The 72,089-nt window shown below is 40.7% G+C and overlaps 1 protein-coding gene across 3 annotated transcripts; it reads right to left on the reverse strand.

The window, feature by feature from the left end:
* Positions 25,405-32,032, reverse strand: LOC109223778 (transcription factor BIM1). Of its 3 annotated transcripts, none has more exons than XM_019388201.1 (12): positions 31,725-32,032; positions 31,283-31,615; positions 31,139-31,207; positions 29,094-29,468; positions 28,640-28,751; positions 28,418-28,548; positions 28,223-28,331; positions 27,815-27,884; positions 27,643-27,735; positions 26,725-27,191; positions 25,971-26,100; positions 25,405-25,853 (listed from the first exon to the last, which is right to left on the reverse strand). In XM_019388201.1, exons 2-12 carry the CDS (start codon positions 31,317-31,319, stop codon positions 25,752-25,754), a joined length of 1,695 nt encoding a protein of 564 aa, XP_019243746.1. In that variant the 5' UTR covers positions 31,320-31,615; positions 31,725-32,032; the 3' UTR covers positions 25,405-25,751. The 3 variants fall into 3 exon arrangements, with proteins under 3 accessions (XP_019243746.1, XP_019243747.1, XP_019243748.1); XM_019388202.1 differs by having other exon boundaries at positions 29,094-29,465; positions 31,725-32,031; XM_019388203.1 differs by having other exon boundaries at positions 26,725-27,173; positions 31,725-32,031.

Consider the following 72,089-nt stretch of genomic DNA (forward strand, 5'->3'; position numbering starts at 1 on the left):
GAAAAATAATCGAATGACAAAAGAGATACAAAAATGCCGGATATGCATTATTTAAAGCAGATCCTTTTACATTGGATATTGATTTTAATTCCGCCATACTATTGACAAGGAAATTAAATTATCCTAAAGAATCTTAATAATTTAGCAGTAAACTCTGTTTACCTCGAAAAGGCGAGTAACAATTAAACTTGATTTATGGTTTTAAAGATATGTGATTTAGTTCAATACTAATTAATAACCAAGAAAACTAACCTATAAATGAAGGAAATAAGCAAAATCAAACCAGTGTGCAAGCCAGTCTTGACCTCGAGCTAAGGTGGCCTCGAGGTAGGTCAAGAACAGTAAAGAAAGAACAATAAAGTGAAAGGACAATTCTGATGAATAATGAACGAGAAAGTAAGAGAATGTATTCTTTTGCCAATGATTGATGATGGTTACAAAATGATTGGGGTCCCCTTTATATAATAGGGGAACCCTAAATAAGGTACATTTCTATTTACAGTAAAGAATCTCATTGGGACAGCTGTCTAACCGCCTAGTACGGATTCGTACAAATCCATTCTGGAATTTACGCCATGATCTTGGGGACGTGGCCGGAATCTTGCTCATTCTGTTACAAACCCATAACGGCATTATCTCGGGGTTGGTCACACTGGGCTCCGACGTTCCTCGAACACTTAAATCTTTGAGCCTCTTGTTCTGCCTTCGGGCTCGAACTCGGTCCATAGTGAGTTTATTCCTTGATGTGAGCCTTCGAACCCACAAAATTGGGGGCACCTGATTTTACCGTATACAGATAGTCCCTGCGTTTCGTAGAGTAAAATGATAAGAAATGATTTGAACCTCGATTTTCCAGAGTTTCTGATGAGGACGTCATTCCCGTGTGTACGCGCTCGAAGCGACCGAAATGTCTCGTCGGTTCGCTTCCCCAAAACATTAAATGCGTGCCAGTAATGGTCAGCCACTAGCGCCGTCGAACCGTCGCCGCTTACCTATAAATGCGGGGCTCCTTTATTGAATTAAGAACTTTACTTCTTCCTTGCAATCTCTCTGATCCCTTTTTCTCTTCATCTTTTTCTCTCATCACCTGCTTCCACCATTCTTTTAGTACCGGAAAACGCCAAGCTCCGCCACCTTCCGCATCTCTTAACTTAAAACCATGGCAAAGACCTTTAAAACGGTTCCTCAAAAGAAAAGGCTTCTTCCTCTTCCTCCCGTACGGCCGGTGACAAAGCACCGGCCCGTCACGAGATCGTTCCTATCGCCTGCGTCATAAAGAAAGATTTCGACGTAGAAAACCCCATGCAGTTCCCGGCTGATGCGAGCATGCATCGAGGTATATCTGTTCGATTGCGAAGAAACACCTCGAGGCTGTGAGAAAGGATTGTGGCTGGGGGGATGAGGTTGTGGTACAAATCCCGACCCCCGAGGAGAGTGTCACCATCCACGTGGAGGGGTTCTTAACTGTTTACACTTACCCCTTCACACTGGGTCCTTTTGATCCAGTCGTGATTGACTTTTGGCAAATATATCAAGTCACCCTCGGCTAGATTCACCCCTCATTTCGGCGCATAGTGATCATGCTCCGTTATTTTTCTAGCAAGGCCAATGGACTGGAGTTTACCCTCAATCACCTCATCCGATTGTATCAGGCTCAGCTTTTCCGAGAACCGATCAAGCTCCAATGCTGATCGAGCAAAGCCTTCTTTGCTAGCAATGATGAGGCCAAAGACCGAGGCTGGATGAGCTGGTTCATCCGAGTGAGGACCTCGGATATCATCCCCGAGGAAAAAATGACGTTCCCAGAGAAATGGAACCCCAATCTTAAGTGGAATCCTTTTCCCGGTATCCTTTTATACTTCGCCTTCGCATCGTGTGATGCCTTTACCTTTTTTGCAGCTGTTGCTTGGATGCCTCATGCGATCCCTGACCTTGAAGACTAGGTCCGGAAGTTATCCGCGACCTCTTCGTATGACGAGCACAAATGGCGTGACTTGTCGAGGGGCAAATAGGAAGCCAAACACCATGGTGAGTTTTTCTTTGTAAGCCTTGACGCTTCCCTTCTTTACCAAAGTCATTTGCTTCCTCATACTCAATTTTTGATTTATGCAAGCCTCGAAGAATTTTCCGAGATGAGGCCGGCCCCTCCTGGGGAAGAGATCGAGTCTCCGATTCTTAAATCAGGGAAAGATAATAAGAGAAAAAGGGTTTCGAAACCCGAAGACCCCAAGGAACAAAAGGCTCCTCCTCGAAGACGCGGGAGGAATGTCATTCATGTGGAAGTAGACTCGGCCCACCAGTTTTTAAATGATGAAGGAAACGAGGGCGAGGAATCGACGCTGGTGACCCGAACAAGGAAACCAGTTGAGGCCGCCAAACCCTCCGAGCCGGAGACCTTACCTCGTGGTGAGGAAACTCCGAAGAAAGGCACGGGCAAAGCCCCTGAATCGCCTGGGGTTAAGATTATTCTGCCGCCTTCAACAAGTACACCACAAGGGGAAAGTACCGAGACCCCCGGGGCTGAACAGAGCGCCCTGAGTGAGGAGCTTGGGGCCGTGACAATAGGTCACTCCCTTTCTCTACCATCTTATTCCGAGGAGGCAATAAAGGACGCTCAAGGTCTGCAAACGCCCGACCCAAGCAAGGTCCTCGAAGAAGATCCTTTCTAGGATTATTTTACAGGGGTTGATGATGTCGCTGACCTTAATGACGCATCTACCCTCTTTGAGAAGGCTCATCGTCTCTTCTCTCGGGTAAGCACTAACTTTTATTGGTTCAAATTTTTTTGTTTTCTTCTCCTTCTGCGTTAACTGATATCTCTCTTTTTCTGTGTAGGCCATTGCTAAGTTTAGAGCCGAGCTGAGCCAAGGTGAGGCCGAGCTCAAGAAGTCTTCGGATGAAGAGAAGGCCCTGAGGCTCCTTTGTAGCCAAAAGAGGAGGAGCTCAAGGACCTTCGGGCAGATTTGGCCAAAGCTCATAAAAAAGAGGTTGAGCTAGACAAGCAGGTAACCGTGATTTTGAAAAAGTATGGTCCACTTGACCTTACTGTGGAGCTAACACTTCAATGTCTGAGCTGCAGCGAAAATTGGAGATGATCGGGCAGCTTCGGGGCAAGGTCGATCAGGTTAAAGCCGACTGCAATCGATGGAAGGAAAATATGGATCGGCTTGCTGCTAATAAAGAGGCTTCTCTAGCCCAACTGGCCTCAGCTGAGACCCAGCTCCGAGGTGCTAAAGTGAAAAATCTGGCCCAGGCCAAGAAGATCGAGGAGCTCGAGGCTAAACTTGCTGAAGCCGGGGCTAAGGTTGCTAAGGCCAAGGCCGAAGTTGATAAGACGAAGGCCACGACTGAGAAAACCATCGTTGTATACTTAAGGGATGCCGAGGCTGTTCAACCGGAGCAAAGGAAGGCCTCCGACCGGGAAAAACAGAGTAATGATTTGGCCAAGTGCCAATCCCAGAGGGAGACCCTCGAAGAGATCCATGCCCGAGGTTTCGACCTCACTGAGGAGATAGCCCAAGCAAGGGCGCTGGAAACCGATGCCGGGTTTCTCATTTCATCCGATGAAGAAGATTCTGTTAGTGGCTCTGAGGGCGAGGGAGACGAGGATGGAGTCCCCGAGGAGGAGGTTCCCGAGGATGTGGCTCCCTAAGTAGATTAGGCTCTTAGGATTTTGCTTTTTTCCTTTGTTTTTGTGTAAGTCCCCTCGTGGGTGTTGTAAATACCCTTTATAAATATAAGGAATTCCCTTTGCTTCATCTCTGATTTGTATTGAATTATGCTCTGTCTTCATTTTGTGAAAATTTTTTATGTTATGATCAAGTGAACACTGGCTCGGACTCTGAATAGAATCAAACCCTTAGGGTTTTTAGTGATCAATGGGCGAGTGATCAATGGGCGATCTTTGAACTTATAATAGAATACCTCTTAAGGTTTTTGTTAATCCTCGAGCTATGCTTAAGTCTATGAGTCCGAGTCGAGTGAGAGCAAGGTCTCGAACTCTACATGCTTCGGCCCTTAGGCTCTCTTATATTGGCCCTTAGGCTCTTTTAGGTTGGCCCTTAGGATCTTTAAGTTGGGGCAATTAGGCCTCTAAGATGGCTATAATTTTTCCCTCTTTTCGGCTAAAATACTTAGTGAAAATTTTTTTCATGCCTTAGTGTCGCGCCCCCTTTTTCCTTTCCTCGCGGAGGGAATCGGGTTTGTGACATTTTGGTATGGGACAACTCTTTCCTTTTGGGAAAGGGGTTTGCATTTTTGAAGAGTCGCCACCTAACGATTTAAGGTGCATTAGGGCACCTATAAGGTTCATCTATAACTACGTTTGGTAACCAGAGATAGGGTAAGGGCTTGAAATTATCCTAAGGGGAAGGTGTTAGGCACCCCTCAGGATCCACTAGTGTGGTTCCCGGCCAGACAGTTTTTATGAATTTGTACAATTAGTAAATAAACAAGTATGGCTCAAATAGTAGGGGATTTAAATACATAAGTGTTTGAAAAACAATTAGTGAAAAGCGAGATTTTGAAAAGAATCACAATCTAAGCATATTCATGAATGAAAGAGGGGTGTCCTAGGTTTGCTTATAATATGGATCACATCAATGCAATACCCGGTATGACACTCCTCAAAGAGGGGCTACACGTGGTATTGATGCATCGGTCATCATATCCATATCTACCCTTTCCCGCCCCGTGAAGGTAAGTAAAGCGAGGGTTGGTCTCGACCCTTATTGCATGTTATTACCCATCCCTTCCTATCAGTCCCGGAGGAGTTTAGGACTCTTATCCTATAAGGAGGTTCTAGGCAAACCCTCAGGTTTAAAGGCAAAATACTAAGGCGACATACAAAACAAGTAGGACTTCAATTAAAGGAGGAGCATGGAAGATAAACGAAAGGCTCAAATACACCTCCACAGGTAATGCACATGGACAACATGACTCATACACAATTAAAGTCTGAATTTAAATCCTATGCATGGTATCTAAGTGATAACAGCAGAACCAGATCTATTACATGACTCAGAAAAGAAGTCTGAATCAGGCTTGCCTACTGATTTTAACAGTTGATAATTAAACACTGATCGCAGAGACGGTTCTGGTTTTATTTAAAATTGATTNTCTTCGACGTAAATTTTGAAGAAAAGTAACATTATTTCACGTTCGGACGTTGGAGTAGTTTTTGGACGATTTTGAAGTAGGGTTTTAAGGGCTTTGATCAGGTATAAACTCTTGGAACTTAAAAACATGATTCTATGGTGTAAATACATGGATTAGAGCTAGAAAACTTAAGAAATTAAAGGTCAAAAATGGTGGTTTAGGGCTTGAACCTAAGAGAGCTTAAACTAGGGATTTGAGGGGTCAAATGGACTCCGATTCTTGTGATTTTTGATATGTATAGACTCGTGGCGAGATAAGGAATCCGTTGGTGTGGAAGTTTCTGAGTTTCGAGAAGTGGGCCCGGGGCTCGGGTTTTGCTAAATTCGGGAATTTTTGTTGTTTTTCGATTATTTTTGATTGGGTTTTGTTCCCTAATTAGAATTATTAAAAGACAGTTTGGAAATTACTTTACACTAAGAGCATGATGTTCTAGTTGATACGAATGCAGAGATTATTACCAGTTGTTTTAAACAGGATAATCAAGTGTGAAGCTATTTTTACCTCTTTTATAACCAGCAGTTTACACTAAGTGTGAATGCAAGTACGAATAAGATCCTAAAACATGGTATCTAAATACATGTATAAAGCTCATGATGGTTTGTATGCAGCATTTCCTAAAGCAGGATTTCTAAATGCAGAAAAGGATTGCAGAATTTCTTAAAGCAGGATTTCTAAATGCAGAAAAGGTTATAACATTATAGAGCATGTTGTCAAGTGTGCAAGAGTAGCAATCTTTGTTTTAATAACCCCTTATCCTAAAGCAGGATTTCTAGATGTACATGNACAAGTTAAAAGAATAGTACAATTTCAGAAGTTACAAGCAGGGAAGTAGGGGTTGGGGACATAGAGGGCCCAAATCAGAAACACCTAAACACGGCTGAGAGGAGGTGCATATAGTCCAGCAACTACAAAGAACAAGTAGGGACTGATTGGTCTCCAGAACACAAACAATTACTTCAAAGAGTTAACAAGAGAATCATGCTTGAAATTAGAATAGTAACAAGATATGGGGACAGGGTATGGGAGTAGTCAAGCAGGGGTCTATTACACATAATTAGTCATGACTTGGTGTTAACCAAGTACGTTAGGAGACATACTAGTGGAGGGACATAAATAGGCACTCAAGTAGGCATGCTGATTACATTTGAACAAGAGAGGGCAGAACTTAAGCATGCTGAGTAAAGCAGTAGACAAGCAATAGCACAAGTAGTAGAAAAAGACTTAGGGAATATATAGTTTTGAAAATAGGTAGAAAATAAGGTAACAAGTAAAGGTTTAGCACTATTATGGAAGTAATCACAATTAGAATCCAAGTAATACAAGTACTTCCTTTAATCAAGGAATTACAGCTCAAACGGATACTAACAGGGATAACTAAGGAAAGAAAAATCAGTTGAGAAATATTGGTTTTTACCATATAAGGGGTAGTAAAAGTATAGAGCATATGATTGAGTCTATGTACAGAATACACTAATTTGAGGAAAGGATTCAGCAAGAATGAAGCACCACAGCAAATAAGGGAGTGGAATCAATCAGCATAAACAAACGAGTAAAATTTTAGGGGTTTATAAGAAAACCTTGCAATCAAACTAGATGAACACAATCGATAGAGGAATAAACTAGATGAACACAATCATACAGAAGTGACACGAGTAGGCGAAGGACTCAGTAGCAAAAAGGAACCCATTCGAAGCATGGTGGTCAACAGAGACTTTAACAAAGTCAAGTAGTTACAGCTAACACATAGAACTAGAGTGAAGAAACCAATCTAACACACAGAAACAGGTAAAGAAGGTCTTTAAAACTCAAAGTAACAAGTGAAGAAAATCTTTAAGAAATTAGGGTTTTAACAGGATTGAGTTAAAAAGCGGTAAGAACTAAGAATCGGTCAAGATAAACAAAGAAAAAGGTCTAACCATAAAGAAATCAATCGAAACAGGTATACATACAAATCACATTAGCAAAGATGGTTCCAGAACCCCGGATAAAAACCAAAATAATTAGGGTTTTCAACGTGATGAATCAGGTAGAAGAAAAACATAAATAAACCATTTAACATAGTAAAAAAAATCATACGATAATACTGAAAATCAGAGGAGAAGTCATTTAAAAGAGGTTAAGAAACCCTAGTCTCGAAGACGAAGAGCCATTTTGGAAAAATCGGGAACAACCTTTGAGGAAAACACTTAAAAGCTCATAATATACATAGATCTAAAACGGATCTATAAGATATCTGAAAATCTTTAAATAAGGGTTTCGGAGAACCTAGAAAAGGTGATAAAACCTTGAAAAGTTACCGGTTTTAGTCGGAAAAGTCATAGATCTTACACGAACGGCCATGGATGGCCGGAAAATGGCATGAGAAACCATGGGAGGCGAGTGAACCGCCTCTGGTTCACTTGAAGGCCTCAAAACGATGACACACGTTCAAGGGGGAGCCATAAGGCCGGTAGGTGGCGAGGCCACCATGGATTCAGGCAGGGAGATGACCAGAGAAGGTGGATGAGGTTCATCGGAGAGGAGGGGAGGAGAAGGTTCTAGAGAGAACCAGAGATAGAGAGAGAGATGAGAGACCGGTTGAGAGAGGATGAGAGGGGGAAATGAGAGATGGGGGGTGGTCTTTAGGGTTTAATTTAGGAAGGGGGAATGAGGACCGTTGATCTGAATGATCAACGGTGAAGATTGAACGGGGTAGGTGGGTCGGGTATGGCTTGGCTTTGGGCTTGGGTCCGGTGGATTTTTTAATTGGGTTGGGTGTCCGTTTGATTTATGCTAGAATTGAAAGTCAATTTTGGCTATAAGTTAAATAGCCATTTTTCCCATTTGATTTATAAAAAATAGTATATAATTTCTGAAAAAATAATTTAAAATGCTAAAATAATTTATAATACATAATTAGCAATTTAAAAATACAGGTTCCAATTTTACGCATATAAAATATAATTAAATCTTAAAAGGGCTAATATTGCAATTATGTGCAATTTAACTTTAAAAATACTAAATGTAATTATAAAAATATATAAAAATCACCTTAGCCATATTTTGGCATAAATATAGATATCCAATAGATGAATTATCAAAATAATAATTTTGGAAATAATTATTGGGGAATTTATGGATCAAAAGAAAAGAAAATGAAATAAAATAAATCAATTTAAAACCCTTAAAATTAAGGGAAAATAAATAAAACCTTGGGCATGCTTATATATGCATGTATATGCTATTTTGAAGGTATTTTGCATATTTAAAATATATAGGGAAAAATTGGGTATCAACAGCTGCCCCTCTTTACCCGGGAAGGATGAAAGTCGGGTAAAGAAACGATGGCCAATTTTGACCGAGCGAAATAATTTGGGAAGATTTAGGCCGCACCCTGGCTTCTGAGCTGCCTACATATCCCTAGTTTTACAGGAATCAGGCTATATGTAGTTCAAGATCCGTCGGTGGAGTATGCCGATGAAGACATTTCAAGAACGGACACAATATCTAGGGTCGGGTGATTGGGCGGTTTACGGGAATGGTTGGGTTTGATATGGCTGCGGGAACTAGAGCGGGATCGCTCCTGGCCGGGATGCTCGTTGCTCGTCGTCTTACCTGTAAATAGAAGCAATATAAGCGTATACTGTGCATAAATTTAAACATGATGCAAATTCTCGTTGGGTCAATGAATATTGTCTTCGGACAATGAGGATGATGTCCTTACACCATGATGTCCTGGGCCATGAAGCGTATGATAAAGGATTCGCAGGCCTTGAAATGATGTTCTCGGGCTATGAGGATGGTGCCTCCGAACCATGACGCCTTTGAATAATGATATGCAAAAGATTGAAAGAGATCCTCAAGCCATGACATGGTGTTCTCGGGCTATGAAGATGGTGCCTCCGAACGATGACGCCTTTGGATGAGTTGGCGATATTTCAGCCCATGAAGAATGCAGTATGTGGCGATCTTTCAGCCGTGCAATACAGTATGTGGCGATCTTTCAGCCGTGCAGGTGCAGTATGTGGCGATCTTTCAGCCGTGCAGGTGTAGTATGTGGCGATCTTTCAGCCGTGCAGGTGCAGTATGTGGCGATCTTTCAGCCGTGCAGGTGGAGTATGTGGCAATCTTTCAGCCATGCAGATGCAGATGGAGACAGGGTTTAGTCTCGGAAGGCAGAATGGCAGCCTTATGCAGATCGGAATGCAGATGGAGGTAGAAACCTCGGAAGGCAGAATAGTAGCCTTATGCAAATTGGACGGCAGAATGGTAGCCTTATGCAAATTGGAAGGCAGAATGGTAGCCTTATGCAGATCGGAATACAGATGGAGGTAGAGCTTAACCTCCGAAGGAAGAATAGTAGCCTTATGCAAATTGGAAGGCAGAATGGTAGCCTTATGCAAATTGGAAGGCAGAATGGTAGCCTTATGCAATGCAGATGCAGATGGAGACAGCGTTTAGTCTCGGAAGGCAGAATGGTAGCCTTATGCAAATTGGAAGGCAGAATGGTAGCCTTATGCAAGAAATAAAATAGCAAATGACAGTAGATTTTTCTTAGTTGATAGCAGATTGCGGCGTTGTGATTACTGGGAGCATTGTGACATACGGAACATTACGAGTGCGTGCTGATAGCAAATATTGGCAAGTGCAATGGTTCGGAGAGTCATATTCTTGAACAATTTTTGTCCATGGGCGTACAGTATGTTCAATGATTTCGTAATCCTAGTGCCTGCATCCAAAGGAAAATTGTGAGTTTTGTAAGAGGGAAGGTTAGTTCGTATCCTCGCTGGCTTTGCTTGACGCATTCGGCTTTGATCTGGTGATACCGTCTGTATCGTTGGGGTAGCGTTGCTAAACAAAGCAGTTTCAATAATAATCATGCATGATTTTGTAAAAATATGGCATAAATTAAAAATAACTTTTAGATGAACCGACGACTGTGACGTAGTTCAGGACATTGCAACCTCTCCTGCTACGGAATTTTGAAGGTCCTCCTCAAAATTCTACCTCGGTTTGATGGGTTGACGCTTCTGACTGTTGCTCGTGCGGTGATCGACTGAAATTACTTCGCAATTTTGAGGGTCCTCCTTAAAATTCTGCCCCAGTTTCCAATTGCGGGGGGGGGGAGGGGGGGAATAGTAAATTTTATTAGTAATTGTCGTACCGAACNCCCCAGTTTCCAATTGCGGGGGGGAATGAAATTTTATTGAATTGTGTCCGAACCCATAGGGCTGCCTACGTATCCCCTCTTAAACGGGAATCAGGTCAGGCGTAGTTCAATTTACATCATACAAGGAAAGCATAAAGATTACACATAGTAACGCTTGACTGCGTCTGAATTGATCGACTTTGGCCAGACTTCTCCGTCCATTCTGCAAGTATGAGGGCTCCTCCTGTCAAAACCCGGTGAACCATGTCTGGACCATGCCAGTTAGGAGAGAACTTCCCTTTGCCTTCATCTTGATGCGGAAAAATTTTCTTTAACACCAGCTGCCCCGGTGTGAACTGTCTTGGCCTGACTCTTTTGTTGAAGGCTCTGGACATTCTGTTCTAGTAAAGTTGGCCATGACAGACTGCATTCATTCTCTTTCCGTCTATAAGGGCTAGTTGCTCATAACGACTTTATACCCATTCCACATCGTCGAGCTCAACTTCTTGTATGATCCTTAGGGAAGGAATTTCCACCTCAGCGGGAATGACAGCCTCCGTACCATAAACCAGTATATAGGGAATTGCCCCAGTTGATGTGCGGACTGTGGTACGGTACCCCAGTAGAGCAAATGATAACTTCTCGTGCCACTGTTTATGCTTCTCTATCATTTTCCTTAATATCTTCTTGATATTCTTGTTGGCGGCTTCTACAGCTCCATTCATCTGAGGCCTGTAGGCTGTGGAATTCTTGTGTTTGATCTTGAAAGTTTCGCACATAGCTTTCATCAAGTCGTTGTTGATATTGGAGCCATTATCAGTAATGGTTGACTCTGGAATACTGAATCGACAAACAATACGGTCGCGGACAAAGTCTACCACGACTTTCTTAGTCACTGCTTTGTAAGATGCTGCTTCGACCCATTTGGTGAAATAGTCGATGGCTACTAGGATAAACCTGTGTCCGTTGGAAGCAGCAGGCTCAATTGGCCCAATAACATCCATTCCCCAGGCGGCGAATGGCCACGGTGAACTTGTTGTGTTAAGCTCGCTTGGAGGTACCTTTATCATGTCTGCATGTATCTGACAGCGGTGGCATTTCCGGACATATGGGATGCAGTCCGTTTCCATAGTCATCCAAAAGTAACCAGCCCGGAGTATCTTCTTTGCTAAGACAAAACCGTTCATATTTGGACCGCAGGTCCCAGCATGAATTTCCTCTAGTAGCTTGGATGCTTCCTTTGCGTCGACACATCTTAATAATCATATATCGGGAGTCCTCCTATACAGGATTCCTCCACTGTGAAAGAAGTTGTTGGACAATCTCCGAAGTGTGCGTTTTTGAGTAGATTAGCAAGCTCCGGGTACTCTCCTTTTGCCAAATATTCCTTGATATCATGAAACCAAGGTTTTCCGTCTGCTTCCTCTTCAACATGGGCACAGTAAGCTGGCTGATTATGGATTTTTACTGGAATGGGATCAATGAAATTCTTGTCAGGATGTTATATCATAGATGATAGGGTAGCCAATGCATCGGCGAACTCATTCTGGATTCTGGGAACATGCTGGAATTCCGTCTTTATGAACCTCTTTCTCAACCTCTGTACATGATGCAGATACAGGAGTATCTTGGAGTTCTTGGTTGCCCATTCTTCTCGTACTTGATGTATGAGTAAGCCTGAATCTCCGATCACTAGCTGCTCTTGAACGTTCATGTCAATGGCCATTTTGAGTCCTAAGATGCAAGCTTCATACTCGGCCATATTGTTGGTGCAGGGGAACCTGAGTTTGGCAGACACTGGATAATGCTGACCGGTTTCTGATACTAAGACTGCTCCTATGCCAACTCCTTTGAAGTTTGCTGCTCCTTCGAAGAACATTCTCCAACCGTCATAGGGTTCTGCAATGTCTTCTCCTATGAATGATACCTCTTCATCAGGAAAATACATTTTCAGGGGTTCGTATCCTCCATCCACGGGGTTTTCAGCAAGGTGGTCTGCCAGTGCCTGTCCCTTGACCGCTTTCTGAGTCACGTAAACAATGTCGAATTCACTCAACAGGATTTGCCATTTGGCTAGCTTGCCAGTGGGCATGGGCTTCTGAAAGATGTACTTCAAGGGATCCATTCTCGATATGAGATATGTAGTATAGGCACAGAAGTAATGTCTCAGCTTCTGAGCTACCCAAGTCAAAGCACAACAGGTGCGTTCCAATAGAGAATACCGGGCCTCGTACGGGGTGAACTTCTTACTGAGATAATAAATGGCTTGTTCCTTTCTCCCTGTTTCATCATGATGCCCTGAACGCAGCCGAAAGCTCCATCTAACACTGCAAGGTATAGCAATAAGGGTCTACCTGGCTCAGGTGGGACTAAGACTGGTGGTGTTGACAGGTACTCCTTGATTTTGTCGAAGGCCTTTTGGAAGTCATCGGTCCATTTGGTGGCGGCGTCCTTCTTTAACATCTTGAAGATTTGCTCACAGATAACTGTAGACTGTGCTATGAATCGACTGATGTAGTTAAGCCTTCCCAAGAAACTCATCACATCTTTCTTGTTCTTTGGCGGTGGTAGTTCTTGAATGGCTTTGACTTTCGATGGATCCAGTTCTATTCCTCTGCGGCTAACAATAAGCCCAAGCAATTTCCCAGCAGGAACCCCAAATGCACATTTTGCGGGGTTTAGTTTCAGGTTGTATCTCCGCAATCTATTGAAGAACTTTCTCAGATCTTCTATGTGGTTAGTGGCCTTCTTGGATTTGATAATAACATCATCCTCAAACACCTCTATCTCCTTGTGTATCATATCGTGAAATATGGTAGTCATGGCCTTCATGTAGGTGGCCCCTGCATTCTTCAGGCCGAATGGCATCATCTTGTAACAATACACTCCCCACGGTGTAATGAAAACCGTTTTCTCAGCATCTTCCTCATCCATCCAGATCTGATGATAACCAGCAAAGCAATCTACGAATGACTATAGCTCATGCTTGGCGCAATTGTCAATCAGGATGTGTATATTTGGCAAATTGAAATCGTCTTTCGAACTGGGCCGGTTGAGATCCCGGTAGTCGACACAGACTCTGACCTTCCCATCCTTCTTCGGCACTGGCAGAATGTTGGCTAACCATGTTGGGTACTCAACCACCCTAAGAACCTTGGCTTTGATATGCTTGGTGACTTCTTCCTTGATTTTCAGACTCATATCAGGCTTGAACTTTCTGAGCTTTTGTTTTACCGGTGGACACATTGGATTGGTTGGCACTTTGTGGGCCACAATAGACATACTCAGACCAGTCATGTCATCATACGACCAGGCGAATATATCCTCATACTCTTTTAGAAATTCTGTGTATTCTTTCTTCTCTGATGGCGATAGGTAAATGTTGATTCGTGTTTCTTTGACGTTTTATGCATCTCCCAGGTTGACAATTTCGGTCTCGTCCAGGTTGGACTTAGGTCTGCTCTCAAAGTTCTCAACTTCTTTGACAATCTCCTCGGGTATGCCATCTTCCTCTGAATCAATGTACATTTGTTGTGTTGTCTCATTGCATGTCACAGTCATTGGTTCATCAAGATAAGTAATAGTAATGATGTATTGGTAAAGTAAGGAGGAAAACGATACCAATAAATATTAATTTATAAGAAAAATCAAACATGTTTTTGATAAATTGAATAACTATTTTGAACATCGAAGATCTTATGAAATTGAAAAGTGCGAAAAGAAAATCATTCAGTAAATAAAACAGTGAATAATGCTTGTTTTAGCCTTGCTACCCCGAGGCTCGTCCGGCTCTGGTGGTCCTGATGGTCCAATTCTTGAGATGTGCCCCTCTGCTCACAGCCTGTATGGAAGGGCCTTTCTCCCCCTCCTCCTTGAGAATAACACAACAGTCCATATCACTGTCCTCTAGAAACAAGTTCTTCACTGTTGCAAGTGCTTCTTCTTCATCTGACCCATAAATAATGTCGACCTGTTAGAAGGTTTGCTCCGGATGCGGTATTGGCTGCTCTAGTGGGTAGTAAGGACCGCGCCGTGGTGGCGACCAGCTATTGAATTCTTCCCAGGTGTATTCATATCCCAAACCGAAGGTAGTGCCATGTTTCTTGAGTTTTATGGGTTTAGAGATTCCTTGGAGGTTTTTGTCGAGCCCTTTGCCAGGTTCGTACCCACTCCAACTTAGTATACTCTCGATTTTGCTATCCCACCATTTGTCTTTGTTAATAGCATTGACCCGTTCAATGTGGTGGTAAGTTTCTCCACCCAGCTTCCTTCTTCCCCGATCACCGGAATGGTCTGGCGACTGTATATAGGTTTGCTACTGTCGTCGTGAATGATCACCCCTGGTGATTTCATTCGAACTTTACTGCCTGATGTAGCGTTGATGCTACGGCCCCAGCAGCATGAATCCATGGCCATCCCAGCAGCAAGTTGTAATATGCTGGTACATCTATCACCTGGAAGTCAACCTCGAACCAGGTCAGTCCCATCTGCAGGCACAGACTAATCTCACCAATGATGGACCTCTGAGAACCATCGAAAGCTTTCACATTGATTGCTCCATCCTTTATCTCATGCAGCCCTTTGCCCAATTTCTTGAGTGTTACCAGCGGACAAATATTAAGATTGGAACCTCCATCGATCAGGATCCTGGTGATGAAATAATCTTCACATTGCGCGGTGATGTGCAGTGCTTTGTTGTGCCCCAGCCCTTCAGGTGGCAGCTCGTCCTCATAAAAGGTGATCTTATGGCTCTCCAGCATTTGTCCTACCATATTATCCATTTCCCCGCCAGTGATGTTACTTGGTACGTACGCTTCATTTAGCACTTTCAACAGAGCATTCTTGTGTGTCTTGGAATTTTGCAGCAAATAGAGGATGGATATTTGTGCTGGCGTCTTGTTTAACTGGTCAATGACCGAATATTCCTTGCCTGTATTTTCCTCCAAAGGTCGTCCGGACCTGTCTCAATGAGGGGCGGCCGATTGGAGGCCTGTTTGCTTGATTCTGCTAGATGTTCAGGGGTATAGACTCTACCAGTTCTTGTCACACCCTGTGCTGCGACAGTTTCTTCAATCCTGACCTTGCCCTTCCTTCTCGCCTCGGTTGTATAATCCTGGGGTACAACATTTGTATAGAAGGGTGGCATGGCTGACATCACCACTGGGATCGGTGCGGCTATCCTTACTTCGAATGGAACATGTGCTTTGGGTGGCAAGACTGCAACCTCAAATGGTGCGGGTGCATTAGCCGGAGATGTGAATTCAGCCTCAATTGGTGCCGGTGCTTTCGCGGACGGCGCTGCTTCAAATTCGAGAGGTATAGACATGTTCACCTCGGAATCCTCAGACGGTTGGATCTGAACTATGATCGGATTGAGAGTAATTGTTGGTTTCTTTGGGTCATCGCCTTCTGCGATCAACCCGATTGATCCCTCGGGATCCCAGTCATCTTCCACTTCAATCATGTGGATACTTCCACCCTTATGGTCTGGCAGAGGGTTGTTGCGGACGTTTGGAGCGGTTTCCTTTGCCACAATGATCTTGTTATCAATCAAAGACTGTATCTTGTCTTTCAAGGAGCGACATTCATCGATGGTGTGCCCTTTCATGCCAGAGTGGTATGCACAGGACTTGTTTGGGTTAACCCATTGAGAAGGATTCTCAGGGGTTGTAGCAGGGACGGGGGTGACATAACCAACAGCTTTGAGCCTCTCATACAGCTGGTCGATAGGTTCAGCGATAGCTGTATATTGCTTTGGACGTCTGCGATCAACATTAGGTCGGGGTCTAGGGAAGTTTTGGCGTGCAAGGGGTGATTGATAATGGAATGGTTGAGCATTGTAAGTTTGGTAGACATGAGCGGGTTGTGAGTATCTGGGTGAGGTAGGTTGATATGTAGGAGGTGGATATGACTGATAAGTTGGTGGCGGAGCTTGGTATGAGGGTTCTTGGTAATTTGGGGTTGATTGGTATGTGAGTGGAGGTGTTGGGTAAGCTTGGCATTTAAGGGGAGACTTGGTCCTTCGTGCAACCATCACGGCCCCTACGTCCCCTTTCTTGGACACACCACCGGACTATAAAGCCTTATTCGTAGCTTGCAAGGCCTCGAAATTTGTAACCATTCCACTTTTAATACCTTCTTCAATTCTTTCACCTAATTTGATAATGTCGGAGAACTTGTGGTTCTCAATCATCATCAGCCGTTCATAGTACTGCGGGTCCTGAGCCCAGACAAAGAACTTGTTCATTTGCTCCTTTTCTTAGACGGTTCTAACCTTAGCAGCTTCGGACCTCCAGCGAGTAGCATACTCGCAAAATGTCTCCGTGGGCTTCTTCTTTAGATTTTGGATATAGAACACGTCTGGCGCGCTCTCTGTATTAAACCTGAACCTGTCCATAAAGTCAGATGCCATGCCCACCCAGCTCGACCACTTCTTGGGATCTTGGCTGATGTACCAAGATAACGCATCTCCTTTCAAACTCCTCATGAACAACTTCATGCGGATCCTTTCATCCTTTCCTACTCCAACCAGCTTGTAGCAATATGTCCTCAGATGGACCCTTGGATCACCCGTACCATCAAACATTTCAAACTTAGGAGGTTTGTACCCCTCAGGCAGTTCGACATCCGGTTGTATGCAAAGGTCCTCATAGTTCAGCCCCTTGATTCCTTTGCTTCCCTCAACACCCTAAATCCGGCTGGTTAGTTTCTTAAGTTCCTCGACCAAGTTCCTGATAAGCAGATCCTTTTCATCAGACTCAGGTGTGCAGAAGATAGGTTGGGTGGAGTGTGGCATGGTCTCCACTTAGATAGGATTGTTATGGTGGCCTGGTGTATGGGTGTGGAAATGGTCATTTGCGGAGTTCTAAGGTTCTGGGATGAGTAGTGATTATTTGGGGGTATGACAGGTGTTACANCGGACTCGTGGCGAGACGAGGAATCCGTTGGGGTGATTTTCGGAATTTTTCGAGAAGTGGGCCCGGGACTCGGGTTTTACCAACTTCGTGAATTTTAGTACTTTTCGAGTATTTATGATTGGGTTATGTTTCTTTAACCCATATTTATGTATTCGCTGTGATTTTGACTAGATTCGACGCGCGAGGAGGTCGATACAAAGGAAAAGGCATTGCGGACCATTCTACGGCCGGTTAGAGGTGAGTAGTTGGTGTATATGATGGCCTGAGGGTTTGAAACCCCGGCTTATCACATTGTGACGCTATTGTAGGGCGTGACTCGCAACCCATGGCAGGTGCGGGATTGGTTATGACTGGGGATTGTGACTTGGTCCATCCCGAACAAGAATGTTTCTATATTGGCGACTGATACGCACCCTGTATTGAATATATCTGGGCTTATTGCCGTGTTTGGGGCCTGGTGCCGATCTGTAGCATCCTTAGAGGATGAATGTCATTATGATAGCATGCTTTGTATAATCATTGATCTCAGTCCTGTGTTTAATCACTGTTAAGAAATTCTAAGTCATTTTTCCTGAAGTTAAATATCTAAAGTATATTCTTCTTAATAAATTGGAAATTGAGAAATTAATTGAATCTGTTACGTGACTCATATGCATATTGTGGACTGAGTATGGATCGGGCTGCACGCCGCAGCGAATGGTATGATTATATTGCGCTTGGGCTGAAGGAGCCCCTCCGGAGTCTGTACACACCCCCAGTGAGCGCTGTCGACGTTAAATGGATCGGGCTACGCGTCGTAGTGGTCATGTGCATTGCATTGCATCCTTACATTATACTTGACTGATACATTTGAAGTTGTTTTGCTGTTGGTTCGTAGTTAGGTGTTGGATTGTTAGTTTTAGCTTTACTTTGTGGCATTTCGTGGATTTCTTATCTTCAGACATTTTATATGCTCATTACTCACTGAATTGGTAGTACTCACCCCCTACTCCCTGCACCTTGTGTGCAGATTCAGGTACTTCGGGAGCTTAGTTGAGCTAGCCGCTGGTTTCCAGAGTTCCAGGAGTGGTCGAGGTAGCTGCTATGACGTCCGCAGGACCCGACTCCTCCCTTATCCCTTTATTATTTCCGTACTTTAGAACTTACTTATTTTGAGGATTTTTGACTCTGTATTAGTTAGAGGCTCTAGACTCATGACCCCAGGTCTTTGGGAGTTACAGTTTATGTCAGTATTTCGTATTGTTTTTAATTGAGTATTTCAACTATGGGTATTAATATTTGATTTTTAGTATCTGATTAATTGGCTTTGAGCTTTGTGCTCGGGTTGAGAGAGTAAATGGTCGGGCTTGCCTAGCATTAGTGTTGGGCGCCATCACGACCGGGTTTGGGGTCGTGACAATGATAAAGTTGAAGCAAACCTTGCCTATAAAGATGATATTTTTGAAGGTCTTGCAAATATTACTCATTTAGAAGCTGGAGACTTCTTTGAGCATCATAACTGAAGGCTTATTATTGGGAAAATTATAAGAATAAATGTACTTCTTTTTATGAAGTTCATATTTTGAATAAAACCTTTTATGTTGGTGGTATTTAATTTCATAAATATAGTTTCTTTTGTTCTTACAATTTTCAATATAACTTATGATGTATTTTTTTTCTTCTTGAAGAATATGAAAACTTCCCAGTCTTCAGTTGGCCGTATGAATAATAAAGAAGAAATATGTCTTCTGGATAGTGCTACGACGCACCCTATATTAAAAGATAAGAGATATTTCTCTTATTTAATTATGAAAGAATCCAATATAATTACAATATCTGGTAGTACAAAATTAATTGAGGGCTCTGGAAGAGCTACTGGATTACTACCAGGAGGAACTATATTGGCTGTTAATGATGCATTATATTGTAGTAAGTCTCAAAGAAACTTGTTGAGTTTCAAAGATATTTGCCAAAATGGCTATCATATTGAGACTACCAATGAAGGAAATGTTGAATACCTTTATATTACTACAATAAAAGCGGAAAAGAAGTATCTGCTTGAAAAGCTTCCCGCATTTTCCTTCGGATTATACTACACTAATATTAGTGTAGTGGAATCACATGCCATAGTAAACAAGAAGTTTACTAATGATTTTATTATTTGGCATGACTGGTTGGGCCATCCCGGTTATAATATAATGCGCAAAATAATTGAGAATTCACATGGTCATTCATTGAAGAACCAGAAGATTCTTCAAACTAAAGAATTCTCTTGTGCTGCATGTTCTCAAGGAAAACTAATTATTAGACCATCAGTAATTAAAGTTGGAGTTGAATCTCCTGCATTTTTGGAACGTATACAGGGTGATATATGTGGGCCCACACACCCTCCATGTGGACCATTCGGATATTATATGGTTTTGACAGATGCATCTACAAGATGGTCACATGTGTGTTTGTTATCAACCCGCAATTTGGCCTTTGTGAGGTTACTAGCTCAATTAATCAGATTAAGAGCACAATTTCCTGAATATGCAATTAAGATACTTCGTCTTGATAACGCTGGTGAATTTACGTCCCAGGTCTTTAATGATTATTGCATATCAACTGGGATAACAATTGAGCATCCAGTTGCTCATGTTCATACTCAAAATGGTCTAGCAGAATCATTGATCAAACGCCTCCAGTTAATTGCTAGACCAATGCTTATGAGAACAAAACTTCCTATTTCAGCATGGGGCCATGCTATTTTGCATGCAGCAGCTCTTGTGCGGATCAGACCTACAAGTTATCATAAAGTCTCCCCAATACAATTGGCTTTTGGTCAGGAGCCAAATATTTCCCATCTTAGAATATTTGGATGTGCAGTATATGTTCCAATTGCTCCACCACAACGCACAAAGATGGGACCCCAAAGAAGATTGGGGATATATGTTGGGTATGAATCTCCTTCTATTATAAAATATTTGGAACCTATGACTGGAGATTTATTTACAGCAAGATTTGCTGATTGCCATTTTGATGAATCAGTATACCCAATATTAGGGGGAGAAAATAAGCAATTGCAAAAGGAGATAGATTGGAATGCATTATCACTATCTCATTTAGATCCTCGAACAAAGCAATGTGAACATGAGGTTCAAAAGATAATTTATTTGCAAAATATTGCAAATCAACTGCCAGATGCATTCACTAACCTACCAAGGGTGACTAAATCACATATTCCAGCTGCTAATGCTCCTATTCGAATTGATGTCCCGGTTGGACAATCTATAAATACAAATGCATATGAAAGATGGAATTTTTGTCCATCAATCAACTTACATCGAAAAGATCCTAAAGCGTTTTTATATGGATAAAGCACATTCATTGAGTACCCCGATGGTTGTGAGATCACTTGACATAAATAAAGATCCATTCCGACCTCATAAAAATGATGGAGAGCTTCTTGGTGATGAAACTCCATATCTTAGTGCAATTGGGGCACTAATGTATCTTGCAAATAATACTCGACCAGATATAAATTTTGCAGTAAGTTTATTAGCAAGATTTAGTTCCTTTCCAACAACAAGACACTGGAATGGTGTTAAGCATATTTTTAGATACCTCCGAGGGACTATTGATGGGATTATTTTATTCTTATGAGTCTGATTCACAGTTGATTGGTTATGCAGATGCAGGTTATTTGTCTGACCCACATAAAGCCCGATCTCAAACAGGCTATCTATTTACTTGTGGGGGTACAACTATTTCATGGCGTTCAGCAAAACAAACTTTAGCTGCTACATCTTCCAATCATGCAGAGATAATAGCTATTCATGAAGCTAGTCGAGAATGTGTATGGTTGAGATCAGTGACTCAACATATTCAACAATTGTGTGGTCTTTCTTTAAAAACGAAGATTCCAACGATATTGTATGAAGACAGTGCTGCTTGCATAACTCAACTTAAAGGAGGATATATCAAAGGAGACAGAATAAAGCACATTTCACCAAAGTTCTTTTTCACACACGATCTTCAGCAAAATGGTGAGATAGATGTTCAACAAATCCGTTCAAGTGACAATCTAGCAGATTTATTCACTAAGGCATTGCCAACATCAATATTTGAGAAGCTGAGACATAAGATTGGAATGCGTCGTCTCTAAGATATCAAATAAAGCTTTCGTCAGGGGGAGTATAATACGCGCTGTACTCTTTTTCCCTTAACCAAGGTTTTGTCCCAAGTGGGTTTTCCTAGTAAGGTTTTTAATGAGGCAGCACTCAATGCGTATTACTAGACATGTGTACTCTTTTTCCTTCACTAGGCTTTTTTTCACTGGGTTTTCCTAGTAAAATTTTAACGAGGCACATTATCTTTCAAATGAACATCCAAGGGAGAGTGTTATAAATAAAGTGAATGTATATGGATGTTCATTTAATCCATCCATACATTCTATACAATGTACTACTTGGATAGAAGTACCTATTAATTCCTAGGATGTATCTAGTGAGTTTTGGGTGTATCTTGTATAGTATAAATAGGACATTCTTTGCCTACGGAAGAACACACAAGAAACACACTTGAATAAGATAACTTCTACATTCTCCTCTTATACATCTTGTCTCTATTACTATATTGTTCTATTTTACTCTCATTTCTTAATAATAAAATATTTTTTTACTTGCAATAAATTTTTGTAGTCAACTAAATTCATCTAATAACCAGTTGTATCTCTTTTAGTCATTTCATAGTCTTGCCCATTAGTCTTAATTGGATAACTACTTAATGTATCTGGTATATTAAAAATAGCTGGTGCTTTTCGTATTCTCAATTAAATTCATAGAATCTTTGCTTTGAGAACATTCCAGATAAAAATACTATTAATGATATTTGATAGACATATTATTCTATAAACAAACTAAAATATAGTTGTAATATTTACTGGCTAAAGCTCCTTGTATTATAAGATAGACAAAGCCTGCCATTATTTTCGTCAGTGGTAATATAGCAAACTAACTTTACAATTTTGGGTTACCTTATGAGCCTAACAAATCACTTGCCGATATGGTAACATATCTAATAAGTTCTTGGATATGGTGGCGCCTTGGACAATCATTGGTACTGCAACAAGTTAGAGGAGGCGTTTGTGCCGATGAGAGTTTAATGACGTCTACTATAAAAATCAGAGAGCATACGAGGCTAAACACTTTTTTCTTTTGTGTTCAGACAAATTTTTTTCCAGTACGATTTCTTTAGTTTTTACTCGAAGTATATTATTTTTTGCCATCCTGAAGGTGTTTTGGCTTTTTGAAATAAGCTAATAAATATATCCAGATCACCATAAGATATCAAGAACTTATACTTCTTTCTTTAATTTCATAAAAAAAATTAAATTTTTATATTCATTGATATGGGGTACACGCGCAACGCGCATGCCCAAAAACTAGTATGCTATATTATAAGCGAGAAGGCTCTATTTAAATTAAATTACGAAATATCCCTCAAAAACGAATAATCATTTTGCCCTTTACTTGAAACACTTTCAATATATATTTCTTTGTACGACAGAAACTTACATTTCAATTTTGATAAAAAATCTTACACTTCAATTGCAGTGAATATGGTAAATGAAAAGCCAACTGTTGACTTTCATCCGATACGGCAGCCTTTTCAATTCACTTGAACATCTCCATTGCTTCTTGAAAACATATATATCTCAACCTTCCGTTTGCCTTCCCCTTTTTTTTGCTAATATGCCTTCCCTTTAATTTTCAACAGTTATGCACACTAACATATGTAAGAATTCTCTCATCTTTACTTATTGTTAAATCATAAGCTAACTAAATTAAACAATTCAACCGACTCATCTGTGGAATATAATCTTGCCATATTTCTTAATTTGTTATATTTTATAAACTGAATTTCTTTGTATATGAGAATTTTTGCTACAATACTATCTTTTTTTTTTCACCATATGAGTCATATTTTTTTCTTGCTGGAATAGAGCTTTCTCTGTTCATTGTTTTTGTGGTGAGCTTTGCTAGAAGTTCTGTTTGCTAAGGATTAATATTCAGTATAGTTATTCACTTCACTTTTTCCAACCAAGTTTGTTTTGTTTGAACAGAAAAAACTTTCTTGCTCCTATTGAGTAAAGAAGGGAAGTCCTCAACAGGTTCATAAGAACCCAAAGTAATTAATTAATTAGAAATTATGTTAAAGTTTGAACTTTTCCATTTTTTTCTTTAAAAAAAATAAAAACTTTAAGATGTGAAATATTTGCAATCATAATAAATACTGCTCAAATTCACATTTAAATTATGTGTTATTGAGATATAAAAATAAACTATTGACAAGTTGAATACTTGATATATTTATAAGAATTGCATAATTGAAGTTGTTCGAACACTACTATATAAATTCATTTGATAGCTATTTTTCAGTGTGATTGTGCTTCAAATTGAGATTGCATTTTCGCCTTCAATTTTTGTGTAACTCATCACACACGTATTATAATAATTTTTTAAAAGGTGTATGAGGCAATGCCTCTATATTTATAGGCAATAAATATGAGAGTGAAGAGGTGCAATCCAAATGGTATCTTTTCCTATTCACACCTAAAAACCCAATAGAAATACATTTAGCTTCCTGCCCAACACACCTGTAATAAATTGGCAGTCTACGGAATTGTCATCCTCCAATGCCGTTGTAGAACTGTTGTTGAAATATTGGGCAAAGACAAGTCAAATTAAAAAGACCGGGTTGCACCACGCAGAATTTTTTTATTTTGTGTCTCACACAACTGACAATAGTTGTGTGAGACTTCTTTTTTGTCTCACAACTGTGTGGTCCCAAAATTTTATGGACCCAGATGTGTAAGAAATGGGACCACAAATATGTGAGATAAAAAGAGGCCTCACACAACTAGTGTAAGTTGTGTGACACACAAAATAAAATCAGTCGACCACGCATATCCTGATGATTTCCTAGTAGCAGTAAAGTGAAGACAAGATTTGGGCTGATATATTATACAATTTCCCAAATTCATTTTTTTTCTTCTCAAAATGGCATTATAGTTTTATTTCCTTTCTGTCAGTGTGTGTCTAAATTATAAGTTTTTTTAGTTGGCTTGAATAATGTAATGGGACGATAAGAACAAGCCCAAAAAACTAATCTAATGTGCTCTTCTAGCTTCCGTGGGGACCAATAGAGAAGGATATTTAATTGTTTCTAAGTATGCACTAACCAAAATGAAGGAGGGGTTGGAAATTACATACTGAGCGAAGTATCTATTTTAATCCAATATAAGAGAAGATGAAAACAATAATAAAGGATTTAAGTACATAAAATTTGATCAATAAAAACAAAAAGCAAGGCCAATTAAATTACCGAACTAATGATATTCCACATCGGATATTAATTAGGAAGTTTTGCGGGTTAAAAAAGGATTAGCGTGAGAAGTGTTTGCACCGGGGTGTGGGGATGAGATGGTTTGCAACACATGTTGTGTCAAACCTTATACACCTAAATTCATACAAGTTTCAAGGCTTACTTGCTATGGCGGTTGGTTTGGCCGGCGATGCCCGTGAAACTCCCCTTGGCCAAGTTTCAAGGCTTACTTGCCAAGCACCCCCTTTTTTATTGCGATTTATATTATTTTTATTGAGATTTATATTCTTACAGGAAGAGAGGTTATCATTTAATTACCTTTCCATATGTCAATATTTTTATTTTATGGATTTTACGAATAAACTAGTAAACTTAAATGAGTGAATATTACTACAGCAAGAGATGTAATCTCATAGAAGAGATGTTGAAATTCAATGAATGAATATTACTTCTTGATGATCTTGAATTAGATCGATGTAATGACAAACAATATCTGACAGAGCACAAAAACATCTTTTTGATTACACTTCAAATTTGAAGAGAATTTCAACTTCAAGATGAAAAAAACTTATTGCAGGTTTATTTCACCCATATTCACTATTTCAAGCAATATCGAAAAATTGTTACCAAACACAATTCATCTCAAATCCTCTACTTCACTGAAATAATGATTCAAACAATAGTTGCAATATAATATCCACTTCTACTACTGATCGTCGATAAAATGCAGCATGATGAATCTGTGAGGATATATGGGCCAAGAGCCACTGTTTTCTTTTTCTTTTGGAAATTTATAATGTCTTTATTAATAAAATAGACTAGAACAATGTCCTTGAGCCATCCAATGAAAATGAATGAAAGCCTTAAACTTGAAACTGCTGCTTCTCATTATCAGCACGGAAAGCCTTAATAATGATACAATAGTTTACTATAAGTAATAAATATCACACTCTAGTCAAGGAAATCTGTGCAGCCCAACAAATTCAATAGGGAAAATGAGAGGCAGAAAAATATTACATTGCATATACAGTGTCCTGGAAACTCTCATTTGGGAAATTTCTGTACCAGGTGTGGACGTCAATATTGCTCGAGAAGGGGAAGGAGTAGGCGAAGCGGAAGAGAAAAACAAATAAATTTAACCAATTGCAAAAAAAAAAAAAAAAAAAAAAAAAAAAAAAGAACACCAGTGTGTTAAATTAGCATTAACTAGTTTTCAGCCTTTTGAAGGCACGGTCAGACTCATCCCTTGTGCTTGTACCTATGGATTTTGGAATTGGTTGATTGCTTGTGGAAACATCGTCACCCTGTTGGAATTTTTTGAAAGTTACTATTACTTAACGCTTCAATCCCAGGTGTTAAGTATGAGAATAATAACATCTAGAACTGTATAAAGTATCTGGAATTAAAATGGGCTCAGGTACCTTAACAGTGGAAGCTGAAGAATGTAGTCTACCATTTGCTCTCTTCCCAAGATCAATTTGCACAGAGATATTGGCTTGCGACAAATCTACTCCAGAATTCTGCAGCGCTAGTGTCAAGGTGTTCAACAACCTGGCAAGTACTAGTATATACTTTAATCGAGCATCCGGTATATTCAGCAAAAAGCATATAGAATAGTCTACTTAGGAAGAGGGAGATTTCATCAGAGTGCAGACCATGTATAACAAAGCAATGCAATAAACAACAGAACTTTCTACAATGCACTATATCTCAAAAGAAAACAACAAAAGATTGATGCAGAACTTGATTCAAACATATACAGTAATTCAATTCCATCCTAAAGTGTAGTAAAATGACTTCTTCTCTGTCAAAGTATATTAACTGCCATGTTTTTGGATGCCTTTTTTGTTGCAACTGTGTCTAGTTTCAAATCTTTAGGACCCAGTTATTTGAGTTTATATGATGTTTATAGATATGTATGTGGAAGTAGAACATCATTTCTTTCAAACAGATAAATTTACAGAATCTTTTGCACTAAAAGAATTCTTACCCTTGAGAATAGGCACTAGAACTGATGATGATACCACTTTCTATAGACAGATACTGGCTTTGGGCAAGCATTTGGTTACTTCATTTTATATGATGTTTTTAGATATGCATGTGGAAGTAGAACATCAATGCTTCTTCCAAAAAGATAAATTTCCAGAATCTTTTAAGCACGAAAAGAATTCTTACCCTTGAGAATAGGCACTAGAAATGCTGATGGTACCACTTTCTATAGAAAGATCCTGGCCTTTTGGATTAGCATTTGGAATAGCATAGTCAGTCATATGTGATCTGCTAACCGAAAGTTGAGGATGAGACTTTGACTCCAACTTAGCAGTATCAGCTGTCAGCTTTGATGAATATAGAGCTGCTGTGCTACTAGCCGCACCAAATGGAAATGCGTTTGGGTGCATAGAAGGTGTTGTCACCTTATTTGTTAAACCAGGCCGCTGGCTGATTTCTTTTAAACTTGTGGTGCTTATGTTCGGTTCCACTTTTTTCTCATTAAAAGGATTAGTAGAAGAAATCCCCATTATGTTCTCATCGAACTTTACTGCATACGTCGGGGCAGCACCTGATGCATTGATAGTGCCCTGAGGATGATTGCTTGCACCTTGAGTCGTCCTATGACACTTGCTCTGTTTCAGAATGAAGGTCTGTTAAAAATTTGTGCCAATGAATGTAGTATGAGTATAGGTATCTAGCTTTGGGCTAATATACAGATTACATGGAAATAAGCTGTCGCCTTTTAAGATAGAATGTTATTGCACTATAAACTGCATCCAAAATCGAGACTACCATTTCAATCCACTATATTTCAGAGCCAAAAACCATTAGTATCTTGATATATATACTCGGAAAAGATAGTGATGGAAATATGCAAGCGTGTCAAGACTTCAATTCATTTCACCATCTAGGCATCTTAATACACGTGGTATTGGACCAACTCCTTCCCATATGATACATTCTTAACATAAAATTCTTAGGCTTCAGTTCTAAATACCACACGATGAGCCAAATTTTGAATATTTTTGAGCATGACATAGCTGTGACCTAAGAAAGGAGGTAAACATTGAGAAAGAGTGAAAGACCAAGAGGTGGATTTACCAATGGTAACTTCAAAGGTTCATTCTCCCAGCCTTGGTATGATTCCTCATACTTGTGCACTTTCTCTTGTAGGAAATGAATATATTCAATAACCTGCAAACAATATTTTAACTTTTATTAGATATATCTCTATTGATAAAGAGAGACTTAACAAAATATGCAATTCAAGTACCTCCAGTAAGAATGATGCTTTATCTCTTTTCTGATCACTGTTAGGGATGATCCCTCTCAACATCTGAAATCTGAAAAGAGGGTTAAAAAGAACATTTAAATGTTCAGCAAGATATCACTTTATTTCGATTAGAATGCAATCAAAGTAGCAGCAGCTGAATAAAGTCTGAAGAGATGGAAACATAAAACCTATATAGGAATCTGTAACAGAATAGGACACTCGAGCAAACTTCTTTCTACACATAGAAGGCTACTTGATATATTTCAAAGGAGAAATGGTACAAAATTGAAAATTAAAAACATCTGACTAAGCATCCAAATCCATCCTTAGAGATAATATTACTATAAGATAAGGATTCTATATCAAAAAGATTCTATGTTTAAGCTATCAACTGTGTCGTAGACATGCCTGTCATTGATCTTGCTTCTTCTCCGTTGCTCTGTTGCTGAATGCTTTGAACGTGGGGTGTTTGGCTTTTTATCATTGCCTTCTCCGTCAACTTTTACGGACAAATTACCTGTAAAAGGTAGCTATCTGTATGTTATAAAAAGACAACTTCGTGTAGACAATGAGTGGGAATCATCAGACTTACACAAGACAAACCTCTGGGGTGCGACTGTGGTTCTTTCTTAATCACAAAATCTTCATCATCATCGTCGTCGTCGTCATCTTGGGCATTCTTAGCTGATCTTATCATGTGTACAAAACTCTGGCTCTTAAGAGGCGATGATTGTCTGCAAGGTGATCATAGAGTTAGAAAGTGTAATTAGAAGTATTAGCATCACGGGAAAATGGGCAATTCATATGGAGCAAAAGATCACTGACCGAGCGGATGAGAGTGAACTTATGGCCGTAGTGTTGTGTTTATTTGACGACGATTGTGATTGCCATTCTAATGATGTCGTAGGTTGACCACCTCCAGTGTTCAGACCTGCTTCTGCCAAGCAAATAACAGGTTTTAATTGGAGCTGAATTTCAAGGTTAACCCTCCATTGATAACACCAGAGAAAAACTAGAGAACCAATATCAGTGGTTGGTCAAAATCAATCTTGTTACGCGTAAGAAGTTAAATTAACTTAAGTTCTCTAGTGCAATAAAGTGTTATTCAACATAACTAATAGCGCATGGAATGCACTGCTTCAGATAACAAACAGTTGTATATATACTCTCAACTTTTCAGTCTTTCTCAAGTATGCTTTGCATAGAAATTGATTATGGATGCAGATTTCAGTTTTCAAGAAAGACGCAAAGCAAGTAGAAGGCAAAATAAACCTCTTACCTCTTAGGGCGTGTCTATCACCCCCAGAATTCTCCTTCCCTGTCTTTCCCTTCTTGACTGCAGATTCATCCCACAATGTGAAGCCACTCCCTCCTGTGTAAGAACTGCAGTTTGAATTTTCGTCATTTCTGTCGGTACTAGTTGCCTGTGCTACGGCAAACAAGCTTGCTTCTGGCTTTGGTACCCTTTGGTGCAAATACGAAATGCTATAGGTGCCTATGCCACCAGGAAGAATATGCTCTACTGAAGGAGAAGCTACCGGTGCTGGAGGCTTCTCTACAGCCACAACCTCAACTTTGTCTTCTTCCTTCCTTAATGCCTTCTCTGCTTGCTCCAGTGGTTGCAAGAAGTCATGTGTTTTTAGGAATCCACCTGCTTTAGTATGCAGAATAACCATAGAGAAAGGAATGATTCAATGCAAGGCATGCTATAGAGGACATAATTATTAATATAGAATACATTAAAGAAGTGTCAAGCACAATAATGCAAATGGAAGATAGCATATATGTGTAGGAGAATCTGGCAAAGATCATTACAGTATAATATTTCATAAATGCTAGTACTTAAAAAGTGAAATTCTATTCGCCAAAATCAGTAACATGAATATATGAATGATGAATCACCGGAATATGAGTGATAGAAGCGTCACAACAAGACGAAGAGAAGCTTGTGTTCTGTTGTGCTTTTCAAATTTTAAACAAGTCAACAACATATCCACTATTATCCCACACCGTGGGGTTTGGAGAGGGTAGTGACTACGCAGACCTTAGCCCTACCTTGTGAGGATAGAGAGGCTATTTCCTATAGACCCTCGGCTTTTCAAATTTTAAACAATTTATAGATAATGCAGTAAGTTTCAGATTACAGTATTTTATACTCCTCAGTAGATTTAATTATTATTGTGTTAATTAAATCACTTCAGCTTGAAAATCTATTAAATTGGCTTTTGAAACAAATCAATACAAAATCTCATGATAGTATTATTACTTTTAGCCCACGCCAGAAACTAATTACATCTGGAAGCCGAAAATAATGTATAATTTTTGTATATAACATACATAATGTATATATAAAAAAAATATACAAATTTTATATATTTTTCGGCTATACAGTGTTATTTTTCCATAATTTTTTTAACAGGTTAAGCAAGGATCAGATACCAATCTCTAGGTCCTTAACCGTACCATAGAGAATAATCAAGCCCAAAAATCGTACGGATCAAATAACTGGATGTGAGTGGGGAGGCATATAGTCCAAGCCCCAACCTTTTTCCGGATTCAGTAATATCAGCCCTATCCAAGTGAATGGCCCACCGGGAAGAAGATGACCCAGATCCACATACGCATTCAGATCAGCAATCAGTTCTTTGGGGTCACGGGCGCATTAATTGCAACATTCGTGGGTGACTGTTATTTCCCCCTTCTATCCCAACCACATTTTACATCACAACACATTTTCTCTACTGTTCCCAATTCCCCATTCATCTACAACTCACCCCCCATGATTTTTTAAAATATAAAACCCAGATTCTTACTATTTTTTGGGGACAAACCAACCCAAATTTCTGCATCGTACATTGGAAATTGAAGATCAGAAAATTAAAACAAGAAATGAAGTTTTTTAAATAAGTAAAACAAAGTCGGGTTGAGTTCTTTGCTATGACACTGCAAAATGTATTCACATAATCAGATCATGTAAAATCCAGTTGAATGAGAATGTCCATAATGATCATGGTATGCAACCGAACGAAATACATACAAGTTCTTTAACCCTAAAATAACTCTCAATTTCAGTATAATTTTATTTATTTAATTAAATAAAAAAAATTAAGAGCTGCACCTTCCCCTAAACAATGATAACAGATTAACAGCACATGCACACCACACGCAAACCTACAGAACCCAATTTTCTTAAAATTATATTATTGGAAAAACTTTCTCATAAGCAAAACTGAAAGAAAAAGAAAAATTACCTATTTTATCTCCAATAAAATGAAAAAAAAAACTTCTGTTTGAAAAGACAACCCTGCATGCACGAAAATTTACCTTGCGGAGGTGTTGGATCTTGTTGAACAGGTGAATACAGTGAAAGAAAATCATGCGTCGTCTTCCTCCCTGCAACAATCACGTAATTAGACAGAATTCTCAAAGATTATTCTATTCAAAAAAGTGAACCTAAAGTAGTATTACCTTCTGTTCCAAACGGTCTGGGCTGAGGCAGCTCCATCACAGTACTTGAATTGTGTGTTCGCCAGATCAAAGTAATTACACACAATTCAACTGAATTTCGCTAAGCTGTTCCGTAACTCGAAAATTCTATTTACTCAACACTCTTTCAATTTCAGATCCGCCTCCAACAAAAATTGGAGGCGCATTAAGAGCAATCTTCTGTAAAACTAACTTCACAACTTGTAGATTATTTGCCGAAATTCACTTCACTTCTCTTCTTAGAAAATTCGGTTTGCTGGAAATTCAGCTCCAAAAAGAAGTTCCGGTGAGAAACAGGTAGTTAGTCGACCAAACCTGCAAATAAATCATAATTCAACTGAATTACGCAGAATTCAACTGAAAAACATACGTAAGGAAGTAAAGAATTGCAGAATATGAGAGATCCAGAAGGAAAGATACGTACTTTAGATGAGAATTGGCGATGAATAATGCATAATTCAGATGGGATTCCTTTGACAGAAATGAACACAATTAAGCGTAATAAGGAAGTGATCCAAACAGTGACTTTTGAGAGATTATTGGTAGGCCCTCGTCGTCTTGTCTAACGAAAACTCAATTGCCTAACACCCCCCCATGAAAATATATATTGCTTTCTTAATACATCAATACCCGAAAAAAGAAAAAAGAAAATTAAATGGGTCTCATAGATCAGAGAAGTCTCTCTCTCTTTCTCTCTCTACTTTTCTCTCTTAAGGGGCTTTAGTGAGAGGTTGTTTTAAAGGCAGCGTACTTCATTTTCGTTTTCGTTTATCCAAGCGCTTTGCTCTTTCGTGCTAACTCCGTTTAAGTTAAAACGCCGTTTATGTAACGTCGTTGTGGCGGATTAACGGCGTTTGGCTCATTGGTTAACGTTTTTTTTCAGGAAAAGTTCAAGAGACCGTTTACTAGACTGTGTGTGTCGGATCGGATCACCGTGTTATGGAATTTAGTTCACTGCTAGTAGTATAAAAATATGATAATCTAGTAGATCGAATTTTTTATATTTTTGGCGATCCCGAGTAATAATATTAATCTATTTAGCGACTAAATCTTTTAGTATAGATAAAAATTACTACTCCATGTTTCTAGTTAAACAAATAGTGATGCATTAATCTGCCCCATTTGTCGAAAATAAACGGCTCCTACACATGATCTTAAAGTTAATTTATTGAATGATTTCCTATGTGAGGCATAGTGTGTATCAAATTCCAGCATTCTTCTTAACCGATTCAAGAAAACTATATACTATAATTTTTTTAATTTATTGTGTCAGTCGCGTAATACTCTGAAAGTTTAATTTACAATGATTTTAAGTGACGTATTATTTTGCTTATTTGGCCATTAACAGTAGTTTGATTTTATGAACTAGAACAAAGGCATGAAAGTTGGACAAATATGAATAACGAGAGTGGATGGTTGATCGTCGCCTCCTTGTCCTGGAGGCTCTCCGACCGGGAAGGGGCTTGCTATTGTAACCTTTTCTCCCGTGTATGTGAGGCACTTATCTTATGAAGCAACAACAACGACAACAACAAACTCAATATGTTCCTAACAGGTGGGGTCTGGGGAGAGTTGTTAGTAGACTGTATTTGTAAAATAATTCTGGAAATATAAATGAGTATAAACAGAAATGAACATAAACAGAATTGACATAAAACCAATTCGAGCCCACTGAATTCACAGTGTTTCCTTAAGGAATTTAATCCCCTCCTAGTACCCAAGGTTATGGATTATTTCCTCCCAGGATAGAACGAATTACACACTGGTGTAGTGGTACTTCAAATCCCAGTGTTTCAGCGAACACAAAGTTCGGTAGCAAATCACACTTACTTTTTGCTTTGTTTGATGCTAAAAGTATGCAGAAGAAGGAGAAGAAACTCAGAAAATCGTAGTGAAATTCTGAGCAGAATAGTGTTGTATTTATAGCCAAAGTTAGGCTGAAATCTGAAGAGGTGCAACTCTTCAGAATGGCTGTTTATGCAAAACGCCCACAGCATAAATGCCATTACATAAATGGCCATTTACTCAATAATAAAGAGGGAAAATAAAGAGGGAAAATTGAAGAGGGTAGTTACTTTTCTGTTACCAAAACAGAAAAACGGATTGGATTTAATATTAATATTTTGTTATTAAAACAAATATTTAATAACATTTCTGTTAATATTTTACTATTAACAAATAAATTTGGTCCAAAAAGTTAATCAATCAATCGATCATTTGACCAAAGCCGAAGCTGAAGTCGAAGCCGAAGCCGAGCCGAGCGAGCGACGACGACGGCGGCACGAGGCTTGCCTTCTTCTCAACTCTTAAAGAGCTAGAAGAAGAGCAATTGCTTATATACCCATAAAAAACCTCTTCCTCTTCCAATATAGGACAATGCCCATTTGCCAAGGGGGGAACTTAAAATTTCACTCAAAAATTTTATTTCCCTCCATTTCCCATTCACCCTCTTTTAAGTATTTAATATATTAATTAAACACATCCAAAACCCAACAAGAGTAGTCTGTACGCAGACCTTATACCTACCTAATGCAAATAGGGAGGCTGTTTCTAATAGATCCTCGACTCGAAAAGGGTGATGTACTAATCTAATAGTATGTGTACTGATTTAAAGTAAATCAAAAAGCTCTAATAAATTCAACTCCTGTTTATTTCATGTAAGTAACACATACTTATCTCGTAAGGGGTAGCAATATTGACTATTTTGTCAACAATTTAATGTGGCACTAAATAGAATTGGAAGGTCATAACAGTGACTCTTGCTCAACAACTATAACAACAAAGGTTTCCCGGGAAAACTTTAAATTTATGTTTCCATCCTTTATTGCATGTTTGACATACTTTCAAAAAGTTAAGCTTACGAAATATCCGCAAAGCAAATCTTGAGACTGACACACTTCGGTATTTTTCCTTAAATTATCTAATATTCCTTTAATTTTGGCTTATCTTATAATTACATAAAACGTATATATTATGTTCCCACATTCATTTGAACAATTTAAATTTTAGAAATAGTACAACGTAATCTCTATTTCCGGACTCATTTGAAATTAATTTAGCTTTAACTCTTATTTTGGTCATCCATACTCTTAACTAAACAGTTTGTTTATCGCTTTGTTATAAGAAGAAAATAAAAAAATTCCTACTGGAGAGTGGGGATCAATAATTAAAAGATGGACTCCAACCTAACAATCCCAATGAATAATTTTTTCACACTGCGGATCGGATCGATATTTATTTGTGTGTTGTAACATAGTGTCTTTTGTGTTTCATTTGCTTATTTTATTTGTAAAAATAAAACAATAATATAATTTAGATTGACATAGCGGCTCATCAAGCATAGAGGGTATGAGTTTATTTGAACTTATAACTTTAGTTTATACTTAATATGTTTGTCCATAAACAATTAAATACGTATAAATAATAAATTTTAAACTTACTAAATTTGTTGAAATGTGATAGAATTGTGAATACGAACACATAAAGTTCAAAGCTTAGATCCGCCTCGATTCCAATGACGAAGAAAGTTTGTAGAACTACCCATGAGCATATGTAAAATAGAAGCTATTGATTTATTTTAACCTATAATTTCATCTCAAACTATGTATATCTACCAAAAAAATACATTAAATATGTACAAATCATAAAAATATGGTGTAATTCTGGATCTCTCTCTCAAAATTACGGTGATCCGTGATCCTGAGGCAAGTCTGTGAAAACGAGCAATGTCTTTTCAACCAACAAGTAAATAAAAATGAGAGAACTGATGGATCTATTGAGGTGCGCACCTAAAAGTTAATCCATCTCTTTGAACTAGAGTGGGGTAAGCAGTAAGCTCGTCTTTTTTCTCACAAGTGAAAAAGATGGAAATTTGGATTTACAGAATGATAGGGGAAGCATGTCACGTGAGAGGCCTCATAACTCAAAAAAAAACAAAAGTACTACTTAAGAAGTTGGCGTTGACCCCCACACACAGAGAGATTAACTTGTTAAAGATATTAATGACGATGATTAGTGCACAGATCCCAAGCAAGTAAATTGTATCCTATACTACTGTAGTAATTTGAATTTAGTTGCAGAGTGTAAGTACAGAAATAAAGAAAGAAAAGGAGATTGAGTGAGCAGAGGGGAGAGAGAAGGGATGTTGGTAACGGAGGAGGAAAAGTCACGTGATGGCACCACTTTTTCACTTCTCTTTCTCTCTGGGGAGTGGCCTTTCAATTGCACCGGGGAACGCGGGACCTTCTCTCTCTCTCTCTCTCTCTCTTAGTACTATTTTTTTCCTTCCCATGTGCGACGCAGATTCTCTCTCTCCCCTCTCCCTCTCCCTCTCGGCACGCACCCAAAGATGTTTTGTCCTGTGCCTCTCTATTTATTTTTTCCTAGAACAAAAATAGTTGAATTTTCGTTTTATTGGCAAAGAAAAGACGAATTCCCAACAAGAATTAAGGTAGAGTAGTAAGCATTTATACTTAATTAGATGTTTTGAGTTTGAGGTTTGGATATGAAATTGTTTTTTTTATGGTGCACTTTATCTTCCAATATGAAAATTTTCAGTTTGAATTCGAATTTAGTAGTGCCTCAATACGAGTATCAAATATCAAGTAGAAACCAAAAAAGAAAAAAGTAAAAAAAGAAAAAGGCTAATTACCAAATTGAGACGAAAGTAGTGATAATTTGATACTCCCTCCGTCTTATATATATTACAGGGTTTTGTTTTTATTTTCCATTCGGTATCTGCTATTTGCATTGGATCCCGGTTATATTTGGATTCGCGCCACCTAAGGTCCCATTCGGGAGAAGCGCTCCCTACCAAGGATTTCTCCATACACAGGGCTCGAACCCAAGACCTCTGGTTAAGGAAAGAGCAGCCATATCTGCTGCACTATATTCTTTGGTGGTTACTGGTCAGGGTTACTAAAGTGTTATGACATTATATTTCTGAATATTAATAGATTATTTTTAGTAAAATATTTGAGTAATGTTATGATATTATATTTATAAATATTATCATATTATCAAGCATGCAGTCCATGATATTCTTACAAAATATGTACTTCTAGTTTTATAATTGATAAAAATAAAATATTAATAATTTGAAATATATATATCAATTATTTTTACAATATTTTTTACAAAAATATAATTAGTAATTAAAATATTTTCAAGTTACAATGTCTATCTTAAATGTCAAATTTAATATTATTTATAAAGGAATATATTTGTTGAATGTTCAGTTTTAGTTTTTAATAATTAACTTTATATTTAAAATTTTAATATAAATTACACTTGTGCCACCAAATAGTATACTTGTAATTACATTATGAAAAATAAACAAGTCATCGTAATTATAATATTGTATAATTACTGGGATGTATAATTATAACATTAGTAATTACACTAATTTCAATTACCTGGTAGTTTCCCAAATATATCCTTAAGTTAATATGGATTTACTTGTAGCATGCAATTCATGTCAAATTAAGTATTTTCACATAAAATAAAACGTGAGGCCTGCTCGATGGAAATTGAAAGGTATAGAAAGGAAGCTTTTAAGTATTAAAACTACTCACGAGTTCACTCTGATTTGTATTATATATCACGAGTCAATTTAATTAATATTTCAAAATAAAATCATATATGTCAATATTTGAAGATTACATGAAATTCAACATTTCTAGGTATAGTAGAGTATACACCAACTAATCCATCAGTTTAAAAGAAGCTGTTTGCTTGTATTTTTGAGATTGGGGATGGAATCTTTAAGTTTAAAAATTAATCATAGATACTTCAAAATTGGTTGTTTGGCTCCGACAACCAAGGCAAGCATTCACATTAAGGTGCACACCTACAACCGAACAGGTTGTCATTATCATACTACTAATTATATACTAACTAATCCAATTAATTTAAGCTGTATCTCTTTTTCCATCTTAATTAATTAATTAATTCCCCTTTTGAAAAAGTTGCAGAACATGGCTTCTTCATTCTTACACTCGAACTAGCTTTAATTACTTTCCATGCCTCACAGGTTGTATAGTACTACTATATTCTTCTCCAATTTGGACGTATGTAAATTTTTGAACTCATTAATCAATTTTAATACACAATCCATTACAACAATATTTGTGTCCGACTGTCCGTAATCCATTATGTCATGCATTTCTCTTTCTACGATAATATATAGTACAATATTAATTTTTCTCATTTCACGGAAGGAAACATCCTTTTGATATATAACCTAGGGTAACATGCAGCGCTCTTAGGTACTTAAAGTGTAATGCCTCTTATATATCTTCAGAATGAAGAGCAAAGGATTATGGTAGTCCTACTATAAGCCTAGGTCGAAACAAATCATGTGATCTCAACAGTAACTTATGGGCTGGCAATTGGCATTAGGACTAAGCTAGAATAGACCTTACCTTCGAATCTGGTTCGTTTCTTTTAGGTGCATCCTTAGACTCTGCATATTGTGTGCCTCAATGTTTTTCTTTTAATAGTCGTGTTGTCTGGACAAGCTTGTGCACGCAATTAATTAATTCCACGAGTACATGGCACCTCCCACCAATAGAAATACTAGGTAACTTTGTCCACTAAGATTTGGATGTACGCCTATGTCAATGTTTACCTTTCTTCTTTTGTTGTTTCATAAGTGTATATGGGTAAAACCGGGGGTAGTGAGCACCCCGATTTCCCGGTGAGGCAAACGAAGCAAGGACATGACTGCAGGGAATCGGATTCGAAGCCAGGAGCCTCTCGCATCAAGGCCCGACAAAAAAACATGCCCTCGGAGTCATCGAGACCACGCCCCCCGGGTGCGGTTCGAGTTCCGAGACCTGGGAGAGCATTGTCGAACAATAATGCACGATTAACAAAAGGCCGTGATATCCGTGTCCGACCGGATGTCACGACGTGAATCTCGGCCCGTATCAGCGGTAGATTAGTGATTAGCGAAGAGGAAGATTCTTACCTTTCTTAGAGTTGTACTTAGGGTAAAACTCCCCTACAATATAAAGGGGAAGCTGATTATTCATTGGACACATTGTAACACGCATATCAAGGCAATGTACATTTGTTCCCGCTACTTTTAAAAGTTATTCAAAGTTCTTGCTTTCGTTCATAAGTGTTGGCTCGAAACCGAAGGCAGGTTTCTTGTTAAGCCTTTAACCGAGCCCGGACTCACTATCATCATTGGTTTGGCTATTTACTCTATCTTTTATTTGCTTATCTAACGTCATTAATCATTTGTATTGAACCTGTCCACATATCCTTAAAATTGCATATAAATTCAATTGTTATCCATTTTTAAGGGTAAACAGTTTGGCCCCCACCGTGGGGCTAAGGATAATAATGGTAATTTAATATAAATTTCCATAATGCACTCTATTTTACGCTTGTTCGTTGAGATTTTAATTTCACGTCAACTTAAGAATGTCAAACTCTCAATTTGCCCACTTGAACGTTGATGCTGAGTCTGGCCACCATGGCGAAAACAATAATATAGTACCTAGCAACGAGGTGCCCCCTGTTGACCCCAACGGAGTCCCAGTTGCGGACCCGATCTATGCCAACTCACATGTGGCCATCATGGCAAACCTGCTGACCGACCCCAAGAATAGCATTCGCGGAGGAGCTCGATCAACAGCTCGGGGTACACACGAGGGTGAAAGCGACGGGATCAACCTGCGGGTGATCTTCGAAATGTTACAAGCTCCACAAGCGGCGATGGCGCAGCTGCGGAACCAAAGCCGTGCCCCCAGCACATTTGAGCCCGAACCATCCCGGGAAAACACTCGAAGAAATGAACAAGTCACGTAAAGGCTGGGTGAAGTTGAGACAGGGACAAATACCGAAATAATAAAGATTCTTAAGGAACTGACAAAGCGGGCGGAATGGGGGGAGAAGAAGATTGAAGCCAATGACAAAAAAGTGGAGACCTATAACTTCAGAGTTGATCAAATTCCAAAAGCACCCTCGATATTGAAAGGCCTGGATTCCAAGAAATTTGTCCAAACCTGAGCGCGGTACCGAATCCAATCTCGAAGAAGTTCCGTATACCAGAAATTCCGAAGTATAACGGAACCACGGATCCAAACAAGCACGTGACCTCTTACACGTGTGCCATCAAGGGAAACGACTTAGAAGATGACAAAATCGAGTTGGTTTTGTTGAAAAAGTTTAGAGAAACCTTGTCAAAAGGAGCAATGATATGGTATCACAATTTACCCCCTAATTCTATTGATTCGTTTGCTATGCTTGCAGATGCCTTTATAAAAGCGCACGCCGGGGCCATCAAGGTCGAGACCAAAAAACCGGACCTTTTCAAAGTAAAACAAAGAGATAATGAAATGCTCAGGAAATTTGTGTCGAGGTTTCAAATGGAACGAATGGACTTGCCTCTAAATGGTGACGATTGGGCCGTTCAGGCATTCACTCAGGAACTGAACTCCCAAAGCTCTTTGGCTTCACAACAGCTGAAACAGAATTTGATAGAATACCCGGCGGTAACCTGGGTCAACGTCCATAACGGGTATCAATCGAAAATCAGAGTCGAGGATGATCAGCTTGGGGGGCCCTCAAGGTCCATTTTGTCACGACCAAAATCGATGGGTCGCAACGGGCACCCGGTACCTTACTCAACCGAGTACCAACGTAACGTGTCTTTCTTGTTACATCATCATGGGTAAATGGGTCAGTAGGGGCGCCATGGTATAACCAGAGTAAACGTGAGGGAATACCCGACATTGAACGATCCAACCAAATATATATGACATACGGACCTATAAGGCCAACGTGATCCTTTATATACTCAAAACATAGGCCGACAAGGCCATACAAGTATCCGTATACACGACATCTGTCTACAAGCCTCTAAGAGTACATAAATATCATAAAGGTTGGGACAGGCCCCGTCGTACCAATCAATACATGTACTAATCACACTTACCAAATAAGCAACTCCGGAGCAAATGAAGCGCACCAACACCTTCCGCTGAGCTGATAGCCTAATTGGAGGACTCTCAACTTGTCTATCGGGACCTGCGGGCATGAAACGTAGCGTCCCCAGGCAAAGGGACATCAGTATAAATAATGTACCGAGTATGAAAGGAATGAAAATCAGTAAATAATAGACATGAGAGAAACATGGAGTAAAAGACTCGACATGTATGTCTGAACAGCTCTGTGAATCATTTAATATCATAATGTCATGCATATGCGTATAAATGTCATGCCATGCACAGGTATATGCGTTCATAACATCATCAAGCCTCTGAGGGCATCCCATCATATCGTCTCGGCCACTGTGGGCAAAATCATCAACGTATACCAGCTGATCAGGTAGTGGTGCGTATACAACGCTGTAACCTTTTCCCATATCCCATATATATATATATATATATATATATATATATATATATATACACACATACATATATACACGTATATAACGATGTCTGGTCATAGGTCAATGTACATGTATAAATGAATGCAATGCATGAGAAATACGTCAATAAAATCTCTCGGAATGTCATAAGACCATTATACCTCTGATTAATATCATGAAATAAACTTTATCAACTTACGTATTTTCTGAGACCCATGAACAAACGATAGAATAATAAGACATATGGGAATTCAAGAACATAGGCACCTCTAATACTTCTATGAATAGGTCATTTATGAAAGTTGTGCATTTGCTCGTTTCGTTCGTGTCATATAGATCATGCCAAAAAGAAAGATGGGATAGCCTTAACATACCAGAATCGATTCTCTTTTGCGAAAATACGTAACGGCGGATCGAAGTAGAGAAAAATCCGTATGATATTCTTAAGAAAGATTGTACCGGGCTTTCTTTGAATTAGCATTTCACGTTGGACCTTGTAGGGGTTCATAAGAATCCCTTCAGAGAATTCCATCATTCATTACAAAGTAAACATTGTCATTTCTCTTTAATGATGTAGGAAGATGGTTTCTTTTATCAAAGAGAGTGGGGCCCACTTGTGATGACTAAGCCACAAAAAAATCCTCCAAAATGTGCCACTTTACCATATACTAAAGAGTCACTAATTTGAGCTTTAATTCACACATAATTTGCTGCCACGTTTGGGACACCTTAAGCTCATCCAAAAACCTTAGTTGATTATCCATAATTCCTTAATCTATTTGTTAATCTCCCATTAACCAATAATCGACCAATTACCCACATAATTAAGAATTATCTCAAATTACTTAAAATACTAGTCACTTTTAACACACTTTATGTACCCTACTATCATGGTCATGTGGTACCTTGTATGGCACTAGTCCATAAATGTCGGGTGTTATAGCTGGGATCGCATTTTGTCCCAAATTGACAACCTTCAACGTAACTCATTTTCTTTGATTCGTTTACGCTTTAATCTTCACGGCACTTGCTTATCGCCCATTATAAATAGCATAAATGCTTATAACCTGAAAAATAATTTCATTCCCGAGTCTGCATCTATTGACTTACGACGAAACTTTGATGTACGAAAATGCGGGATTGGGATGTAACATCTCATTTCCGAGATTTTATCAATTTACTTATGGCATACTTCCACGTACAAAAACATGGGGTGTAATACGTTTATCCCATCAGAACTAACGACAAGCCTAAGAGAGTCGTCGATCATGAACAAATACCGAACAGAGACTGGCATCAACCATATAGCGGAGATCGAATGGGTAGCGGATCTGGGCGTATCCCTGCGAGAAATGAAAAAAGGAACGATCGAGGCCACAATAGTCGGGGACTCATGAGAAAAAACGGTTTCGACACGACACTCGGGGCTAGGGAGGCACCGAGATTAGTGGATTATAACTTCAATGTCGATGCCGCCAGCATCGTGTCCGCTATCCGGCGCATCAAAGTTACCAAGTGGCCATGGCCATTGCAGTTCGGCCCTACCTAAAGAGACCCTAACCTGATGTGCAAGTATCATGGCACTCATGACCACGGGACCGAGGACTTCCGACAACTAAGAGAAGAAGTGGCCCGGTTATTCGATAATGTGCATCTCCGGGAATTTTTGAGTGATCGAGCGAAAAACCACTTCAGGAATAAGGACTTCAACAAATAGACTGAATAAGAGAAACCTCAGCACCTGAATAACATGATCATTAGTGGAGTCGACGTCCCCTTGGTACCAATGCTAAAACGCACTAAGGTGTCCATCACAAGGGAAAAATAAACCCGAGATTATATACTAGAGGGAACCATCTCTTCCAACGATAAGGACGTTGAAGGCATCGTGCAACCGCTTGATGATGCATTGGTAATATCAATACTCATAAATAAATCTCGAGTTAAGCGTGTGTTAATTTATCCAGGTAGCTGGGCCAATATCATCATATCGAGGGTCGTAGAGCAGTTGGGTCTACAAGACCAAATAGTGTCTGTAGTCCGGGTTTTAAACAGATTCAAAATGGCATGCAAAATTATTAAAGGAGAGATAACCTTGCTGGTCAACACCGCTGGCACCATTCAGGAAACAAAGTTCTATGTGATTGAAGGGGATATGAGATATAATGCTCTATTCGGAAGGCCATGGATTCACAACATGATGGTGATACCCTCGACGCTACACCATGCACTGAAGTTCCCTACACCGGGAGGGATCAAGACGGTTTGCGTAGAGCGGTCGGCCGCGAAAGAAATGTTTGCGGTCAATGAGGTGATCCTGGTGTCCGCACTCTCGACATCAAAAAACACGAAGCCGGCTAGGAAGGGAGAAGCTAAATAGCAATTACTGACGCCGGCCCCGACCGAATCGGAGAAACAAGAAGCAGGCGAGGATGATGATTACTGAGTTCCTAGGTCGTTCATCAACCCTGACGATTTCGATACCACCAAATCAACAGTCGAGGAGCTAGAGCAGGTTATATTGATCGAACACTTGCCCGATCGGAAGGTATACCTGGTCCCATCTTGATATGCCAGGGATCCCGCCAGAAATAACCACGCATAAGCTGAGATTGGATCCGAAGTTCCACCCAGTTAAACAGAAGAGGAGTCCTCAGTCCGTAGTCAAACATGCATTCATCAAAGACGAGGTATCCAAACTCCTTAAAATAGGCTCCATTCGGGAAGTTAAGTACTCGAATTGGTTTGCTAACGGGTAGTAGTGCCTAAAAAGGGAAATAAATTAAGAATGTGCGTAGATTACAAAGACTTGAACAAGGCGTGCCTCAAGGATTCTTTTCCTTCGCCTAACGTTGATCGTATGATCGATGCGATGGCCGGGCACGATATACTCAGCTTTCTCGATGCCTATTCCGGGTACAACCAAATGGACCCGCACGATCAAGAAAACACTTCCCTTATCACTAAATTCGGCACCTATTGTTTTAAAGTAATGCCGTTTGGACTACGCTGGTGCCACTTATCAACGCTTAGTAAACTGGATGTTCGTAGAACAAATAGAAAATCAATGGAAGTTTATATTGATGACATGTTAGTTAAGTGTCTGCGAGTAGAGGACCATTTGAAATATTTGCAATAAACCTTTGACATACTGAAGAAATACAATATGAAACGGAACTCGGAGAAATGCGCATTCAAGGTCGAATCCGGGAAGTTCCTTAGATTCATGGTGTCCAACCGAGGGATCGAGATCTATCCTGATAAAATCAAAGCTATAGAAGACATCACCATGGTGGACGGTGTCAAGACTGTTCAGAGGCTAACTGGGCGCATAGCCGCCCTGGGCCGGTTCATATCGAGGTCTTCCGATAAAAGCTGTTGGTTCTTCTCTTTGTTATAGAAGAAGAATAACTTTTCTTGGACCCCGGAGTGCCAACAAGCTTTGGAAGAACTCAAACGGTACCTTAAAGTCCACCCTTGCTCCATACTCCGAAGGCGGATGAACAGTTGTACCTGTACTTGGCGGTATCCGAGGTAAGGGTGAGTGTAGTCCTAGTCCGGGAAGAGGAAGGTAAGAAATTTCATGTCTATTACGTTAGTAGAACTCCGGGCGAGGCCGAGACGAGGTATCCACACCTGGAAAAATTGGCGCTTTCTTTGCTAAGCGCCTCCAGAAAGTTAAAACCGTACATTCAATGCCACCCCATATGCGTTGTGACTTCTTACCCACTAAGGAACGTAATGCGTAAACCCGAGCTCTCGGGTTGGCTGGTTAAATGGGCCGTAGAAATTAGCGGGTACGATATCGCATATCGACCCCGAACTGCCATCAAATCACAAATTTTGGTAGTCTTCGTGGCTGACTTTATGCCAGCTTTAATACCTAAAGTCGAAAAGGAATTGTTATTAATCTCGGGGACTTCCTCGGGAATCTAGACCCTCTTTACGGACCGAGCCTCAAACACAAAGGGGTCTGGACTCGGCATCGTATTGAAGCTGCCTACAGGTAATGTAGTTAGGCAATCTATTAGAACAGTGAAATTAACTAACAATGAGGCCGAGTATGAGGCCATTATTGCAAGTCTCGAATTGGCTAAAAGCCTGGGGGCCGAGGTGGTTGAAGCTAATTGTGGTTCCCTCCTTGTGGTAAATCAAATCAATGGGATATTCGAAGTAAAAGAGGAACGAATGCCAATGTATTTAGACAAATTGCAGGTAACGATGCATCGATTCAAGGAATAGACCCTACAACACTATCACAACCCAAACCGATGGGCCGCGACAGGTGCCCGAGTCCTACCTATCGAACACCCTTAAGCATGCGAGTAAGATATAAACACGAATAACATCTGCTGAATTACGAGAATAACATGCGTGTGGAAAAACCTGTAAAAGAGACATATACATACACGTGTGAAATACGTAAGGCGAGCCGACAAGGCTGCTATAGACAAATATATATCCAAAACAGGAAGCCGACAAGGCCACATACTACCCAACTATACATGACTGTCTGCAGATCTCTAACAAAATATACAACTGTACAAGGACAGGACTAGGCCCCGTCATACCCATATATGTGTACAAACATATCGTAACAAAATGCAAAGCAACTTCGGGTCTAATGGAGCACAGCAACTATCGCTGATCCAGGATCCTAGGAACGGGGACCGTCAGCTTGTCTACCTGCACCTGCGGGCATGAAATGCAGTCCCCGAGAAATAGGGCGTCAGTACGAATAATGTAATGAGTATGTAAGGCATAAAAATCAGTACAAAACAGGCATAGATGAAACATGGAATAAGGAATTCCGCCTGTAAGTCTAAATCACTTTGTAAATCCAGAAACATTTATAATGTCATGCACATACGTATAAATGTCGTGTCATGCATGGGTATAGATGTACATAACATCATCAAGCCTCTGAGGGGATCCCTCATATCATCCCGGCCACTGTGGGCAAAATTATCAACATATACCAGCTGATCAGGTGGTGCGTATATAACGCCGTAACCTTTTCCCATATCCTATATACATATATATATACATATATACGCGTATCTAACGCCATCTGGTCATGGGTCAACGAGAAGTAAGTCAATAAATCTCTCGGAACGTCATAAGACAATTATAACTCTGATTAATATCATGAAATAAACTTTATTAACTTGCCTATTTTTTGAGACCCATGAATAGACGATAGAATAATAAGACATATGGGAATTCCAGAACATAGGCACCTCGAATACTTCTATGAATAGAGTCATTTATGGAAGTTGTGCATTGCTCGTTTCATTTGTATCGTATAAATCATGCCAAAAAGAAAGATGGGATAGCCTTAACATACCTGAACCGATTCTCTTGAAAATCCTTCTAACACACGCCAATCGCGACGAAACACGTAATAGCGAGATCAAAGTAGAGAACAATTCGTATGAAATGCTCGAAGCAATAACGTTGCTAATGCAAAATATTCTTTGTTGAAACTTTCTTCTTAAGAGAGGAATATTAACGTTGTTATGCAAAGTAAGCTTTTGTTGAAACTCTTTCTTAAGAGATTGCAATTGGTTTTGAACTAGGAATGTTACCTTTAGGTGGGCCCCACTTAGGATAAATAATCATTTGCTAAAGGCTTCTAATTTGGCCACCTAAATGTAATGAGTCCAATCCATTTCTTGGGGCTGCCACGTTTTTGGGCCTCTTAGGCTTTATCCCAACATCTTAATTATTCACTAATGTCTTATTTAACATCCCATTAACCAATAATTAACCCACATAATTAAGAATTATCTCAAATTACTTAAAATACTACTCACTTATAACACACTTTATGTACACTACTATCGTGGTTATGGGGTACCTTGTATGACACTATTCCATAAATACCGGGTATCGTAGCTCGGACCGTACTCTATCCCAAATCGACAACTTTCAACGAAACTCACTTTCTTTGATTCATTTACCGTTTAACCTTCACGGCACTTACTTATCGCTTGTTAGGAATAGCATAAATGCTTATAATCTCAAAATAATCTCATCCCTGAGTCTACGTCGATTACCTGACGACGAAACTTTAACGTACAAAAACGCGAAACATAACAAACATGTATTCGAGACCAAAATAGTGAGGATGACGTTCTAGCTAACTTGGGTTCATCGGTTGATGACGATAAATTCAGCTCAAGAACGATCGTACAACTCATAAAATCGGTAGTGGAAGAAGGCCATGCCAAAATAAACTCAACAAGTTTAACTTGGGATTGGAGAAACAAGTATATAGACTACTTCAAGACTGGGAATTTGCCCTCGGATCCTAAAGGATCGAGAGCTCTACGCACGAAGGCGGCCAGGTTCAGCCTGTCCGAAGATACTCTGTTCAGAAGAACGTTCGATGGCCGATTGCCATATGCTTGGGGCCGGGATATACCGAATATGTTTTGAGAGAAGTTCACGAAGGCACCTGCGGAAACCATTCGGGGGCAGGATCCCTGGTTAGTAAGATAATAAGGGCTGGATATTACTGGATCGACATGGAGAAAGATGCAAAGGATTTTGTACGAATGTGTGATGGTTGTCAAAGGCATGCACCAATGATCCATCAACCCGGAGAGCTACTACATTCAGTCTTGTCACCGTGGCCGTTCATGAAGTGGGGAATGGACATTGTCGGTCCCCTACCGTGGGCTCATGATAAGACTCAATTCGTATTGTTTATGATCGATTATTTTTCTAAGTAGGCCGAAGCTCAAGCATTTGAGAATGTCGAGGAAAAAGAAGTCGTTGACATCATTTGTGACCACATAATATGCCGGATCGGAATACCGCTTGAGATAGTGTGTGATAATGAGAAGCAGTTCATCGGCAGCAATGTAAAAAAAAATTGAAGATCATAAGATCAAAAGGATCTTATCAACAACCTATCACCCTAGCGGGAACGGACAGGCAGAATCAACAAACAAGACCATACTTCAAAACCTAAAGAAAAGGTTGACCGGTGCCAAAGGGAAATGGAAAGAAATTCTGCCCGAAGTCTTACGGGCATATCATACAACCTTGAAATCTAGTACCGGGGCCACTCCATTTTCAATGGTCTACGGTGCCGAAGAACTATTACCGGTCGAAGTGGGAGAACTTAGCCTCAAGTTTCGATTTGATATCGAAGAATCAAACGTTGAGGCCATGAGCACGAGCCTGGAACTATTGGATGAAAGGAGCGAGGCCGCCCTAGTCAGGTTGGCCGCCCAGAAACAGCGGATAGAAAGGTATTACAACCGAAGAGCTAAGCTCCAACACTTCGATATCGGGGATTTGGTGTTAAGAAAAGTATCACTCCACACCCGGAACCCGAACGAGGGGAAGCTAGGGCTGAATTGGGAAGGACTATATCGAGTCATCGGGGTTACCGATGAAGGCTCGTACAAACTTGAAGCAGGAAACGGTGCACAGCTACCGAACAACTAGAACGTGACGCACTTAAAGCGGTACTACTGCTAAAGTACAATCTCATTCACCTTTTTATAATATTTTGAATCGGACTAACACTTGCAGACAACAACCAAAGGAGAATGTGACCATTAGGTCTAAAAGCACGCGTTGCACTCTTTTTCTATTGAACTGGTTATTTCCCAAATGGGTTTTCTGACAAGGTTTTTAATGAGGTAACAGTAAATCGTGCTAGCTTAGAATCGAAGACCGGTTTTAAATCGGAGTCAGTGGTCGCATCAACAGTATCAGAGCCCTGTCAAGATCGACCTCGAATACCGGTGGCCATCACCCTTGGGTCAAGATTCTTAGCAAGGAAAGAAAGAAACTTTGTGCTTGAACTGCCTAGGTTCGGCGGTTAGGATTTATTGTAAAGGCCAAACGGTCAAGTGAACCGTGCTCGCGTAGGCCACCTTAGCCATAATACAAACTTGTACACGCTTTGAATCTTGTACTTTACACACAAAATGAAATTATATTTCCAACTTGCTATTACATATTTTTGCCTATAAAAGCATCGAGCCTAAGGGCTATCCCTACCCGGGGAATATCTAGCCCAAGGGCTACCCCTATTCGAGCCCACGGGCTACCCCCACTCGGGGACTGTTGTCCGAAATTAGCTCATGCAACTCAGGTTATCAAACCCCGGTGGCACAAAACCTATTAGGTAGTACCTAAACCTAAAAGGCTACGGCCGTCCTAAAAACGGTTTGGAGACGTTCGAAGCCCGTAATCAAAACATAAGGCTTTCAATAGATATTCAAAACCTGCCAAAAGGTTACCCTCGGCAAAAGCATCGTCTAAGAACACTTAAGTATTTTTTTAAAACTTCAGGCCACTCCGAATTTTCTAAGATTCGAGCAAATAAAAGCTTGCGTCGAGGTCAGGTTCTATTTGGACCTCCGAAAAACAGATGACCTATTATTACATTTGATTCTATGCTAAGTCATCAGAATTATTTGCAAGAATGGAAATTGTGAAGACTTGCTAAAAAAGTTGAAATTGCCAAAAGGGGAAATTTTATATATTTTGGAATATCTTTACAAAGACCCAACAAAAATGGCCTCAAAACGAACAAAAAATATGTACACAATACAAAGACTAAAAAATCCTAAGGCATTCACGTCTGATCTTCACCGGAGCCCGATTCGTCACCAGAACCATCTGGGCCTTCGGATTTTTTCGAGCCCTCTTCACCTTCGGGTTCAACTAGTTTCTTCGCCTCGGCCTCAAGTCTTTTTTCCTCTTCAATTTTGGCAGATAGGTCGAAACCTCGGACATGGATCTCTTCAAGGGTCTCCCTTCGAGATAACCGCCTTATGTATTCGGCATTGGTCTTCAGGCGGGCCTCGTTTACTTCGAGATCAACCTTGTATTGGGCCACCATATCTTTAGCATCGGCCGAGGTCGTCTCCAACTTGGACCTCGTTACTTCGAGCTCTTTACCAAGGGCGTCTCGCTCTGCGATAGCCGAGTCCAGCTGTGCTCGGAGATCTTCATTTAGCTGAGCTCGTTTATCAACTTTCTCTTTCGTTGCCCGAAGTTGGACCTCCACCGAAGATAGCTTTGCCTAGGCGGTTTCTTTCTCTGAGGCTAGCAGATCCATCTTGTTCTTCTACCCGTTGGCCATGACTTGGATCTCGTCCATCTCCTTTCAGAGTTGGTCGATCTGGTCGATCTTCTACTGGACCTGCGAGGTTTAATTGTTAGACACTACGATTAGTTCCTCGTTTCTAACTTCAAAAACTTTTACCTTTTCAACTAAGTTGGAGTGCTCCCACCGCAGGACCGATGCCTCTTCCTGAGCCCTGTCCAGCTCGACCTGAAGATTCTTAATGGCCCCTTCTTGCTGCTCGTTGCGGAGCTTGTACATATCCCTTTTCTGGGCTAGCTCCTCGACCTCGGACTCAAGCTGATTGATCTCGACCTGGTACCAAAGGAAGCTCTCGTGATGAAGTACCGAGGCCTGCCAAACATGAAAGTCGTGAGAAATATTCAAACTTAAGTAAAATTCAAAGGGACGTAATGATGCCTTACCTGGTTCAGCGCCTGTTGTGCTTTATTGAAAAGGCAAGGCACATTCACCTCATTCATTTTGCTTGGTCCTCCTCGTCACCAGGCATCGGAGGTAGCTGGCCATTCCCACGGGAGCAGACAAAACCCGGGCATCCTCCGAATGGTGAGAATAACTGATCTCTTGCGACTGGGGTCCACACTCGGAGCAGGGAACTGATTGATCAATTTCGGGCTAGAACTCGGCTCGCCGGCTTCCGAGGATATGTTCTCCTTCGGAATTTCCAAGTCGCTGAGCCCGGAAAAAAATTTTCAAAGCGGACGAGTCCACGCCGTCAAAAAAAAGAATGAAGGGGATCACCCGTGCCGTGGACCCCTTCATTAGACTTCTCATTTCCTGCTTGGGCCCCCTCGAGCATGGACTCAGTGTAGGAGGGCATCCTCGTAATTTTTATTACACCGGGCGCTTCCTTCGGATTGGAGACGACGTCCCGGGGGGGTCTCAGCCCCGATCTCCACATCAATCTCAAGAGTCTGAGGGAGGTCAGTCTCACGAATCTACCCCTGGAGTGCCACCTGCGCCCTAGAAAGGGTAGTTTCATGGGTAATAAAAGTGTCATCCTCCTCTGGCTCGTCCCTAAGCTAAAGAAGCTAATCAGAATCCAGCACTCGGGAACTGGAGCTCTTCTTGGGCTTACGAGCCACTCTTTTCTTTAGCTTCACCACGGGGCTCGAGGAGCCTGAAGCCTTTCTTTTCTTCTTCTTTTTTTCCCCCCACGGCAGCCCCGGACTGGCCCGTAATGGAGGGGTCAACGGACAAGAACATGTCCTCGTCCCCTTCCGAAGGCCTAAGTTCGGTGGTCTTAGGCAAACCTACAACATAAAAGGGGAAGGAAAGTCAGTTTAATGAAAGTTAGAAGCAAGGTATTAACTATTCAGGGAGAGACCTTACCATGAGAACATGCCTCCCATCGGCCCTTCGAAAGTTTGCGCCATGCGCACTCGGAGTACGTCATCTATGTACAGATGTCCTCGATCCATTCCTTTAATCGGGGGACCGCATTCGGAACCCGGGCGACTGCTGCACAACCACAAGTATGAATGAGAATAAAGAAATTGAAGAAAAAACCGACGCTTAAGGAGAGACTACACGAGATGTGTTCCATTTCTTAGGGAATGGCATGAACTCGGGGGGGGGGGGGTCAAATCTTCGATCTTCACTCGAACGAAGCGTCCCTGCCAGCCCCGATCCTGGTCCCGGTCTTCATCAATGCTCGAAAAGGGGGCCTTGCTTGCCCGACGAGTAAACTTGATCAGTCCCCCTCGAAAAATTTGGGGATTGCATAAACGGATTAGATGATCGATGGTGAACCGACGAGACTCGATCTTGTTCACGAAGTAACGAAGGAGGATCACGACCCTCCATAGAGATGGGTGTATTTGCCCGAGGCACACTTCATACCTCTTGAAAAAATTCAGAACAATCGGGTCCACCGGGCTTAGTGTGACGGGTTAAGTGTAAACACTTAAGTACCCCTCCAAGTGGGTAGTAATGGCGTCCTCGGGCCCGGGTACTACTACATCCTTAACTTCCCAATTGCAATCCTTCTGGACCACGAGAAGGACGTCATCAATCACGGAGCATATGTACCTTGATGCTCCTTCAACCCGGTCCTGTTCGCGTGAGGGTTTTTCAAACTTAAAGTCATCTACAATTGAGCTGCCCCAGGAATAAATGTTTTCAAGGGAGGCTCGGACGTCGGCTCGTTAGCAGCCACCTCGGGAGAAGTCGTTCTGAGGGCAACTACTTCAGGAGCAACTGCCTCAGTACCGGCGGCCAGTTGGGAAGATAAAGAGGCAACTTGCTGAGGAACAAATTTAGATATTTTAGCCATTGTTATCTGGTAAAATTTGAAGGTTTGAAGAAGAAGTATAGAGGTTCGAAAGAACGAGTTTGAAGGATGAAGAACTAAGTATGAAGATTTGAAGGAAATCTGGGTAGAAACCTGGAGATCACTATGAAGAATTGAAGATCAAAAGATGAAGGTATGAAGGTTTGAAAGAAGTTTGATGATAGCTAGGAGACTTGAAGGTAAAAGCTTTGCCGAAAAGTAGAAAAAGAACAAAGGGTGGAAGCTTTTATAGGAAAGCAGGCGACGCTTCGCATTCGGGGGCAACCAACCGATGATTGACACGTGTCCGAAGTCAGAACGACGCAACTGATGGCACGTTTTGGCTCATTTGTCGTAATGTACGGAGGAAAGAATCGGAGAACATCTATCGTTTCCCATCGTTTCAGCAAACCTACTCTCTGAGAAACGAAGGAACTATTTGTATACGGGTAAAACCAATGGTAGTGAGCACCCCGATTTACTGGTTACGCAAACGAAGCAAAGACATGACTGCAGGGAATCAGATCGAAGCCAATAGCCTCTCGCATCAAGGTCCGAGCAAAACACCTGCCCTCGGAGTGATCGAGACCACGCCCCCCCAGGTCCGGTTCGAGTTCCGAGACCTCGGAGAGCATTGCCGAATGACCACGCACGATTAACAAAGGGTCGTGATATCCATGTCTGACCGGGTGTCACAGCGTGAATCTCGGCCCGAATTAGCGGTAATGATTAGCGAAGAGGAAGATTTTTACATTTCTTAGAGTTGTACTTATGATAAAATTCCCCTACTATATAAAGGAGTAGCTGATTATTCATTGGACACATTGTAACACGCATATCAAGGTAATGTACATGTGTTCCCCCTACTTCTCAAAGTTATTCAAAGTTCTTGCTTTCGTTCGTAAGTGTTGGCTCGGAAGCGAAGTCAAGTTTCTTGTTAAGCCTTTAACCGAGCCCGGACTCACTATCATCATTGGTTTAGCTATTTACTCTATCTTTTATTTGCTTATCTAACGTCATTAATCACTTATATTGAATCACTCTACATATCCTTAAACAACGCGTATAAATTCAATTGTTATTCATTTTTAAGGGTAAACAATAAGTTTTTAGTGCCTTCACCTGTTTGACTGGCCCGTAAACTAACCTTACCACTGTAATTTTTTCACCAATCCTGTTTGGAAATATATATATATATATATATATATATATATATATATATATATATATATATATATATATATATAATAGTATAGGTGAATAAAAGATTCATATAAAGATGTACTCAATGATTTAATAACTTTCCTCTACTGTTTTGTTTCTTATTCACGGAAATAAAACGTAGTAGTAACAGGAAAGTGGGGCAGTACTTCCACAGTCAATTACGTACGTAAAATGTCGTCACGTATATAAGAAAAGGCGTGGGGGCCATGTGAGTTAAACACTGCAACTCACGTGCTATTGCACAACACGACAAAAGTAGCTACTTGTTCAAAATGGTACTCTGCCACTTCTACAGTTCTACTGCTTGGGAGTTGGGACATATATAGGACACTCCAACTAACCACAGATCTTCTCTAACTACGCTCCCACCGGACCCCATTTACACTTTTCCGTTGGACCTTTCCTTAGCTTGACTTTTCCCAACAAATTAAACAAATCACGTAATATGAAGGTGTTTGGCTAAGCTTATAAGCTGGTTAAACTGGCTTATAAATATCTTTTGGCTTATCTACGTGTTTGGTAAACACTCAAAGTGCTTATAAGCCAAGGGCTTATAAGCTAAAATCAGCCATAAGTCATAAGCTGATCACCCCCAACTTATGGCTTTTCAGCTTATAAGCACTTTTAGTTTGACTAACACTTTTACTAGTTTATCCTTAATAAAATTTTCTAATTCACAAAATACTTTTCCTAAAATAAATTTCTTGACTTTCTCTTCATTACATATTCGTTATTAATTCTTTTCTTTACAAAGAAATTTTTAATTTATAATCTTTTGAAAAAAAATCAAGGGTATTTTAGTCACTTTAACAAAAGAATAGCTTATCAGCACTTTTTAATCAAACACATCAACTGTTTATTATCAGTTTCAGCACTTCTATCCAAACATGTTGTTTGGCTCAAAAGTTAACAATATACTTTGTAAGCTAGAAAACAATCAAAAGTAAGAAAAGGGTAAATCGTAATCAAATATAATAAACCTAGAGATGCAAAGATGGTATTATTGTTGTAGATCTAGTATTGCAAAGTGATAATATGAACTCAGTAAGATATGTTCGTTTGAGGTAGAGATAGAGAGAGAAAGCCAGAAAATGAGAGAGTTGTATTAGATCCGAATCCCCCCCTTTACAATGTGAAGGTCTCCTTTATATAATAAGAGACCTTCCTGGAAAGAATCAAAAAGTTACAAACACAGGTAACGTCTCCCTAGTGAAGACATTGAGTCCTAAACGATGTCGCTTTTGTCCCCACGTTCGAGTCGTACCCGCTGCGTTAGTCGGCGTACACTCACTGGGCCTACCCACTGGCGTAGAGATGCTGAGGGTCAAATTTGACCCTATACAGTTAGTCCCTCCGCTCGTTGGAGACGCATTCGGTGGGCGTCTTCGATGGGCGAAAATGCGAACCTCGGCTTAGGAGAATTTGACCTCGACCAGGGGCGGCAATATGAATGAGGTGAAATATATGATGTTGTTGAGCCACTGACGCGTGGCTTCCTTTTTGGAATGACGTCATAGCCTGTATGCATCATTATTATATTTGCCCCCGAGGCGGTTCAGAGGATGATGTGACATTTTGGTTTCCCGCGCACGTTTTGAATCATGACTCTTCGATTTCTGCGCAACTTATCCCTATAAGTAGGAGAAAGGTTCGATTCGATTCAACTTTCAAGCCTTCGGAAAGCATTTTCTGATTTACTCCTTTGTCTTTCTTTCCTGTAACCGTTATTTCGTGAGGGACTCTCCCACTTCTGTTGAAACCACACTTCCTATCGTCAGTGCTTCGTTTCTTACGTAGTATAATCATGACAAAACGTGGACAGAGTAGTAAAAAGTCCAAAGATAATGCCCCGTCTAGGGTTCCGCCATCTTCTGGTGGTGAAGGGGAAAAGGCGGAGAAGGCCCTTGTTCCTCTCAGTGTAGACAACGTCCTTCCGAAGGAGATGCATGTTCGCAGGGATTTTCCAACTAAAAGCCCAGACCTTCCCTGGGAGCACAACGTTTTATTACAATCCCATTTAGATGATCTTCGAGAGACGCACCATATTCCGGACCACGTGGAAATGGTTCCGGTCGGGACGAACTATATCAATGTGCACCGGCCTGGATATTGCACATTCTATGAGTACCCGTTCTTGATCGGTTACAATCTTCCGATCTACCCTCTGATGGAGGAGCTTTGCCATTTTTACAATGTGTGTCCGGCTCAGCTCACTCCTTACACCTTGAAGGTGTGCCGTATTATGACCACTTATGTGGCCATGGCTGAGTGCAGCGTCTCGGTCCACCACTTCTTACAGTTATTCAGCCCTGGTTACCTGAGGGGTACCATGCTGCAGTTAAAAAGTCGTGGCACAAGGGGCTTGGTTGTTAAAGCCGATGATAAGCCCAACCGCCGCTTTTGGCGTAAATATTTCTACATCAGGACGGAGCACCTGGTGTCGAATCCCGAAGGGTTCCCGAAAATATGGAATCCAGAACGTAAGCATTTCTACTCGTAGAATTCAGGACTGCTTGCGCTTTTGACCATACGGCCATTGTGATTTCTTTGCTTTTCTCCCTTTTTTATTCGCAGCGAGGGCTTCTCTACCCCAGTTCACTGATGACATTAAATCATGGGTGGAAAGAATAATACCTTATGTGGAGGAATGCCGTACCTGGGCTGCATTTCTTCAACAGTACGGCCCGTCAGGTAATCTTTTGGCTACGGTTTGGGAGTTCCCTACGTTCTTGTTACCTGACTTATTCGCGTTTGCAGGTCGGAGCGCCCTTAAGAAGAAGAAAAAAAATGTCGTCACCTCACCTGGGGCAGGGACTGATTCTGAAGACGGATACATACACTGTGGTTCGCCCAGCGATGGCGCTGCGGAGGTTCCTCGACCACTGCCCGTGGCGGCGTCCACGAGGGGAGCGACTCCTTCAATGCCATCCCCACGGGCTGTGGAGGAGACTTCTAAGAGCGAGGAGCCGCCGGAAAGGAAAAGACGTCAGTTGATAACCGGCAAGGGGATAGCCACAGAAGACGAGGGGGCGAGCGAGCCCCATCAGGAGTCAAGGCCAATTTTTATGGCAGATGCCATCTGTTCCGGGAGGTCGGCTCCCCAAGGGGGGGCGGTTCTCGACGCTAGCCCAACACGCATTCCGGAGAGCGGCTCGTCGGCTGCCGTTGGAGAAGCGGGCGATGATACCGAGAGGGTGGGCCCTAAGGCCGCCCAGGCGGATGCAGATGTATTAACGCGGGGTCCGGCCCGTGTGGGGATGACGGCAGGTAGATCCAACCGCCGAATTCTGATCCCAGGAAGGTATAACCTGTTGCAACACAGCGAGCAGGCCGCAACGGATATGACCCTACTATGTGCGGCCGCTGAGCGTGAAATGTTATAAGGGGTTAGCGTAAAGTAAATTTTGATGCATACTGACTTGCCTTTCCTCCTTTTCCTCTTTTTTAGACTCTCATCTTGGAGGTAGAGAGGGGGCGGCGAGCGCAAAGGAAGGCAGCCACCTTTAACAAAGTGGTAAAGAAATATCCGCGATGCCGCGTCAAGCATCAGGCGCTGGCGAACCTACTCAAGCAGGACCCGGAATTTCGGGTTTTCCGTGAGGGTTTGGAGCAGTCGGAGGCCCAGCTGAAACGGAGGGTGGCCGAGTTGGAGCAGATCGACGAGCAGCTAATGACCGCCCTGGCTCGGAACATTGAGCTGGAGACTCTTCTCCAGTCTAAGGAAGAAAAGTTGGAGGTTGGCCGTGGGGTAGCGGCGGAAGCTGCTGAATTACGGATCAAGGTTGCCGCTATGACCACCGAACTCGATGCCAAGGCGGCGAGATTGAAGTCCTCAAGCGGACTGCTGCACCAAGGCTTGATGAGGATGCGCATCGTGAGGCGCATGACATGTGGGTGTACGTCGAGGCCAGATTGGTCGTTTTCGAGGAGTTCTTAGCTGCGGGTCGAGCTACTGAGGCGGAGGTTCAAGAGCAACGGCGCATAGCCCGTGTCGCCCGTGAAACTTGTGGGTATAGTTCTGATTCCCCAGACCGGGCGGGCTATAACTCCGAAGACGTCAACCGTCTAGAATCTGGCTCTTGGATCTCTGCGGCCTATCGGGCCGAGGACGGCGGTGGACGAGATGGCGGTCCGATGGGGGGCGGTGAACAGAATGGCGAAGCCCCTTAGGACTTGTATTCATTTTGTTTTGCTGTATTTGGAGACGTAAATGGGTCCTTTTGTACATGTATTTTTGGATGATAATGGAAGTTATACTTTTGTTGTTATTCTTTTCTTTCTGTACCTTTTATTTTCGGCCTTAATATTGTTGATGGCCTTAGCCGTGTGCGCAACTTCGACTATCGTCGAATTACTCGTTGTCATAGTCGAGCTGGGTCGACTTATCGGCGTCGATGTCCTTAGCCATTATACCGTTGATGGCCTTAGCCATGTGCGTAACTTCGACTGTCATCGAGTTACTTGCCGTCGTAGTCGAGCTGGGTCGACTTATCGGCGTCGATGGCTTTCGCCATAATATCATTTATGGCCTTAGCCATGTACGTGACTTCGACTGTCGTCGAGTTACTTGCCGTCATAGTCGAGCTGGGTCGACTTATCTGCGTCGATGGCCTTAGCCATTATATCGTTGATGGCCTTAGCCATGTGCGTAACTTCGACTGAAGTCGAGTTACTTGCCGTCATAGTCGAGCTGGGTCGACTTATCGGCGTCGATGGCCTTAGCCATTATATCGTTAATGGCCTTAGCCATAATGTTGTTGGAGATGGCCGTAGCCTTTTACGCGTTGAGATGGCCAAAGCCGTTCATACATTGGAGATGGCCGTAGCCGTTCATACATTGGAGATGGTCGTAGATGTTCATACATTGGAGATGGTCGTAGCCGTACATACATTGGAGATGGCCGTAGCCGTTCATACATTGGAGATCACGCTAGTCCAGTCCCTTTGTCATGCCAGTCGGGAGGACGTATGGAATGGCTGGTATGATAAACTTGTTTCTCAAATATCTCCAGGTGTCCCCTCTGCCGCCTCGTTAAAAACCTCCCCGAGAAAACCCAATTGGGACAAAACTCGGGTAAGGGGAAAAGAGTACGACTCGGGAGACGCCTTTCAGAAGTGGAAATACTTGAGGTGAGTAACGTTCCAGTTGTTTTGGAGCGTTTTCCCTTCCATTGTTTCCAACTGGAATGCGCCCTTGCTGGCTACTGCTGTGATTTTATAGGGTCCTTCCCAGTTGGTGCCCAGTTTCCCTTCACTTGGGTCTTTGGATGCCAATATCTTGGCTTTAAAGACATAATCGCCCACCTTGAGTGGTCTTATTTCGGCTCTCTTGTTGTAGTATCTTTCGACTTGTTGCTTTTGGGCCACCATTCTGATATGGGCCATTTCTCTCCTTTCCTCAGCTTCGTCGAGGTCTTGGAGCCTGTTTGTGTCGTTTTCTGTTCCACCGGTGAGTGAATATCTTAGGCTTGGTTCGCCGACCTCGACGGGTATGACCACGTCGGCTCCGCAGACCAGCGAGTACGGTGTTTCCCCCGTGCTGGATTTGGGTGTGGTCCTGTGTGCCCACAACACTTCGGGTAGCAGCTCGGGCCATAGCCCTTTGGGGTCCTCGAGTTTCTTCTTTAGTATGTTTAATATTGTTTTGTTGGAGGATTCTGCTTGGCCGTTAGCGACAGGGTGATATGGCGTGGAGAGTATCCTCTTGATGCGCCATTTCTCGAAGAATTCGGTCGTTTTTTTAGCGATGAACTGTCGTCCGTTGTCACAACTGATTTCTTTGGGGATGCCGAAGCGGCATATAATATTTTTCCATACGAAGGCGATCACTTCTTGTTCGCGTATTTGGGCGTACGCTCCTGCTTCCACCCACTTGGAAAAATAGTTAGTTAAAACTAATAGAAATCGTACCTTTCCTCGTCCCGCTGGTAGGGGACCGACTATGTTCATTCCCCATTTGATGAAGGGCCATGGGGAAGTGACCGAGTGAAGTGGTTCTCCTGGTTGGTGTATCATGGGGGCATACTTTTGGCATTGTTCGCATCGGCGAACATATTCCGTTGCGTCTTTCTTCATAGTGGGCCAATAATAGCCGGCCCGTATTATGCAGTGCACGAGGGCGCGGTTGCCCGTATGGGCAACGCAATGACCTTCATGTACCTCTTCAAGCACTGGCCGCGTTTGTTACGGCCCTAGACACTTGGCCAGGGGTCCGCCAAACGTCCTTTTGTAGAGCTCGTGGTTTATCAGGCAATACCGGGGGGCCTGTACGCGGAGCTTCTTGGCTTCTTTTTTGTCGAGGGGGAGTGTTCCATCCTGCAGATAGGATACAAATTGGTTGCGCCAGTCCCAAGTCAAATTTAAAGAGAGTACCTCAGTGTGATCAATGGCTGAATGGAGGAGGGTGACCACACTTTCTTTGTTGAAGTTTTTATTGGCTGCGGCCAATTTTGCTAGGCCGTCTGCTTCAACGTTCCGTGCTCTCGGAACTTGTTCAAAGCGGCACTCGTCGAACTCGGTCATTAACCTGTGGATTTCTGACTGGTATTTTTGTAACCTCTGCTCCTTGATTTGGTAAGTCCCGGTGACCTGGTTCACCACGAGTTGAGAGTCGCAATGGAGAACGAGTCGTCGAGCTCCATACTTGATGGCTAGTTTTAAACCTGCAATAACAGCCTCGTACTCGGCTTCGTTGTTAGTCATCTCGGGGCATCGTATGGACTGGCGAATTATTTCGCCCGTGGGGACCTCAAGACGAGTCCCAGTCCCGACCCGAGGTCGTTAGCGGCGCCATCAGTGAAAAAACGTCCATAGGTCGGCGTTGGAGGGGGCGACGGCGTGCCTCTAGTTCCGCCTCGTGGCAGTACTTTGCGCTGAAGTCGGCTATGAAGTCGGCAAGTACTTGCGACTTGATGGCGTTTCTTGGATGATATGAGATATCGTGCTCACTGAGCTCTATGGCCCATCTGGCTAGTCTGCCTGATAACTCAGGCTTGTGTAGGATACTTCTCAAGGGGAAGGTCGTCACTACTTTTATGGGGTGGCATTGGAAATAGGGTCGGAGCTTCCGTGAAGCTACGACCAATGCCAAAGCTAATTTTTCAAGGTGTGGATATCGTGTTTCCGCGTCCACTAAGGTTTTGCTAATATAGTAAATAGGAGATTGTGTACCTTCGTTTTCACGAACTAGGACTGCGGTGACGGCGACCTCGGATACGGCCAAATATACCAGCAGTGGCTCGCCTGGATTTGCTTTGGCTAGCAGTGGCGGCGAGGATAGGTACGCTTTCAATTTTCTTAAGGCCTCGATGCATTCCTCATTCCACTGTAACCCGTTGTCCTTTCTCAGCACATTGAAAAACTTATGGCATCTGTCGGAGGACCGTGAGATGAACCTAGACAAGGCGGCTATTCGCCCCGTCAGCTTTTGCACCTGCTTTTTGCTGTTCAGTATCTCGGGTATCGCGTCTTTCGCCTTGATCTAATCTGGATTGACTTTGATACCTCGTTGTGATACGAGAAACCCTAAGAATTTTCCTGATGCCACGCCGAAGGCGCATTTCTCGGGGTTCAGTTTCATCCCGTACCTTCTCAATATCTCGAAGGTTTCTTTCAGATGGTCGATGTGGTCCTCTTTTCTTGTCGACTTTACCAGCATGTCGTCGATATAGACTTCCATAGTCTTACCGAGCTGCTCTTTGAACATTTTGGTGACCAGTCTCTGGTACGTAGCCCCTGCATTTTTGAGCCCGAAGGGCATTACCTTGTAGCAGTAAGTCCCTTGGTGGGTGATGAAAGTTGTCTTCTCTTGGTCCTCCTCGGCCATCATGATTTGATTGTAGCCGGAGTAGGCGTCTAGGAAGCTCAGTAGTTCATGTCCTGCAGTGGCGTCGATCAGTTGGTCGATGTGGGGTAGTGGGAATGAATCCTTTGGGCATGCTTTGTTCAGATCAGTGAAATCCACACACATTCTCCACTTCCCGTTTTTCTTTTTGACCATGACGACATTGGCGACCCACTGGGGGTACTTTGATTCTCTGATGGAGCCGTTGGCCAGTAACTCGTCTACTTCCTTACTGACCGCTTCATTGATAGCGGCGTTGAATTTTCTCCTCATCTGTCGCACGGGCGGATGTAGTGGATCGACATTCAGCTTGTGGGTGGCGATGTCTCGCGGGATTCCCGGCATATCTGAATGGGAAAAGGCGAACAAATCTGCATGGTTAGTTAAGAATTCACGATACTTACTTGGGTTGGCGAGACCGTGCCCGATATAGGCTTTCTTCGTAAGATTGGTTTCGTCCAATTGGACTGGGTCGAGATCTTCGACCGTTGCTTTACAGGCCTCCACGACGTCGGGGTCTTTGATGGCGTCCGTTGTCGGGTTGACCTTAGTCCCCGACACGGCTAATTGCTATGCCTCCGCGCTCGCCCCCTTTAGCTGTTGGGTGTGGGCGCAGTCTTGGGCTATTTTGTAGCATTCTTGTGCGGTGCGTGGCTCGCCTCGAATACTGAATACTCCCCATGGGGTAGGGAATTTGATCACTTGGTAGAGGCTTGAAGGGACCGCTCGCATGGCGTGTATCCACGGGCGTCCTATGATGACGTTGTACGCCGTTTCTTGGTTCATCACGTGGAAAGTTGTTTCCAGCGTGACTCCTCCCGCTAAGACGGGCAGTGCTATTTCTCCGGACGTCCGTTCCACTGCATTGTTAAAACCGGTTAGTGTTATGCAGCGCGGTATTACCCTATCCTCGAGTCCCATTTGTACGAGGACCCTTGGGTGGATAATACAGGCGCCACTTCCGTCATCGATCATGACTCTTTTAACATCCGTATCAGCGATACGTAAAGTGATAACTAAAGCATCATAATGAGGGAAAGACAAACCGTCGGCATCAGACTTATCGAAGGTGATACTATCTTCGAAGTCGTCATACCGTTCATGGGCGATGGTCCGCTTTAGTCTGTGTGTGGTGGCGAACTTGACGTGATTGATCACTGACTCGTCGCCGCCTCCGACGATCATGTTTATCGTGCGCGCTGGGGAAGGTGGCTTCGGTGGCCCGTGGGGTTGTTCTCGTCCGCGTGCAAAGTTGATTTTCCCTTTGTCACTGAGTAACTCCCTCAGGTATCCCTGGTTCAGCATCCTGACCACCTCTTGCCGTAGGCCTATGCAGTCTTCGGTTTTGTGTCCCCGTTCCTGATGGAACTCACATAGGGCGTTTGATTTCCTTGTGGCAGGGTCTGATTTCATCTTCTGCGGCCACTGCACCTTGGTGCCCAGCTTCTCCAGTGCGTACACTATTTCTGAAGGAGATACACAAAAGTTATGGGCGGTTAATAAAGGGGGCGTACCTCTTTCGTTTCGGAGTGGGGCGACGTGTCGCTGTAGCACGTCTGTATGCCTTGGTGGCGGATGGGAGGATCTGGTGTATGGCTGATGTCGATCTCTGTTGGAGCGGGGGAGTTGTTCTCGTCGTCCTTCGTTCCGTCGATCTCTCCTCGTTTCTGAGTGTATCGCTGTTAGCCGTTGGGTCGGCCCATTAAGATCGTCCTCGTCCGCTCGTACCTCGGCGCAATAGGCGTTGTGGATTTCCTCCCATGTGGTAGGGGGATATTTCATGAGGCGGCTCAGCAGCTTCTTGGTTGCCCTCGAACCATCTCTGCTTAGCCCGTTCTGGAAAGCGGCGACTGCCATACCTTCCGATACGTTTGGTAGACTCATCCTTACCCTGTTAAACCTTGCCAGGAAGTCCCTGAGTCCCTCTCCTGTGGTTTGCCTGACGGCGAAGATGTCGTTGACCCTGGCCTCCGCTTTCTTCGCGCCTGCATGGGCTGTGACGAACTTATCCGCCATTTCCTCGAACGTTGATATTGCCTTAGCCGGTAGCTGAGAGTACCATGTTAAGGCCCCTCCTGTCAACGTCTCGCCAAACTTCTTCAGCAGTACCGACGGTACCTGTTCTTTCGATAGGTCGTTGCCCTTCACAGCGGTGACGTAGTGGATCAGATGATCCTCGGGATCTGTGGTTCCGTCATATACCCTCAAGTAGGGTGGCATCTTGAAGGTTTTTGGGGTGGAGTGAGGGGCAGCTTCTTCAGTGTATGGTTGTTCAACGAACCTTCCCACGTCGCGTTTTGGTAGCAACTTGGGAGCACCGGGGATCTTGTCGACCCTCTCCTGATGTTCCTTCATCTGACCGCGGAGCGCCTTGTTTTCATTTTCCATTTCTTCCATCTTCTTTAGGATGGCTGTTAGCGTGCTATCGTTGGTCTGTGTCTCGATGGGTTTGTCATTCGCTAGTGCAACTTCCGGTTCACCCACGGCAGCAGTGGTACCTACCGTTGGTGTACACCCGATGTTACTTTGTGGTGACCTCTCAACCAAGCCACTTAGAGTGCTTGTTAGCCATCTTTCCAGTAGCTCCTTGACCGCTGAGGGTGCTTCCGTAGCCGCAGATGTGGAAGCTCCTTTTTCGTGCAAGATCGTCAGACCTTCGGATGGGGAAGGTGAGATCTCTGCACCCGGTGTGATGCTAGGGGTTTCATTCGGGATGCCATCGTCACTGGCCTCGTTGAGAGGGCCAAGGAGATTAGTAGTGACACACAATATCGCTTTCGATCTTGTGTTATTTTCGGCCATATTCTGTTTCTGTGTGGTGTAGAGAGTGGTAGTTGGTTGATCTCTAGGTGGATACTATGGTTTTGATTCTCGAAATCCCCACAGACGGCGCCAAATTGTTTGGCTCAAAATTTAACAATATACTATGTAAGCTAGAAAACAATCAAAAGTAAGAAAAGGGTAAATCGTAATCAAATATAATAAACCTAGAGATGCAAAGATGGTATTATTGTTGTAGATCTAGTATTGCAAAGTGATAATATGAACTCAGTAAGATATGTTCGTTTGAGGTAGAGATAGAGAGAGAAAGCCAGAAAATGAGAGAGTTGTATTAGATCCGAATCCCCCCCCCCCCCCTTACAATGTGAAGGTCTCCTTTATATAATAAGAGACCTTTCTCGAAAGAATCAAAAAGTTACAAAGACAGGTAACGTCTCCCTAGTGAAGACACTGAGTCCTAAACGATGTCGCTTTTGTCCCTACGTCCGAGTCGTACCCGCTGCGTTAGTCGGCGTACACTCACTGGGCGTACCCACTGGCGTAGAGATGCTGAGGGTCAAATTTGACCCTATACACACGTAAATGTTTGTTTTAAAAATCAGTTTCAGCACTTAAAAAAACTTTTCAGCACTACAAGCTTATCAGCTATTTACAATCAACTAACCCAAACGGGGTGTATATCTCATTTATCTTAGCTACCGATATTTCAATTAGTCTAATTTTTTGTTTTTTCACATGGTTTCTTGAACTTGTCTTAGGGTTTCGATTCATTCGCATTCGTATGCATAAAACTCATTAAAAATATAGTAATTTATTCTTGCAAAACTGAGGAAATGGGCCATCTTGCAAACAGGGGCGAAATTATGTATAACCAAAGGGATGGTCAATTGAACACCATTCGCATTATATTATGTATAAGGCAAAATATTGTAAGACTCACTCGTGGGATTTTATTGGGTTGTTGTTGTTGTATAAGGTAAAATATTACTTCTTATTGATTAAAAAATAGACTTTGAACATTTTTGCATAGCTCACTAGCAAAGGGTATTCAAAATTTGATCACCCTTATTGAATTTTATGGCTTCGCATTGCTCGCGAACACCCCCTCTCCCTTTAATCTCTTTCAATTTTAAGACTGACGATTTAGACTTTTCTTGTTAGTCAATGAAAATACATTTAGTTTACATGATTTAACTAAGTAATGTAGAGGTGAAGCTTATAATACTAGTTTAATAAAAAAAGAGAAGATTCCAACATTACGCAAAGACCGCATACAAGGTTCATGAACACAACTTCAATTGCTTAATTTTTTATATATTTGGCGTTGCTTGTCAAGGATCAAATAAGATAACAGTACTTTTTTACGTAGGTCCTATATATAGCATGTTTTAGTTCTCTCTCAAATAATTAAAAGTGCCCTAAAATTAGATCTACAGGCAAGTTATAGTGTCATTAGGATATTAAAACAAAAATACCCAACAAGAATTGATGAATTATTTATCATAGTTAATGATTTCAGAAAACAAACTGTGCAGACATCAAGATAGAAAATGAAAAGAATAAAAGTCGTTAATTTTATGCATTTTCTAGTTTTAATTCTAGGGAAAGATATCTTATTTATTAATATTGTATTGGACTTTTTAAAGAAAAATGTGAATGTAGAGAAGGGAGAACAACGCAGAAAGATTCAAGCTTCAATCATTAGTTTTAGCATTAACTCTTCCAAAATAAAAGTAAAGCTAAATTAATTAATAATTAAACTAATTGTAAAGAAGAAGCTTCCCTGTAGCGTGGACATTCTCTACTTAAGGTATCATTATAGGGATCAGTTAAATATGATTTTATTGTGTCGGAGGATTAGGATAATGTATATGTAACTTTCTGCTTTTCTTTATTCTCCATTTATTTTTAATTATTTGTGGGATTGATTAAAACTTAACTCCGGGTTAATTAAAAAATATAAAAGTTGGCCATTACACGACATGTGGCAGTCTTACCTTGAATTCCGGTAGAGTCACGTGATTCAAAAATGTCTGCTTGCTGCATCGTCCGCCTCCCAAATCACGTGGCCAACTCATGCCGTGATGTGGTGGTCCCCGCCCATTATACGCGAATCTAATTTTCATTTTTGTAATACGAGTATACGATAATCCGGATTTTTTTTTTAATATCATATTGAGTATTTTACTTCTTTCATTTTGAACCATAAATCAAAACACTTTTCTGAATAATGGTGTATTGAATTTTTTTCTAAATTGTGGCGTATTTATGTTTAATGCTAACTTATGGAGAGGGGATTCCTTCGCCTGTTTGTATGAATTTTAATTGATATTTCTATTTTTATTTTTTTAAGAATTTATGTCATATGCACAAATTATAAAGTACTACGCAATTGATCATTTGATTAAATGATTATAACACTTCTATAAAATATCTAAATTTATCGGTATTATTAAGAGATATCTACAATGTTATTGCGTATTACTTAAATCATTTTCTCATCCAACTTATGAATATAAACCAATCAGGGGAAAGAAATATTTCTAAACTGCTTCGCTCACATTGTGCGGTAAGTTTATTTACTACAAAAGACACAAATATGCGAGTAATTGTCAGATAATTGGTTTCCAGAGGCCAAAAGATTAATGCAGTAGTTTGTTATGATTCTAAGCTTACACCATTTAAAAGAAGAATTTAAATCTTATTATAAATTTCCATGAATATCTTTCCTTCTACTATTCACGAGCCTATTTCTCCCAAAAGAAAAGGTTTTTATTTTAAAAAGAGGTTGATAACAAGTGCGCAAGAAAACAAAAATTGCGTGACAATAAATATTTTTTTTATTTGTATCTGGAATTGAATTTTCAACTTTTACTTGACAAGATTAATAGGAGTATAATTTAAACAAACTCATTACGTCGATATTCATGGAAAAATATGCAGTCAAAATTAATTACTCATTCTTCTCTAGTTTTTACTCAAAAGAGCAAGAAAAAATATGATTATCTAACTTTCTAACGACGTTATTGCTAATGTACTAATTGGCATGGTTGGCCAAATTTCTTTTTACGTGAATTCTGTTTGACCAAAAAGTGTTAAACCCTTTTTAGTTAAACCAATTTAATGAATAGATAAGGGGTGAATTCAAATTAAAAGTAATAAATCTTAGACCCGAAATCTAACAACTTAGATGGCGTGAATCTTGTTCTAATCAACAAATACCGAGTTAATGCTCAATGATTAGACGTAAATGTGAGAATGAAATGCATGCAATAAATGACATTTAATGTAATAAGAGGCAATAAGTCACCCAAATGTTGGATACGGTAGATGATTCCTTCTATAGAAGCAACGTGTGATAGCATGCAATAGCGGTGAACAAGTGTCCTCGGATCTTGTGAACTAAAGAAGAATGTTATGTGATGGAATCAAACAAAAGAGTGTTTAACCTTTTCTTAAAACGAATTATTTGAAGAAATAGGGGGTGAATCCTAGTTAAACATAATAAATTCTAGATCTGAGATTGTGGGATACCCGTAGGAGGAGATCGTGTTCAAGAATATTTAATATCAAGCATATGACCAATGATTGTCAATGAATGTGATAATGGAAGCATGCAATAAATGTAGATAATGACAATAAACGTAATAAGAAGGAATTTATCACCCAAATGTTAGGTGACTTGGATGATTTCCCTCCTTGACAACAACGTGGGGTGATAAGCAATGAAGATGGATAAGGAATCTTTGGATCTTGTGAATGAACAACGTAAAACGAGCAATGAAATCAGTGAATAAGCTTTTGTATATTCTCCTCAGTCAACCCTTTACAATGTGCCCTTATCAAAAAGTGAAAATACCCCCTTTTATCTCTCTCTCTTCCTATTTATAGGGGATATTCTTAAAAAATCCTAAAAAAGTATAGCTGGAGAAATATTCCTTCTTTCTCATTTAACTTATCTTACCGTTATTCACACACCCTTTGCATGGCCTCGGCCCTAATCTTTCTTAAGGCGACTCCTAGTCCTCACGCTGTGGTAGGCTTATTCCTCGATCATATCAATTTGCAGCTATTAAGTCTTAGCCAAATTTTGACCAATACAACAAATTCTAAAATTAAATTTTCTTGTTTAATTAACAGACTCTATGGCAGCAAAAGACGACTCAAAAATAAAAATATGATATAATATACGTGCTAGGAGTTATATCTAGCCAGCATTATAACGTGGGAGAAATACATTTTATGTAGCAACAAGAAGAAAAAGCAAAACCTAACAGATTAAGGGTGTGTTACGTAATGAATGAAATTATTACCCGCAAAATATTTTCCAAAAGATACTTTGTCTCTTTATTCAACAGTTTCTATAATTTTTAAGATCTATTCCCGATAGATCTCTATTAGAGAAAAACAATGAGAACCTCTTTGAATGCATAAGAAAATTTTCCCTTTAAATGAATATTATTTTTCAAACAAAATATTTCATAATATTTGGTTACCAAAAAACAATTTATTTTCGGGATTTCTAACTTCATATACCAAGCACACCCTAACAAGTAATGAATTTTTTTTTCAGATGTAAATGTCTTTTCTTCAGATTAGCTTGGATGGGGATAAATCGGATAATGAATGACTAATGAGTAGGGGTTAAGAAAATAGACTTATGTTGGACACACACTAATAAAGACTGGACTGAAGGGGATGGGCCCATAAAGACGAAGTGGGCCCAGTACAAAAAGGTTAGGGCCGAAATTGTGATGTAGAATTAAGGTGAATACGTGGGATGGTAAAATATCACACGTGAGCTGAGAGAGTGTCCAGCCTCTCACGTGCGCCCATACCTTGCCGTGTTTCGCAGCTCGCGTGCGGTGGGGACCATCTCTTTTCTTTCTCAACGGAACGGCGTTTAGTCGGCGTTAAGTTAAACGTGACTACTAACGGGTTTTGTTGAAGTCGCTATGGTTCGTTCAGATGTCTTAGTTCTCCCTTACTGAAGTTACTCTTTCGAATACAATGAAAAAACTAGTGAATACGAAAAAGATTATATCCCTTTAAATAGCAACAAAAATTGTACTTGAAAAATGTTATCCATTTCAATAATTCAATTCAGGATCCAAGGACCTTAATTCAAACTAGTAGTCGTACCGCGCGATGTGCGGTCGCACGGTCAATATTAAAAAATATTAATTAACTAAATTTGTGATCAGAAAGTTATGTTTTATAATGGTGGTGTTCCTAACTTGAGCACAACCAACTACATTACTTGATGCCTACAGTATGGATCGCTTTGTCCATTAATGTTTAGTCTTTAGTCATAAGAAAATAAATTACCTACACTTTTTTTTTCTTTTTTCTATACTGAAATTTGAACCAATGTTCTTCTATGATTTCACTCTTATTAAGTGCTAGGTCATACGTTTGGGTGCCTTTTACTCCTTTTTTTACAAGTTTTATTCTGGTAATTTGTAAATGAAATCACCTTTTCCTAAATGTAGGAAAAAATTTAGTTACTCTTTTGAGAAGCTCATAACAATGAGTACGTCAAATTTCTAACTGTTGGAGCTAGTGGCAGCTGCAAGCGGTAAGCCACCAAACCTTTCACAAATTAAATTAAAGGACAACCTTTGAAGGGTCTTTCCCTCTTTATTTCTCATTAATTCAGAGGTCAATTGTTATCAACTACCAACATATTTAAAAAATATATCTAATCATTGTAGCAATAATACGAGATTCATGTGTTTTTTATAATAGTAATTATATCTAATTTGACCTAATAGTTTCCAGATGAGCTTAAATGTACCCGTTCTCAAATCCAAAAATTGTAACAGTCCTATTATTATTTACTCGTATCCCTTTTTTATAATAAATTTTCATTTGCAGAAGCTGAACATCTGTCAATACGCTTTCGAATTTTTAGTGAATATCTTATTATACAGTATCTATTAAGAAAAATATCAATTTAAATTTAAAATATCAAATATTATATCTACTCCATACAAAATGAAATGCTATGTTTCACTTCATAATGATCAAAACATAAGTATATTTAAACATAACCTTTTGAAAATGAAAAATGTAAGATCTTCTTGTAATTTTAGCGTATTATTAATAGTAGTGAAATTCCTTCAATCCATGTATCCGATTTTTTTGAGATGAAAAAAAGTTTATAAAATAAATTAAAAAAAGAGAGAAGCTAACGCCAAACAATGGTGCCTAGTCAATGGATGAAAGGATCATGAAACATATGAAATGCACTAATAGCTTAAGTACAACAGTAGTGGCATTGTCACTCATGACCTCAGGTGTAGGTCCTGTGATGGTAGGGTTAACTTTTGGAATCACACATAAACCAATGTGGAAGATAGAAGAGAAAAGGAGAAGGGCATGAGAACCACCAATATGGTGACATAATTGGAATTTCTCAACTCTTAATTAAAGATTTTAAATTCAATTTTGAGATAAGAGAATTGAAAGATATGCTTATTAAAAATATTATATTATATTTTAATTACTTCTTTTTATAGGAGATAGCTGAATAAAACACCACAAATGTTTTTGATAATTTTAAAATTGTAACGTGATTATAGGATAGAAGGTTATTAGGTAGTCAAGCTAATTTTTTTCTCATACGAGTAGTATTAGTATTAATTTTATAATTTCATATTCTCAGATTTCTATTACTACATGTTATTTCTTTCATTTTAGTTATTTAATCATCTTATCTTGTTCTTGTTATTATTTCTTTTCTTTGTCCTTGAGTTGAGGGTCTATCGTAAAAATATCCTTTCGGGATAAGGTTTACGAACACATTATCTTATTTCAAATTCTACTTATAATATTATACTCCTATTGAGTTTGTTGTTTTTGTTAACATGATAGAAGATCATTTCTAGCAATTATATTTAATATTTAAAATATAAAAAGAAACAATGTGAGGGGCATGAGGGAAGGGTAAGGAGGATATGGGCATAATTTGAGGGATACATGAAAAACACATTACACCATCAAACTACCCAATTAGCATACGTGATAGCACGTGCTTCTACTACTCACTTTTGCGGTGCGTCGCTCTCTCATTCTCGTGACGCTATCACGTGGGCGTAAGATTAGGATTGCGGGTCCCTCTACCTTCTTTCCTCCCACCCCATTCACCAAGAAAATGGAAAAGCAAAAGTAATCAATTTTTATTTTTATTTTTTTTGGGATAAAAGTTTCTTTACACAAGTGGGGGCATGTGCATTCCTTTCCGAAGTGACCTGTCGTTGATGGGGTCCACATTTGATATTCTTGCTGACGTGTCTCTCTCACGTGCTCGATATCTCGTGTTTTTCCACTGGTCCTTATAGCACTAGCGTAGCCCCACAATTCTTCCAACATCTGTCCCTCTTTTTTCGATTTTACTCAATACTAATATTTAGATCTTTATACAAATACTTGATCGGATACTTTTGATGCTTTGGGCTTCTTTCTAACTGGCCCATATTCCAGGCCTGAAACTGACATCCTACCGAAATTAGCCTAATTTAATCCGTTCACTTTTACTTATTCATTATATTAATATTAAAAAGAATAATTAATTTAAATAGCCGCTCACCTAATCTCTTAAACTATAAATAGCTGACGAATGTATAATATATATAAAATTCATGTGTAATATATGCACAACTATGTATAATCAATGTATACCGGCTAGAAAAAGTAAACATTAAATCTGATGGGCTATTTATGTAACAATCCCTATTAAAAATATGTTTTTACTCTTATTTGTCCACTATATTAAATTAAAAGAAAGATTTTTTATTTTTATTACCCTTATTATTAACTACTCATTTTTCAATTCCTTTCCCAAATTTTTTGGAAATGCTAACGTTATTTTCGGTAAAATTGAAAAATACATACTTCATTTATTTTTTTCTTAAAGGGAGTGCAAAGTCAAAAGTGGATAACTAAAACTAAACGGGGGGAGTAATTTCTAATAGACAATAAATTTTAATTTAAAAATTAATTAAAAGTTACTCAATGAGAATTAAATCTGAACAAAAAGACTTTTGATTAAGATCCAAAAAAATTGCAGCATAATAAGTTGGATTATGAGACTCCCGCGATTAAAACTACAAAAAGTTGAACAAAAAGACTTTTAGTTAAGATTAAAAAACATTGCAGCATAATATG

Source organism: Nicotiana attenuata, chromosome 3 (assembly GCF_001879085.1).
Source record: "Nicotiana attenuata strain UT chromosome 3, NIATTr2, whole genome shotgun sequence".
Classification (NCBI taxonomy): Eukaryota; Viridiplantae; Streptophyta; class Magnoliopsida; order Solanales; family Solanaceae; genus Nicotiana; species Nicotiana attenuata.

Coding starts and splice junctions, on each gene's coding strand:
- LOC109223778 (XM_019388201.1), bottom strand. CDS start 31,319: ATGGAGCTGCCTCAGCCCAGACCGTTTGGAACAGAAG. Junction 27,192..27,642: donor AACCTTTGAAGTTACCATTG/GTAAATCCACCT, acceptor AATTTTTAACAG/ACCTTCATTCTGAAACAGAG. Junction 25,854..25,970: donor CTTCAGCTTCCACTGTTAAG/GTACCTGAGCCC, acceptor AAATTCCAACAG/GGTGACGATGTTTCCACAAG.